Genomic DNA, 72,089 nt, shown 5'->3' on the forward strand with positions numbered 1-72,089 from the left:
TAATAATGATTACATTGTAGCAATGAACAATGACCCTAAATTTCAAGGCTTTTTGGAGACTACCATGTATTTTATAATTGAATAGATACTAAAAAATAGAATCCCCTTTCTCATCCATCATCCTCAGACTTCTGAATGATCAAACCTGGCTGTCTTGATCTTCCTGAAGCTTCACTTGAGCTGTCTCTATCTCTCTACTCTTCTGTAGCTTCTCTTACCTCTCAACCACCCCTTCTCCCTTGAATTCACTGACTCCTTTCCTTCTTTCAGATCCTTTAAAATAGCATGTTTTAAGAGTACATTCAACATACTCTTTGTTTTTCTCTGTTCATTCTTTCCATGGATAATTTAAGTATTACCGATTTTAAATATCACCTCTAAAAAAAAATCTACTTCTCCACCATACCTAAATTCTGAGAAGAGACATTAGACAAAAGTCTACAGATGAAGAAAAAAAATGACTATTTTATATCTAAAGGCTAAGAAGGAGGATGCCACTTTACATGGGAACCCAATGGGCTGGCTAACTGAACCTCATAATTCCTTGCCCACATAGGAAGGCAAAACTTCACCTCTACCGTCCTTAGGATCTCCTCTGAGATAATTAAATTGACATAAGACAGATGAACAGGAGAAAAGCATACAGATTTTACATGTACACTGCGCACTCCTGGAAAACGAAGACCCAAAGAAGTGGCTAAACCTAAATGCTTATACACTATGTTGATCAAAGAGAGGTAACTGTGGGTAAGTAACTAAAATATATAAGAAGACTAAGGGAAGATAAAAGTTATTTTAACAAGGTCTGCATGGAATTCTGTTCGCTTCGATGCCTCGTCTCTGGTGATAAGAAAGTTTCTTTCCTTGTGGATTCAGGGGGAGGGGGAATCTTTCACATGGGAGTTTTATCTCTTGTTCTCAGGAAGAAAAGGAAAATTTAGAGCATCCTTCTTGCACCTGCTGTTTTTCAAGTGCCTTTAGCTTAAAATAATCCTATGCCACTCACTGCAGGTGTAGACCATGGAAGTCTCCCCATGTAGAGTGTCCTCCTGGGACTTTGTAGGCAGAGTAAAGTCTAATCAGAAGACTCTGTACTTACAGCTGAAATTCTGCCCCTATTCTTTTTTTTTTTAATTCCAAATTGTATCCAGCCATATTGTCCAACATAGCATGTCAGTTCTGCAACAGAATTGAAAAATAACATTAGGATACTCATATAATAAAAAGTATAAAGATCGCCCAGCTTAAAAAAAAAACAAAAAACAAAAAACAACTACTTAAAATAATATGTAGATGTCCCAAATGTGAATATAGACTCCTTGGCATTATCAAATGCCAGAAAGAAGTTGAAGATTAAATGAACTTTCAAACTAAATTCTAACAATCAGTGGTATTGAATTCAAAATAAAGTTCTATGTGAATTACAAGTTCACGGAAAGAAGAGTCAAACACTCATTCTCAACCTTTTCTCATCTTGCCCATCTTTGCCAGAGAAGTTCTCTATGCCCAGGCAGAGATGAGGCTCTCTTAGCAGTGCTAAGCCTCAGCTATCATTTGCTAGAATGGTTATAGTTCTTTTAAACCTCAGAATTTTAATTATTTTTAAAGTAGGTTTTAAAAAATTTATTTTTGGGGGTGCCTGGTGGCTCAGTCAGGTGGATGGCCATCTCCTGGTTTTGACTAAGGTCATGATCTCAGGGGTCATGGGGTTGAGCCCAGTGCTGAGCCCAGTGTTGAGCCCCGCGCTGGGCTCCACACTCAGTGGGGAGTCTGCTTGAAGATTTTCTCCTTCTGCCCTCCCCCTGCACCTGCGCACATGCCCTCTCTCTCAAATAAAGAAATAAATCTTTTAAAAATTATTTTTTATGTTTTTATTGAGGCATAACTTACAAGTAGTGAAATGTGCAGATCTTAAATATGCAGTTCAATCAGTTTTCACAAATATACACACTTTCCAGTGAATTCCTATCCCTCAAGAAGCAGTCATTCTGATTTACCTGATCCAACAATGTGTCTATATAGAATCACAAATATATACTCTTTAGTGTCGGGCTTCTCTCACTCAGGATGTTTTTGAAAATTACCTTTGTTGTTATGTGTATCAATGGTCCATTCCTTTTTTATTGCCGAGTGATATTCTACTGTAGGAATATCCCACAGTTAAAAAAAAAATCCATTCTCAAGGGATTCGTAAGCTATTTCCAATTCTTTTGATGTTATGAAGCAAGTCACTAGGCACATCATTGTACAAAGATTTTTGTGAATATAATCTTTCTTTTTCTTGGATAAATACCTAGGAGTGGAATTTGTAAGCCATAGGATATAAGAATACATAATTTTACAAGAAACTACCAAACAATTTTCAAAAAAGATGTATCATTTGACATTCCCATGGCAATATTTGAGAGTCCTATTGCTCCATGTCCCTGAAAACATGCGACAGTGTTTTTCATTTTATCCATTTTTAGGTGTGTGGTGGTATCCTATTGTAATTTTAATTTCTGTTTTTTTTTTTTTTTTTGCTTCATAGTAACAGAGTCCAGACATTTAATATTATTATAGCAGGGGCCTCACAATACAATCTCCAGCTCTCAGAACAGTTTTGCTCCTAAGCAAAATTATAAATCCTATACTCAGCAATATTAAAAAAATAGCATAACTTCTTTGATATTTGAGTGAAAACATAAACTATTTGGTATCTTAGCGAAAAAAAGAGTAGATGGAGTAATTCTGCTTGTTTTGAACTCCACTAAGATGCCAGTCAGTCTGGGGTGCCTGGGTGGCTCAGTCAGTTAAGCATCTGCCTTTAGCTCAGGTCATGATCCCAGGGTCCTGGGACCAAGCCCTGAGTGGGGGCTCCCTGCTCTGCGGGGAGCCTGCTTCTCCCTCTCCTCCTGGCTCATGCTCTCTGTCACTATCTCTGTCTCTCTCTCTCACATAAATAAAATCTTAAAAAAAAATGCCAGTCTAATCAACTTATCATCCATAATGAAAAAAAATCTTAATCTCAATTGGAAAAAATCTACCAGCAAGGGGTTAAATTGAATCTTTTTTTTTTTTTAAGATTTTATTTATTTGACAGAGAGAGAGAGCACAAGCAGGGCGAGCAGCACAGAGAGAGGGAGAAACAGCAATGCTGGGCTCAATGTGGGGCTCGATTTGGGGCTTGATCCCAGGACCCGGGATCATGACCTGAGCTGAAGGCAGATGCCTAACCGACTAAGCCACGCAGGTGCCCCAAATTAAATCTTATGCATTTACTATTTCTGAGGAGGGAGGATCCACAAATGTGTTATCTCTTAATTTTAATTTTTCTCTTTAGTCCCATCATCTCCCTTAGGTGGTTTCCAAGGTCACCTTGTTCATCTGACTAAGCTGATGCAGGGGAATAAAGCAGAGAGGAAGGCTTACAGGAGCCACGCCTGGAAAGAGTCTACTGTCATTTCCACCTATATTCTGTTGGCTGAAACTCAATCACGTGGACAGAGTTCATTATAAGGGAGACTGGAAAATGAGACCTAGTACGGGGGAGAAGAGAAAATGGGTTGAGACTCGGTAGCCTCTCTGCACACCTCAGCCTGGCCTGCAATGCCAGATCATACGGAGGCTCTATAGTCAGGGCCCATGACTGCTCAAAGCAGGCAGTGACACTATCTAAAAGGTTCCCAGACCTTTTCTGAGCCTCCCGTGTGCACCTTCACCACCTGAGCCCTTCTGACAGGACCCAAGTGCCTTTGTAGTGGTCTGAATGCCTTTGTTTAAACCTCATGCTTTCTTAAGTCTCTGCCTCTATAGAGACACACATTACCCCCATTTGCCTGTGGAAAAAGTTACCATAATCAGACACCAAAGTCAAAACACCGTTGACCCAAGTTTTAAGCTTTTGTTCAGGCTACAGCCATTGAAATCTGGCTCAATATAAGCTTCCAAAGCCATCAAAGTTAAAACACCTTGCCCACACATAAATTAATGCCTGTGTATCTCTCAGGTCTCAGCCCAAATGTCAACCAATGCTAACTGAATTTAGGACCAAAGGAAATAAAGCTAAATATCACTCTGTCACAGACCTAAAAACTAATTGTTGAACACCATGATACAAAATCCACATCCTCAAGATTTGACATACATCAGTTCCTTGATGGTGAGCTGAGCCCCTGCCCTTGTAAGGTCTCTTTTCTTTCCTTGTCTCCCCTCCCCCACCCCGCACCCCCTGCTTCATGTTCTCTCAGAGGATAGAAAACAGTGATGCAATTAAATAAGCATTATACTTGAAGTTAGGAAAGTCTGGATTAATGTGAGCCCTGTTCCTTACCAACTTTTACTGGGAACTCTTGCCTAGTCAGTTCCAACCAGATGCTTTAAATTCAAGATCTCTTGCATTTGTAAAGCACTCTAGAGCTCATAGACTGTTTTCCGCTGACATTTAATGAATTATCCCCTATATCCTATGAGGCTGCTTTAAAAAGATCAAATTGTCTTTACCTCAAAACCAGCTGCCTGCACTTATTAACCTATTTTCTCTTTCAATTATTTCATTGTCTCTCAGGCACCGAGGAAGGAAAATGGGCGGCTCGTGTCTAAGGAGTACTCAAGTCCTAGAAACTGCTTCTTCCTAATTCTCCTATTTCCACTTTACTGCCGTTCCTCCTGTTTGAGGCTTTGCTCACTCAAATCGGGATTGATATAAATAATCCCAACCGAATTCTGTGTCTCCTGGGAGAAAACTCCAGCACAGTTATTTTAATATCCTAATACACAGTCTTCATTTGACCACTCCCAATTGAAAAGTATTTAGTGCCTCTCTTCTGAGAATTTTCTATAAACTGTGCTGTCTAATATGGCAGCCATATGTTGCATGGGATTACTTCAATTTTTTTTTAAGATTTTCTTTATTTATTTGTCAGAGAGAGCGAGAGAGAAAGCACAAGCAGGGGTAGGGGCAGAGGGAGAGGGAGAAGCAGGTTCCCTGCTGAGCAAGGAGCCTGATGCAGGACTCCATCCCAGGACCCTGGGGATCATGCCCTGAGCCGAAGGCAGACGCTTAACTGACTGAGCCACCCACGTGTCCATGATTACTTCAATTTAAATTAATTAACACTAAAATTAAAAATTCGTTTCCTCAGTTGCATGGGCCATATTCCAAGTGTTTAATAGACATGTGTGACTAGTGGCTACCATACTGTCCAGTGCAGATAAAGAATACTTCCATAATGGTAGAAAATTACATTGAACAGCACTTTTTTCTCACCTCTAAATAGCTATTGCACCTATAAGTATCTTTTTTAAGCACTTGATGACCTTGACCTTGCATTGTTATTTGATCAGCTGTGTGGTGTCACAGAAAAAAAAAGCATAGGATTTTCATTCAGAAAATGTTTTTGCATCTTGACTCCACCACTTCCTAACCACATGGCCTGGGGCAAATCACTCTAGTTTCCACATCCGTAAAATGGAGTTAAAAATAGGATCAATCCTATTTCTTTCTCTGAGTTGTTCTAAATTTAAGTTCATGTATCTGTGAATGCTGTAAAACCGAATGCAAATAGCAGTGATAATAGAAGTCATAAATGTTGTTGTTCCTAATATGGTATCATTTCCTCTCATCACCTTCAATAATAAGACCACATCAGATTGTGTATTTTAGCTCCAAAAGTGCCATGCAGAAAGCAAGTTCTCAGTATCATTAATATTTGTTGAATTTGAACATTAAAGTATTCCTGTAGAGAACATATGAAATATGTATATTTAAATTTCTAAACATATTAGTATATATTACATATATATTTACTCTTTTCTTCAGCTAAAATTGGGAATATAAATATTTTAAGTATACACTATTGCAAATCAGATCCTATATTTAGACTAAGGAATTTTTCATTAAATGTGTTTTTGTCTCTGTGATGATAAGAAAATGTAAAACTAACTTATCCAGATAATTCTGTCAATTCTCCCCTACTCTGTCCTTATTCCAAAATATCTAAACTAACCAGATATGAGGGAAACTGCATCCAAAACAGTTTTAGGTGGAGTTAGACAAATAAATATTCAATTCCAGGTGTCTGTCTGTTCATTTGTAGTCATTTCTACTCATTAATCTGGAATGATCATGCTTATTACAGTTTTTCTTTTCTTTTCTTAATTTTGAAAGATCTAACTTAACTGATGGTTACAAATCCCCACAGCTTCCTTTCCAGCTGTTGTTTTGCAGTTGCGGGGATTTGCGGAGCCTGAATGAGGAAAGTGTTAAAAGGGACTCTGCTAGGGTCGGAGCAGAAGGGCACGTTGTTTGCATGCAGGTGCTCACTGAAAAGTGTGGTCTCCTTCGGCAATATGACTTGACTTTAGAGGACTTTGCTGGCTAACAGTAGAGCCCACAGACACACAGCAAGCCAGGAATGAAGGCTTGCAACTCGAAGTAGTATTCAGATTAAGAAAAAAATCATCTCCTGTAAAAGATCAATTCTGAGAGAACCTCACAGGACTCAGCACAAATTTGTCTCACACTTCCTGTCTTGGCTTATTGGGCTGAGGAAAGCAAAATGAAAAGGCTATATCTCTGCGTTCCGGACAGGGGCGGGGGGGTGGCGGAAGGGGGTGGTCAAATCATGCAGTTGGCATGCTTTACCTTCAAAGTGCTGCACTTGGCTCCACATCACAAAATGGGCCACTATCCTACTCCTTAGCAAAAAACACAATTTTGAGAACCAGAGTGAATAAAAATTCCAGGTGTAATTTAGTAGACTAGAAAAAGATGTGTAGGGCAGTAAAATTACAGAACCTCACCCTTTTTGTCTTTTTTTTTTCAAGTTTTTATTTAAATTCCAGGTAGTTTCACCTTTTTTTAAAATGTAAACCTCTTTTTTTTTTTATTTTTTTAATTTTTTTATTGTTATGTTAATCACCATATATTACATCATTAGTTTTTGGTGCAGTGTTCCATGATTCATTGTTTGTTCATAACACCCAGTGCTCCATGCAGAACGTGCCCTCCTCAATGCCCATCACCAGGCTAACCCATCCCCCTACCCCCCTCCCCTCTAGAACCCTCAGTTTGTTTTTCAGAGTCCATCATCTCTCATGGTTCGTCTCCCCCTCTGACATACTCCCCTTTTCTTCCTCTCCTGTTATCTTCTTCTTTTTCTTTTTTCTCAAAATATGTTGCATTATTTGTTTCAGAAGTACAGATCTGTGATTCAACAGTCTTGCACAATTCACAGCGCTCACCGTAGCACATACCCTCCCCAATATCTATCACCCAGCCACCCCATCCCTCCCACCCCCAACCACTCCAGTAACACTCAGTTTCTTTCCTGAGATTAAGAATTCCTCATATCAGTGAGGTCATGTGATACATGTCTTTCTCTGATTGACTTATTTCACTCAGCATAACACCCTCCAGTTCCATCCACGTCGTTGCAAATGGCAAGATCTCATTCCTTTTGATGGCTGCATAATATTCCATTGTGTATATATACCACATCTTCTTTATCCATTCGTCTGTCGATGGGCATCTTGGCTCTTTCCACAGTTTGGCTATGGTGGACATTGCTGCTATAAACATTGGGGTACACGTACCCCTTCGGGTCCCTACATTTGTATCTTTGTGGTAAATACCCAGTAGTGCAATTGCTGGATCGAACGGTAGCTCTAATTTCAACTGTTTGAGGAACCTCCATACTGTTTTCCAGAGGGGTTGCACCAGCTTGCATTCCCACCAACAGTGTAGGAGGGTTCCCCTTTCTCCACATCCCCGCCAACATCTGTCGTTCCCTGACTTGTTAATTTTAGCCATTCTGACGGGTGTGAGGTGGTATCTCATTGAGGTTTTGATTTGGATTTCCCTGATGCCAAGCGATGTTGAGCACTTTTTCATGTGCCTGTTGGCCATTTGGATGTCTTCTTTGGAGAAATGTCTGTTCATATCTTCTGCCCATTTCTTGATTGGATTATTTGTTCTTTGGGTGTTGAGTTTGATAAGTTCTTTATAGATTTTGGATACTAGCCCTTTATCTGATATGTCATTTGCAAATATTTTCTCCCATTCTGTCGGTTGTCTTTTGGTTTTGTGGAAATGTAAACCTCTTTTTGATGAATATTGAGCACCATGATTTCATGACTGAGGAATGAGTACTGACCAGAAGAAGGAGAAAAGTTAGACCCTCAAGAAATTCCTAATCTGTTGGCTCCCAGGCAGCTAGCTGAGCTCATGGAGAGCTCAAAAGTGCTGCCTCTGTGAAGTGAGTAATGTCTAGTTGTGCCTGGGATTACAGGTACTCCTCAAAGAAATCTTCCCATAAAAATGGAGATTGGGATATCAGCTTTGAAGGTGAAAGTACAGTCCAATAGCTCTATGGTTTTATGAAAAAAGAGAAGTAGAATTCTTCCAGGAAGTGGTGGGCAGAAATGAAACCATATTTCCTTGTCTCTGGGGAAAATGTGCTTTTTTTAAATCCTGAGAATAAGTGACACAAAAGCTGAAATAGCATTTAGTTTGTTGTGGGAGGTGATCCCAAAAATATCTCAGGATTGCTTGACATGTGAGTGAATGAGTGGCAGTGAAGCAAATTAACTAGAGCATGTAGATACGTCTGCTAGATTCTTAACAATCTGTTTTGCTCCAGGTAAACAAAGTGTTCAGAGATGGAGTTAAGAGGGTGATTTAACCAAGCAATAGTTTGCAAATACTTCCCATATGGAAAGGAAACACCACACATTTCTATCCAGTAATTTGATTTCCTTGACTACATACACATACACACACAAGATAGATACACACACATATGTATATATGTGCATCTATACACATGTATGTATATATACAAAGCATGTATATGTACACATATATACATTTGTATTTGTATTACTTAAGTGAATACCTTATTTGTGGATATTTGAAAGACAGATCATGTAAACAATACAAATGCTGCTATATCCAGGGATGATGTCTTAGACTGGGTAAATAAAAACTGAACACATGTATCTGAGTTAGAACAACAGACTAAAATTTAGCCACTTGCATGTGAAATATAAAAGTCCTACATTAGAGAAATGAGGTAGAAGATGAGTTAATCACTTAAAAAGCCATAGATATTATCAGTGTCTATGTTTACATAAATATGTATACATATAATATATGTATGTGTGCATATAACACACACATATATAAAATTGGTTTTATACACACACACACACACACACACACATACACACACAGGCATATTATTAATAAAGACAATTGAAACCACCATGACAAACAATGATTCCACCCTCAGAATTTCAATTAGTACATCAAGACTTTTTTCTTTCCTTAAAACAAAAAATTTGCTCCGATTATCCACCCCACCACGACTGCCAGTTACTTGAATGGATTTTATGTATTTCTTTATTTATTTCTTTATTTATTGGCCAGTTTAGCATCTATTTTTCATCTTCTGATGGCATATCCCCCACTCATGTGTGATTTGCACTAGCTAACCACAATCCCAACTCCTGGGAAGGTAATGTGACACAGGGCCCATTCTGTGTCATTAGCTAAATTGAGTGCATCAAATAGACTCTTCCAATGAATTTGAGGCCCAAAATTTGGGTCAAAGTATTGATAACAGAGAATGCCTCTTTGTGCCAGTCTTGAACTTTGAGAATATAAACATGGAGCTTCTGGCAGGCATGTTAAGTCTACAAGGGAAGAAACTGCCTGGAAATGGCATTAGCATAGAGGAAACAGAGCCAAGGGCTAGAGAGAGCAAAGGTGCCAGTGCGTAGAGTTTAGAGTGGGTGCCCACAGATAAGTCAAGGGAGAAGTCACAGTCTGGATTGGAAGCTTATCAAACTAATATAATGTGAATCATATGGGCTGTTTAAATGCCATTGGCTGGGAGGTGCTTTACAGCTGTATTATTGAGTGGGCTGGGCCGAATGTGTATCTTGAGGCCTCCATGTTATTCAGTATTGGGCATGACATGATGATAAGGTGACTGATTTTTTTAAGGGGCTGGGAAAAAAATGAATTACATTGCCCATACTCTTTAATCCTTACACCTTCCTCCACAGGCAGGGCCCTCTTTTGTGCCATATAAGGAAGTTGTCGAAGAAATGAAAAAGGATAATATGGTTTCACCATCTTTCTTCCTGTTGAAGCTCTCACAGAGCCTGAGAGACCTAAATCTCCTGTGAGGCAGGGAAGGATTATAAAGGCTCTTCTCACCCTAGGTCCTTTCCAGTTATGGGCAGTATTCAAGAGGCAACACCAACAAAGCTGCCTTCTGAGGTCTGGGGTCTTTTCCTTAGAGGGCAATCTGCTCTTGACACACAGTGGGGGCCAGGGTAAACGTATCACAGAACTGAGGTTTAGGATTAACTTTAGACTTGGTGCTTTAAGAGGGGACAGTAAAAAGGAAAGGAGTTTGGCTCCACTTAGCAAAATGGGAGACTATCAAGAATTAGTGAATACCTTATTTTAGATGTATTATTTTGAAAGTAATTAAAATAGATGATTGCAAACTTAAACCACAAAAAGGAATATACTGGAAGCAAGCTTGGATAGCTCATGGAATTGAAACAGATACTGAGTGAAATCCTTGGGAAGGTATAAACTAATACAGTTCAAGAGTCTTAGCAGTGGAAGTATGTAAAACTGTCTCTAAAGAGCTGGCATTTAGATGAATGAGTTATTGCCTTTCTGTTCCAAATTCCAAATTCTTGGAAGAATGAACTTAGCCTTGTAGTGATGGGAGGAAGTCACCTTGGACCTACCTTTCAGCATCAGGGATGGTTACATAGGTAAGAAATTTTAAACAGGGAAAAAAATGGCTTAAATGACAAGGGAGAAGTTCCGACTTAAACAAAACAAAACAAAACAAAACAAAACAAAACAAATACATACATCTGGCCAGAACAATCCTATATTGTATCTGAGAAACTTGAGAGACTCTATGGGTTGATGGGTTGCAAAACCAGGAAGAAAAGAACAGCCTGTCCCTTTCCCACTGAAAGTTGAAAATTTAAATGCCCATGTGCTGGTCTTCAGGGTCACAAATGAATGGGGAGATGCTAGGCTGATCATGACTAACCCCACAGGCATTTAGTAGAGAAAGCATGCAGAGGATAAAAAAATGTTTAAAGAGGAAACCAAACAAAACTCTTAGTTCTTGAGTGTAGCAGAAGTAAGGGGAAAAGGGCAAAGGACATGTCAGGGGCTTTGTATTAAGTTGGGATTTCATAAATTAAAAGCTCTGATTCAATTACGATTACGTTGATTAGAACATCTTAATAAATAGAGAAAGCCACTGGGATTTTACAGACATCTTGGTGGGATCATACCTCAAGATCATCTGGATCTTTTTGCTTTATTCCTATGTTCACCTCAAACCTTCAGATGACGAGTTCTGTTTCTCTTGAGACAATGGTAGAATAGAGTCAACACAGGCCTTTTAATAATTAAGGAAGGTAGCTCTATAGTGCAATGTTCTGACTGTTCTTAGCTCAAGTCAGAAGTGATTTGGCTTCTATCAAATGGTTAGTTGTAAAGCTGAATTCTGATCTGCACTGTATTAATTGTTTGATAATTCAATGAGATGCCAATGAGATAATGTAGAAGTTCTGGGAGCACAGTAGGTTCTCAGCAAGTAAAACTTCATTTTTCCTGACTTTCTCCTGGTACTGTGAAAGAGATAACCAGAACAGATCTTAGTATTCTGGTTTCTGGAAAGAAACAGTGTCTGTTGTGGTCTAGTAAATTTGGGGGTGAGTTGGTAGAAAAATCCTTTCAAAATTTGTGTACCATGGGTCAGTTTTGCAAACTATCTCAGGATCTGATGAAATAGGAGCATCTAGTTTCTGGATGCTTAGAAAAACTAACATCATCCATCATCTTCTGTGGTTGCAGAAAGGTAGTACCCTTCTTCAAATAGCTTTTAATAAGATACTGTCCATTTATCAAGAAGTATGCATATTCCTGGATTATTTGTTCACTGCAGTCATTGATGAGACCATTCCAAAGCTAAGGAAGGTAGGTAGCTCTGTAGTGCAATATCCTGACTGTTCTTAGCTCAAGTCAGAAGTGATCTGGCTTCTATCAAATGGTTAGTTGTAAACAATACTGGAGGTGATTCCTAGGTACTAGAGGTAAGTATGTGTATGCACACACCTATGTGGGAGTGTGTGTGTACCACACAATACATAGTTGATATGTGCTGAAATTTTTGCCAGCAAAATTTGAGTTGGTAGTAGTAATAAATCAACCCATTTGAAATGCACTGTGGAATTCTGTCATTTGAAACCAACCACAAATAAATCCCTTTGTCAAATGATGCTTGTAAATATTGATTTTGTAAATATTGGATTTGCTAAAAGACATAACTCATGCTCTATGTGAATCTATAAAATCTAATATCAAAGGGAGAGTGGCTCCCTAGTGATGATCAGCATGTACACACACACACACACACACACACTCATTCACCCTCTCCAAATATCCATATATAATTAACTAATGAATGAATTGAAAGCTCCAGCAGTTTATGTGGCCACTGGTGAAGAGGCTCTGTTCTGCTACTTCAAATAAATACAACTAAAGCCTGCCAGGATTGTATCACGCAAACAATAGTAACACTGTCTCATGACTATAGACTCTGCCAGGGCTTTGAGCCTTTAGGAGTCAAGCAGAAGGAATTCTTCACCAAGCCATGGCTCTGCCCCCAGAAAGCATCTTTGTTATGACAAATGGCAGCTTGCATTCATCTATCTCCACTACCAGTAGAAAGGGAAAATAGATAGTGCCCAACACCGAAAAAAATAAAAATTAAAACTGGGAAGAATTTTTAGAGTCTCATCCAGTCTCACCCAGTGTTTTCAGACTCCTGAACTTCATGAAATAGCAACATCCGAAAACATAACTAAAATTTTTAGAAAATTGGGGTGCCTGGGTGGCTCAGATGGTTAAGCGTCTGCCTTCAGCTCAGGTCATGATCCCAGGGTCCTGGGATCAAGCCCCACATCGAGCTCCTGGCTCAGCAGGGAGTTTGCATCTCCCTCTCCCTCTGCCTCTCCCACTGCTCATGCTCTCTCTCTCTCTCTCTCTCTGAATCTCTGTGTCTCAAAAGAATAAATAAAATCTTAAAAATAAAATAAAATATTTAGAAAATAAAATAACTGGGGAGAAGGAGGTCAGATATAGGATTTTTACAAAGCGAAAAAAGTTTTAAAAATACCACTGCCAGTTTGAAGATGGCAACTTAGATTTAACATCTCCCTCATTTCTTCTTAGAAATCATAGAAAGCAGAAAGGAGACCAGGAAACAGCAGGACAAAACACATTTTCGGTAAAACCAAGAGACAACTGGAACATCCAATTTTGGAGTAAGTGACGGGTTTCTAAGAACAGTAGCAATGGAACAGAAGTGTTACAGAGACCATGGGAGCTACGGGGCTCAAAATATCAGAGTACTTTTCAAGAGCCACTGTCTGAACCAAACGTCTAATCCCCTGTTTGGACATCAGAAGTGGTGTACACTTTTAGAAACACAACCTTCCATAATTCCAGTTTTGTTTTAAGAAGTACAGGGAGACTGAATGATATCCCATAGTTGTAAGAAGTAGTCTGTCTCCCTGGAAGCTAAAGAGAAGATAAATATATGTATTTTTTCTGTGTGTGTGTGTGTGTGTGTGTGTGTGAAAAATGCCACAGCCATCATCCCCACAGGTACAAGAAGAATATAGAGTAAAGAAAATGACACCCAAAATCCTGCATCCAAGGGAAACACAGGCAAATTGTGATTCCTCCTCATGAAACCCCCCAAAACAAATACACAACTTCAAAATTAAATACTCAAAATACAACCCAAAAATGATTGATAAAAATATGCTACAAGAATCAAAAGAAACAGAAAAATGGATTAGACTCACAATAAAATTGTTTTCATGGAGTATATTAAAATTGAGACCAGGTATTTTTTCATCATTAAAAAAGATCCTGAAGTATTTCTCTTTGTAAAATCATGTAAAGAAGAGAGGTAATAGCTTAAGGAGAATATGCCAGTAAAAGAAGACGATGTAAAATATAAGTTAGCAGAACTTCAGGAATAAAAAAAAATAGAAACTGAAATAAAGATGACTCTGGAAATCCGATATATACATGATTGGAGCACTGCAGAAAAAATATAGTTGTACACAGAACAAATATGTGAACATAAGGTCTAACTGGCACATGAAAAAGTGCTCAGTATTATTAGTTATCAGGAAAATGAAAGTTAAATTTTCTATCAGATACCACTACACACACAGTAGTATGGCCAAAATTAAAAGACTGACAAGTCCACATACTGGCAGGATGTAGAGCATCCTGAGTCTCAAACATTGCTGGTGGGAATGTAGATTTAGCCACTTTGGGAAAAAGTTTGGTAGTTGTTTTTTTGTTTTTTTTTTTTTAAGATAAACATATGTATCTTTGACACAGAAAGTCTACTTCTAGATGTTTATCCGATAGAAATGAAAACAAATGTCCATTAAATGCATGTTTTCTATAGAAGAATATTTATGCCAGCTTTATTTGTAATGACCCAAAACTGGAAACAATCCAAATATGCATCAATAAAAGAAAGGATATACAAAGAATATTTATTCTGTGGAATGACAGATACTGAGCCATCAACAGGAGTAAATTATTCACATGTCCAATATCCGAAATGAAATATCATAGAAATATGTTGAGTGAATAAAAGGTAAATGTAAAATATCATATGCTTCATGATTTGATTTATGTGAAGTTCATTCTAGAAAGAACTATGTTCGCAAACCTAACTATGTTAAAAACAAAAACACCTGAAATACTGGTTGCCTCTGCGGGGGGCGGGGGTGGCTGGAAAGGGGAAAGTGAAAAAACCATAAGAACTTTCTGGAGTGCTGGAAACATTCTGTATCTTGATGGGATGTGGGTTCAAGAAGTGTACCCATTTTTCAAAATTATATGGTCAAGATTTGTGAAATTAAGTGTATGTATATTGAATTAAAAAAAAGACAACCCAATGTAATGAATAATCAGGTGGGAGTTGGAAGGTGGGTAGAAGTGCAGGTAAAATAAAAGTGACAGAATTTTGATCACTGTGAAGCTGAGTGGCGGCTGCATGTCAGTTCAGTCCTTCTGCTTTCTTCTCAGAGATCTGAATTCTTCTCAAATAGTTAAAAATTTGAAATAAGAGAAGGTTTCCTTCTACATAAAGAATTGGCATAATGCTCCAAAGAAAACTGCTTTTTTTGGTCTGAATTCTATTTTATCGGTTATTACCATCAGGACTCGTGTTTTCTTTGTATTTACATTTGCCTGTTATTTCTTGGCTAATCCTTTTCATTTAACCATCTACATTTCTTTAAACGTATCACTTTAGGGAGCCTTAGGTCAGATTTTGCTGTTAGCCGACCTGAAAAAAATTTCTTTCAATATATGCCATAAACTCAGATTATTGATATGAATAATAGATAGTCTTCATTCTACAGTATTGCTTCACATTATTTTTTCATGTCTTTTACTTTGTGGTTTCATGTCTCTATGGTTTTGTTATTTCATGTGATATTTAGAACGAATACATTTTTGCTCTATGATTACCTTTGGGTATTTTTTAAAGATTTATTTATTTATTTTTAGAGATTGAGAGACAGAGCACAGGCCCACACACACGTGGTGTGGGGGGAGCAGAGGGAGAGGGAGAGAGAAAATCCCAAGCAGACTCCCCGCTGAGTGTGGAGTCCAACTGTGGGGCCTGATCTCAAGACCCTGAGATCCTGATTTGAGCCAGAACCAAGTGTCAGATGCTTAACCGACTGAGCCACCCAGGCACGCTGATTACCTTCGTGTTAATAATTCAATTCTATACATGACCTTAATTCAACCCTTCTTTTGGAAATTTAGTTTTTAGTATGAATAATGTTGAGATTGGGCAATACCTGCTCCTTTCTTCACTTCTCTTTCTTCTTTCCTCTCATTTTCTAATTTTAATCACTGGATGTAATTTTAGATTTTAAGCTTTTATTCCTAAGTATATCTAATTTATACTTGATTTGTGACTCTCAGGTTATACCATTATACTACCTACTAATATCTATGAAAATATCAGGAAGCTAATTCTACTTTCCATTAATCCTCTCCCTTCTCTTATTTTGTTTTTAAAGATTTATGTATTTGTGTTAGAGAGAGAGAGCTTGTGCACAAGCAGGAAGAGAATCCTCAAGCAGACTCTCTGCTGAGCATGGAGCCCAGCGCAGGGCTGATCCCAGGATCCTGAGATCATGACTTGAGCCAAAGTCGAGTCTGATGCTCAACCAACTGAGCATATTTTATTTCCACACTATTCATCTTTATCTTCTTCTCTTGATTCTACAATTAAATATATTCACTTCACACCCCCACAAACCTTATGAAGTAGTTCTAGTCATTTTGTAGTGGCAAGATGCTCATTTGCTAGTACATTTCTCAGAAAGTGCTCATGGGAATGACATTCCCAGATGCTAGCTTGTTCATAACTTCATGTGATTGGTTGTCAATGGCCTTGAATTTGAAAGATATAAAAATCCATGTCTCATATTTCCTTCCTGAAGTGTTATAAAAAATATTCTATCACTTGCTAACTCAAAAATGTATTTTGTTGTGTCCCTGTTTTGTTTTTATTGAGGTAAAATTTACATACATTAAAATTTACCAAATTCATCCTTTTTAGTGTATGGCTCTGAAGCTTCCAAATATATTCAGGTTGTTGTCAGAATTCAGCTCCATATGTTTAGAGGACTGAGGTCCCCGTTTCCTTGCTGGCTGGGAGTTGGGAGTTGTTCTCAGACCCTAGAGGCTATCCATAGCCTCTGGTTCATGCCCTGCTCCTCCATCTTCAAAGTCAGCAGTGGTGGATGGAGTCCTTTTCATGCTTTGAAGCTCCCTGAGCTCCCCTTCTGCCTTGTCTGTCCTGCCTTCCTCTTTTGCTGCATCTCTTTTCCACTTTCCTCCTCCTTTTTCAAGGACCTCTGTTACTAAATTGGGCCCACTCAGATAATCTAGGATAATCTCCTTTTTTTAAGGTCAGCTGATAATTAACTTTAATTTCATCTGCCAAGCCCTTTCACAGCAGTGCCTAAATCAGTATTTGATTAGATTATCTTTATGGCAGGAATGAGAATATCAGGGGGACATCCTTAGAACTCTGCCTACCACACACAGACATGAAAAAAACCTCACTCAATTTCACTCACAGGGAAATATAAATTAAGCATGCACTGAGATACCATTTTTCACTACTACATAGGCAAAGATCAAAGTGTGTCATACCATACTGATGGAGAGAGGTAACAGGAACTTGGATGAGTTTTAACTGGTAGAACATCTATAAAAGTAACACGGCAAAATCTATCAAAATTATAAATATCAGTAGGTGTTTATCCAGAAATTCTACTTCCAGAGATGTTTCCTACAGATATCACATACATATGAAATAATCTATGGATAAGATGGCTATTGTAGATTGATTTTTGTAGCAAAATACTGAAAGCAACTTAAAGGCCCAGAGGACTAGTTAATCAGTTAATATAACTTGATATCAATAGACTGCAAGACATAGATCATAACAGAATACCTAAACACAATGATGAACCTCTTCATATACTGTTAATAAAATCGTAAGCAAGATATATTCTTTTAAAAAGAAGTCATAGAACAGTGGATATTGTATGCATCCAGTTGTGCAGAAAGCAATGCAGAATATATATACCTACATGTACAAGCTTACACTTGCATAAATACCTCTAAAAGTATATGAGAAAAACATAACAATGGGTGTCTTTGGGGAAAAGAAACTGGTGACAGCTGGTGTCAGAGACGGGACCCTTGGAGTTTTTTGAATCGTGGGCCATATGAATGTATAACCTATTTGAGACTTAAATGAATAAATAAACCATGTAAAGTTCTTCTTACTAACACTATCATTTCTTAGAGTAAATATTTTTATTGGAGAAGCAGGCATTTAATGAGCATGTACCACGTACCAAACAGCCACAGAACACCTCCTGAGCATCATCTCTTTCGATCCTTAAAACAGCCTGTATGGTTAGTACTATTATCCTCATTTTACAGTTGGAAATACTGAGGTTCAGAATGACACATTATTGCCCAAGATTTCATAGGTGCTAGGATATTGGCCAGGATTTGGCCCAGGGCAAATTTATATCACAGATTTCATCACCACATGACAGTAATACTCTACAATTAAAAAAGAAAGAACATAATCTTAGGATGAATAAAGAATATTCTTTTAAGCAAATTATTTATATGGCATTGTCCTTCTAGTTCCCATTTTCTGTGCACAGTGGCATTAGTTCCAAATCAGAGTTTAAGATATACTGATCGAGTCCAGTCTGCAGTGAGATGCAGTCTCCTCTGTGACGCTTGCCGCAGAGAGATGCAGTGCTTCTCCTGAACACTTCCATAAAGTGACTTGCTCACAAAACAGTCCACTCCATGTATTAAGGCTCACTTCTGTGCTAGCAAATGGGCGCTATGTTGGTATGACATAAGCTTCCCTTGCACCCTTCCTGCCTTTGTCCTCAGTTTGCCCTGTGGAGCTGCCACAGAAGTTCTAATCGATCCCTCCTCCATGTGACAGCTCTACAAACATTCAAAGTATTTCTCTTTTAATACTAAGCCTTCCAAGATTCTCTGTTTCTCATACAACAAGATTTCAAGTCTCTCTCTCATATGCATAAACAGATAATTCTCCTCTGGGGCACTCCAGTTTGCCCATGTTTTTGGTAGAATATTTTACAAGAGAATATTGACCAGCAGAAAGCAGACAAAGATTATCACCTTGAGTTGCTGAATATCATCCTATTAACACAGACAAAAATAGATTATCTTTATGACAAGAGGATCAGTCTGGTAACTTGTCTTGAGCAAGCAGCCATATAAATCCTTAATTATTTTTCACATTTGCAAGTCATGGGTTTCCCACCCCACCAGAGAAAGAATGCCTTGTCTTAAGGGCAAGACTTTAATATTATACCTATTCCATTTAATTTCTTTTCAAGTCAGCCTGTTGAAACACGTAGAGGCTAAATTCAAAGAATATAATGGAGAAAGTAGAGAGAACTTAAAAATGGAAAAAATAAACATTTTTTTAAAATGCTAAGAGATACAGTAGTACAAATGAAGGGTTATTTAATTCATTAGTGATATATCAATTGACACGCCAGTATTTTCATATTAAATTTTTGAAATATTTTAGTAGCATCCAGATTTTAGATCATTAATAAAATTGCATTAAGTTAAATAACTAACATTTATAGAAGTTTACTGTGTATCAGGAATGATTATAAGGGTTTTCAATGAAATACATTCTTTCATTTTGCAACAACCCTACGATATAGATCCCATATTCTCTCCAATTTGAAGATGAGAGGAGCGAGCAAATTAATTTGCCCAAGGTTATAGAACAAACGATCAGTAAAACTGGTATTCGAAACCAAGAAATTCAGTTCTGAAATAAATGACATATGATAATTACAAAATCATTCTGTAAAGGGCCAAGCTTGCTTGAATTTCTTCCTGAAACAGGTAAAAAAAATGAAGGGGGGAAAATCGGAGGGGGAAATGAACCATGAGAGACTATGGACTCTGAGAAACAAACTGAGCATTCTAGAGGGGAGGGGGGGTGGGGGGATGGGTTAGCCTGGTGATGGGTATTAAAGAGGGCATGTATTGAATGGAGCACTGGGTGTTATACGCAAACAATGAATCATGGAACACTACATCAAAAACTAATGATGTAATGTATGGTGACTAACATAAAAGAAAATAAAAAAGAAACCCCCCCCACAAAAAAAAAAAAAAATTCAGGAATATGCAGAATCAGTAATGGCTAGTGACCAGGGAATCGTAAAGAGACAGAAACTCAATGATGATAGAAAGGAAGTAATAGGTGCAGTGATTGGGTGTGTTCTACACACACTGGGTTTGAAATCAACTCGGCCACTAACCAGGGCTGAGGACATGAGCAAGTCACCTGCCCTGGGTGAGCTCCAGTTTCATCATCTACGAAATTAAGGTAATGATATCTCCTTCAAAGGCAATTTACCAAGAGCAAATGTGATAATATATGTAAATCACTTCACAGTGCTGGACACATAGTATGCACTTAATAAATGATGGCTATTATATTATTATTATAGTCAAGTTTGAGTCATGACACCGGAGGGAGCTTATGCCTGGTAAATTCAATTTTCTCCCTCAGTGAAGTTGCTCATGTCCCTAACCTCTAGTAGGGCCTAATTCAGGAATGTGTGCTCAATAATTAATCACAGATTATATTTTATTGCATTAGCTAATGTTGCTTTCTACTTTTAGCTGTTTCATAACTTCATGGGGCATTTGTCTTTTTTTTTTTTCATTAACTGAAAGAAAATGTAAAATAAGAAATCTAGAGAATACTTTTTTTCTACATTTCTAAATTAAAGACTATTTTCCTTCCCTGGTAGAACACTTATCATTTATTATAAAGTCTACCACAATGTCTCTAATAATGGCAGTTTCTTTAACTGGAGAGCAAATATAGTTTAGGATAAAAATTCAGCAGAATATATAGCTGAGTGCCTGGGACAGTCATTGGACTTTTATCAATGCAGAATTATCACAGGTAGAAAGGAAATAATTTTGTTTAAAATTGAGTTATCATTTTATTATTTACTTAGATTTTAGTGCCCACTTATTTTTTTATACTGCTTGCAACACTGTTTATCATTAACATTTTTAGACACATTCCTCAGGATATCTTCAGGTTTCCAGGAACTCGTTTCTTCCAGGAAAAGTATCTCCAGGCATGAATGACTGACAACTCTAGAAACTACTAACCCATAGCCAGTTTTACTTCTGTTCCAGAAGATTGATAAAATTGTATTCAGTATCTTTTTAAGTTATAACAATACCATTTTATGAATGGAGACTACATTACTGGATAGTGAAGTTAAAACTGAAACCACAGTCTGTGACTTCTCTGCCTTAAGCTGGATTATGTTCCTATCAAATGCAGGACATGAGCCATACTTATTCCCCAAATCTTTAAGGCCTCTCTGGGTTCATCCTTGCCTAGCTCTATGACCAGGTGTCTTAGGCATCTTTTTGCATGTTCTACTCTAGCTATCCTGGCACTCTTCATGACTCTGAACTTCCCTGACTTTCTGCCTTCACCAGAGTTCCTCTTGCAAGGCCCACCTCTCCCCAGACCTTTACTTGAACGGTCCTTCTTATCGTTCAGGGCTCAGCTCAAGGCCTTTCCTCAGAGGTCCCTACCTTTATCTTCCTTTTTATTTAATTTACTTCCTCCAATCTTATTTTTTTAATTTAATTTTATTTTATTACGTTATGTTAGTCACCATACAATACATCATTTGTTTTTGATGTAGTGCTCCATGATTCATTGTTTTCATATAACACCCAGTGCTCCATGCAGTATCTGCCTTCTTTAATACCCATCACTGGGCTAAACCATCCCCCCACCCCCTCTTCCCTCTAAAACCCTTAGTTTGTTTCTCGGAGTCCATAGTCTCTCATGGTTCGTCTTTCCCTCCAATTTCCCCCCCTTCATTTTTCCCTTCCTTCTAGTGTCCTCCAGACTATTCCTTAGGTTCCACAAATAAGTGAAACCATATAATTGACTTTCTCTGCTTGACTTATTTCACTTAGCATGATCTCCTCCAGTCCCATCCATGTTGATGTAAAATTTGGGTATTCATCCTTTCTGATGGCTGAGTAATATTCCATTGTATATATGGACCTCATCTTCTTTATCCATTCATCTGTTGAAGGGCATCTCGGCTCTTTCCATAGTTTGGCTATTGTGGACATTGCTGCTATGAACATTGGGGTGCATATGGCCCTTCTTTTCACTACATCTGTGTCTTTGGGGTAAATACCCAGTAGTGCAATTGCTGGGTCATAGGGTAGTTCTATTTTTAATTTTTTGAGGAACCTCCACCCTGTTTTCCAAAGTGGCTGTACCAACTTGCATTCCCACCAACAGTGTAAGAGGGTTCCCTTTTCTCTACAACCTCTCCAACATTTGTTGTTTCTTGCCTTGTCAATTTTTGCCATTCTAAATGATGTAAGGTGGTATCTCAATGTGGTTTTGATTTGAATTTCCCTGACGGCTAATGATGATGAACATTTTTTTCATGTGTCTGTTAGCCATTTGTATGTCTTCTTTGGAGAAGTGTCTGCTCATGTCTTCTGCCCATTTTTTGACTTATTTGTTTTTGGGTGTTGAGTTTGAGAAGTTCTTTATAGATCTTGGATACCAGCCCTTTATCTGTAGTGTCATTTGCAAATATCTTCTCCCATTCTGTGAGTTGCCTCTTTGTTTTGTTGACTATTTCCTTTGCTGTGCAGAAGTTTTTTATCTTGATGAAGTCTCAAAAGTTCATTTTTGCTTTTGTTTCCTTGCCTTTGGAGATGTATCTTGAAAGAAGTTGCTGTGGCCGATGTCAAAGTGGTTACTGCCTATGTTCTCCTCTAGGATTTTGATGGATTCCTGTCTCACATTGAGGTATTTCATTCATTTTGTGTTTATCTTTGTGTATGGTGTTAGAGAATGATTAAGTTTCATTCTTCTGTATATAGCTGTGCAATTTTCCCAGCACCATTTATTGAAGAGACTGTCTTTTTTCCATTGCATATTTTTCCTGCTTTGTTGAAGATTATTTGACCATAGAGTTGAGGGTCCTTACCTGGGTTCTCTATTCTGTTCCATTGATCTATATGTCTGTTTTTGTGCCAGTACCATGCTGTCTTGGTGATCACTGCTTTGTAATATAGCTTGAAATCAGGCAACGGGATGCCACAGCATTGTTTTTCTTTTTCAACTTTTCCTTGGAGATTCAGGGTCTTTTTTGATTCCATGCAAATTTTAGGATTATTTGTTTCAGCACTTTGAAAAAAGTCATTGGAATATTGATCGGGATGGTGTTGAAGGTATAGATTGCTCTGGGCAGCATAGACATTTTAACAATGTTTATTCTTCGGATCCATGAGCATGCAGTGTTTTTCCATCTTTTTGTGTCTTCTTCAATTTCTTTCATGAGTGTTCTGTAGTTCCTAGAGTATAGATCCTTTACCTCTTTGGTTAGGTTTATTCCGAGGTATCTTATGGTTTTTGGTGCTATTGTAAATGGAATCGTTACTCTAATTTCTCTTTCTACAGTTGCACTCTTAGTGTATAAGAGAGCAACTGATTTCTGTGCATTGATATTGTATCCTGTCACATTACTGAATTGCTGTATGAGTTCTAGTAATTTGGGGGGCGGAGTCTTTTGGATTTTCCACATAAAGTATCATGTCATCTGCAAAGAGAGAGAGTTTGACTTCTTCTTTGCCAATTTGAATACCTTTTATTTCTATTTGTTGTCTGATTGCTGTTGCTAGGACTTCTAGTCCTATGTTGAACAATAATGGCGAGAGTGGGCATCCTTGTCATGTTCCTGACCTTAAGGGAAAGGCTCTCAGCTTTTCCTCATTGAGGATGATATTCGCTGTGGGTTTTTCATAGATGGATTTTATGAACTTGAGGAATGTTTCCTCTATCCCTATACTCTGAAGAGTTTTAATCAGGAAAGGATGCTGCATTTTGTCAAATGCTTTTTCTGCATCAATTGAGAGGACCATATGGTTCTTCTCTCTACTCTTATTAATGTGTTCTATCACATTGATTGATTTGTGAATGTTGAACCACGCTTGCATTCCGGGGATAAATCCCACCTGGTCATGGTGGATGATCCTTTTAATGTACTGTTGGATCCTATTAGCTAGGATTTTGTTGAGAATTTTGGAATCCATATTCATCAGGGATATCGTTCTGAAATTCTCCTTTTTGATGGGGTCTTTGCCTGGTTTGGGGATTAAGGTAATGCTGGCCTCATAGAATGAGTCTGGAAGCTTTCCTTCTGTTTCTACTTTTTGAAACAGCTTGAGTAGAATAGGTATTATTTCTCCTTTGAATGTTTGGTAGAATTCTCCAGGGAATCCATCAGGCCCTGGACTCTTGTTTTTTGGGAGGTTTTTGATCACTGCTTCAATCTTGTTACTGGTTATTGGCCTATTCAGGTTGTCAGTTTCTTCCTGTTTCAGTCTTGGAAGTTTATAGGTTCCCAGGAAGGCATCCATTTCTTCCTCGTTGCTCAATTTATTGACATATAGTTGTTGATAATAATTTCTAATACTTGTTTCTATTTCCTTGGTGTTAGTCATGATCTCTCCCCCTTTCATTCATAATTTTATTAATTTTGAATAAGTCTGGCCAGTGGTTTATTGATCTTATTAATTATTTCAAAGAACCAGCTTCTAGTTTCGTTGATCTGATCTACTGTGTTTCTGGTTTCTAATTAATTGATCTCTGCTCTAATCTTAATTATTTCTCTTCTAATGCATGGCTTAGGCATCGTTTGTTGCTTTTTCTCTAGTTCTTTAAGGTGTAAAGCTAGTTGGTGAATTCGGGATTTTTCTATTTTTTTGAGAGTCTTCGATGGCTATGTATTTCCCCCTTAGGACCATCTTTGCAGTATCCCATAGGTTTTACTCTCATGTGTTTTTGTTCTCATTGGTTTCCATGAATTGTTTAAGCTCTTCTTTGATTTCTTGGTTGACCCAAACATTCTTGAGCAGAGTGGTCTTTAGTTCCAAGTGTTTTAATTTCTTCCAAATTTTTTCTTGTGATTGAGTTCCAGTTTTAAAGCATTGTGGTCTGAGAATATGCAGGGGATAATCTCAATCTTTTGGTATCAGTTGAGACCTGATTTGTGACCCAGTATGTGGTCTATTCTGGAGAAAGTTCCATGTGCACTCAAGAAGAATGAGTATTCTGTTGTTTTAGGGTGGAATGTTCTGTATATATCTTTGAGGTCCATCTGGTCCAGTGTGTCTTTCAAAGCTCTTGTTTCTTTGTTGATTTTCTGCTTAGATGATCTGTCTGTTGCTGAGAGTGGAGTTTTGAGGTCTCCTACAATTAACATATTGCTATCAATATGAGTATTTTGGTTAACAGTTGGCTTATGTAGATGGCTGCTCCCATGTTGGGGGCATAGGTATTTACAATTGTTAGGTCATCTTGTTGGATAGACCCTTTAAGAATTATAGTGTCCTTCTGTGTCTCTAACTAGTCTTTAGCTTAAAATCTAATTTGTCTGATATAAGAAATGCTACCCCAGCTTTGTTTTGAGGTCCGTTGGCACGGAAGATGGATCTCTATCCCTTCACTTTCAGTCTGGATGTTTCTTTAGGTTAAAAATGAGTCTCTTGTAGACAGCATATGGATGGGTTCTGTATTTTTATACAATCTACAGCCTTGTGCCATTTTATGGGAGCATTTAGGCCATTCATGTTGAGAGTGATTACTGAAAGATATGAATTTATTGTCATCATGTTGCCTGTGAAGACCTTGTTTTTATAGATTGTCTCTGTAAATTTCTGTTCTATATCACTCTTGGGGTCTTTCTCCTTTTATAAAGCCCCCCTTAATATTTCTTGCAGGGCCGGCTTAGTGGTCCTTATTCTTTCAGTTTCTGCCGGTCTTGAAAGCTCTGCATCTCTCCATCCATTTTAAATGACAACCTTGCTAGGTAAAGTATCCTTGGTTGCGTGTTCTTCTCATTTAGTACCTTGAATATGTCGTGCCAGCACTTTCCGGCTTGCCAGGTCTCTGTGGATAGGTCTGATGTTATTCTGATGCTCCTACCTCTTTAACGTAAGGAGTCTCTTCCCCCTAACTGCCCTTAAGATGGTTTCCTTGGTTCTAAGATTTGCGAGTTTTACTATTACATGCTGAGGTATTGGCCTGTTTTCCTTGATCTTGGGAGGGGCCCTCTCTGCCTCTAGAACACGAATGTTTGTTTCACTCCCCAGATTAGGGAAGTTCTCAGCTATGATTTGCTCAAATATATCTTCTAGTCCCCTCTCTCTCTCCACCCCCTCAGGGATCCCGGTAATTCTGACATTGGAACGTTTGTTTCATGGTGTCACTTATTTCTCTGATTCTATTTTCATGGATTTTGAGTTGTTTTTCCCTGGTCTCCCCTTTTTCTTTCTTGTCTATTAATTGGTCTTCTAGATCACTAATTCGTTCTGCCTCACTTACCCTAGCTGTTAGATTATCTAGATTAGGTTGGATCTCATTGATATCATTTTTAAGTTCTGCCAGTTCAGCTTTCATTTCTGCCCTTAGAAACTTTATGTTGCCATTAATTGATTTCTCCATTCTAGATATTGTCTTCACAATTGCTACCCTGAATTCCATCTCCGACATCTTGGTTATATCTGAATCCATTGTAAATCTGTGGTAGAAGTCTCAGTCTCTGAGTCTTTAATATTTTGGAGGTTCCTCCTCCTAGTCATTCCATTGAGGGGTGGTTGAGGGAATGTACAGAGTCCAAATTATTGACCACAACCCAAGCAAGATGTACCTGTTTTATAGGGACCTTAGGGTTGCCAGCCTCTTGTTCTCCCAGCCTGTCTTCTGAGGGAGGGGCCTGCCATGCTGTTATTCAGGCAACCCTGTTTGGGCAGAGTTGTCCTGCCCCCTGTGGCAGGGGATGGGCTCAGTGAAAACCGGTTTTGGGGGGCTTTTGTTCTCTGGCGGCTTTCCCTGGCAGGTTTCCGCGTCTCTTCCGAGAGTCAGAGCAGAAGAGATTGTTTCCAACCCTCTGCCTCAGGGCAGAGAGATCACAGTCTGTTCTTCAGTGAGCTCTCCAGGCCACACTATCTCCATTTTTCTTGGTGCTGCTATAAACTGCAGCGTACTGGGTTGTGTGCCCCTCAGCAGTGCTCCCAGTCCTCACCTCCAGGTCAGAGCATGTCTCTGCCCTTTGTGCTTTTAAAACCACGGCCATCCCCAGTTCACATGCCCGGCCCCACCAATTGTCCAGGTTTCAGTCTGGGGGCTGCCCTAAAGTCCTTTCCCCATCGCTACTGGTCTGTGAGTCTGTGCCCTGTCCCCAGCGTGGGAGGCTATCGCTCACCAGTGGTGTAAGATCCCCCCAGCTCCCTCCCGCTGCTGTTTATCTTCCCATATCTGCCCGTAGAATCACGGCTCCCCGCTTCATACCTCAAAACCAACCACCTGGGATATTCTGTTTGTAGAGATCCCGATCTGTCTTCTTACATCTCAGGCTGATTTCATGGGTGTTCAGAGCGGTCTGGTAGATATCCAGCTCAATTCTGGGGGACCGGTTGGAATAGGGTCCCCTACTCCTCTGCCATCTTTTCCTCTCCCCTACCTTGATCTTCCAGTGTAAACTCAATCCCCCACTCCAGTCATCATGCACTGAAAAAACTCTGCTACATTTTAGTTAGAAAGATCACTATTTAAAAATATCTTATTTATTCATTTGTGAATTTATTTTCCCTACCAGAATATGAGCATCATAATAGAAGTAAATGTGTCTCCTTTGATCACTGCTGAATCTTCAGGATCTAGCAAAGTGTCTTGTATGTAACAGATCCTCTAAACGTATTTCTTCAATTAATAAATTGTGGCAGATTTAAATTGTGGTTTTCTATCTGTTTGAATTAGCACAATGGCACGGTAGCTACATCTACTTTGAAATTAGGCCCCCAAGCTTTTTAGTCTCCAGCTCTGGCACTTACAGCTCTTTATTACTTTCATGTGTCAGATAGGACCCATCTCACAGGCCCAGTGAAAGGACTGTCTGCAATAATGACTGTCAAGTACTCAGCACAGTAAGCTCTTGATAAATATTATGATTATGAATTTTTTTTGTATTCAGAAAGCCTTGTTGTTTTAAAGGTTTCATCATATACAAATTTAAAGTAGAACTACTCAGATTCATCTGGCTAATGAATGTGTTTTTTCTTAATGCCAGTTTATATCTGCTTTCTTTGGTTAACAAACATAAGTTAGCATCCTCTTTTGTCTTTGCAATTGTCATATTATAGAGATGTACATCCACTCCATGGATGTGACTATTATTTTCTGTGCAAACGATTCTTGTTGCTTCATTTATACACCAAATATATCTGAATTTCTCTATGAGATAGTTTTATACTAGAAACTAGCTATCCAGAAGGGCAGGTAAATTAAACACATTAACATTTATATAATTACAATCTGAGGTAAGTTTATGAAGGCACTATAAATGTACTATGAAATACATAATCTTATGTATCATAAAAAGAAAACCAATTTAGATTAGAGGTGGGAAACAATTTACATTAGAAGTGAGAAAAGGCATCTTGGAAGAAACGATTTTTGAGCTTAAATTAAAGGCCGAGCACAGGTTAGCTGGGCAAACACTGAAAGGTACATTGTTTCCATGAAAAATTTGCAAAGTTCCAGAGAAATAAAAAGATTGCAAACTTAAAGGAAAAGGGGGAAAAATTGGTATAGGGTAACAAGTGGGGAGCAAAGGATTACAGATGAGGTTGTAGAAGAGACCGAGGTCAAAGCCCGAGTACCTTATAGAAAATAGTAGAAATTTAAGATTTTTTCTTTTAGTCAATGGGAATTCATGAAGATTTTACATAGATGGATATCCAGATTATATTTGCTTGTTGAGAAGCTCACTTTGGCCACATTGTTGAAAACGGATAGGATGGAAAGAGAAGGGGTTACCTCATTAGTCTGTGGCAGAGAGATGGTGCCTTAGAGAAGGGCAGAGGAGCTTTGAGAAAGAGAATAAATTCAAGAAACAGTCAAGACACTTTCAGTCTTGATATATCAGAAAGAGCACGAAGACTGCTGAGTGCCAAAGACTTTTGTTAAATAACTATGAGACTGAAAAATCACCTGGCTAAAATCACTCGTCAATCCACAAACAGTTATCATAGTTGGTGACTGTCAGGTATGAACAAGACCATGATAACCCTTATGAACTCCAGTTAAAACAGATGTGAAAGAGTCACATGAAGTTGCTGACCTCGCTGAGAAAGTTTTAACTGAAATCTAAAACATCTAGATTTTTCCTAGATGTAAAATATGTTGTGTCTGAAACCTGTTTCTTTCCAATTTATATATAAATTGCCAACACTGTTCCATAAATTGAAAGTGTATTCTCTAGCTATAATAGGATGACAGTTCATTTCAACAAACATATTTAACATTGCCTACATGCCAGCCACAGTGATATGCAGTGGCAATACAAAGATCAAAAGACATGACTTGGCGAAGGAATACAGCAGATGTGCCATCATCCTGGGACTTGCAATCGTTTATTATCTTAAACTGGTTTTGAGGAAGAGCTAAAGCTGCTGGCTAACTATTGTCAGAATGGAATTTTTATAGCAATTGTGCTAACAAATAAAAATCATACTTATTGAGTGTTCTCTAACATTTATATGAAGAAAATAAAAGATGAGTAGGTACTTAGATCAAGTATCATGAGTTCCATGAGAGCAGGTGCCATGTCCCTTTTATTCAATATTGTATTTTCAAAATTTAGCTCATTGTCTAGGACATGGTACCCAGCTGTTAAATTAATGAATGGCAGAATAAATTAATGCCCGAATTTTGCTATGTGAGGGTAGAATTTAAAACCCCTACTTCTGGAAGGGCCCATCAGGATACAAATATATTCAAAATAAGATCTAAGATCATTCAAAGGGCCTAATTAATTGGTAAGAGTTGCCTTTTGCCTTTTCCAGATAAAACTGCCTTTCCATTCTTTTCAACCCAGGACCCCAGGGTCTTGACTAAGAGTTCATTGAATTGGTCAACCCACACACACACACATAAACACACACACAAGTGAAGGAAATGTCCTGTTCATTGGTTTTGCTAAGGTCCACTTCTTTGTAGAATTAGCTCACTTTCTGTCAGGAAAAGAATGAAGTCATACCTAAGCTTTAATGAAAATTCCTCTCTCCAAGGTCTAGTATTTATTTATTTTTTTTTTTAATTTTTTTATTGTTATGTTAATCACCATATATTACATCATTAGTTTTTTGGTGCAGTGTTCCAAGATTCATTGTTTGTTCATAACACCCAGTGCTCCATGCAGAACGTGCCCTCCTCAATACCCATCACCAGGCTAACCCATCCCCCTACCCCCTCCCCTCTAGAACCCTCAGTTTGTCTAGTATTTAATATAGTTCAATTGTAAAGTTATTTCTTTACCTCTACTATGCATTGTTTACTCTCTTTATTGAAAAACAAAATGAATAAAATGAGGCCTACACTCAAATATTTCAATTTAGTTGGGGAGAAAGATAAGTAAACAAATAATTATAATGTACCATACTAAGGACTATAATAGAGTAAAACAAAGGATGCCATCAAAGCCCTGGAGAGACATGTATTAGTCAGCTTGAGCTACCAGGACAAAATACAATAGACTGAGTGGATTCAACAACAGAAACTTATTTTCTCACAGCTTTGGAGGCTGGAAAATAAAATTCAAGGTTCTGGTAGAGGTCAGTGTCTGGTGAGGCTCTCTTCCTGATTTGCCTGGGGTTTCCTTTTCACTGTGTCCTCATGTGTCAGTGAGAGCAAGCTCTGGTCTCTTGGGGTGTCTTTATATGGACACCCCTCCAGGATCTCTAAAGAACTTATCAAACTCAACACCCAAAAAACAAATAATCCAGTCAAGAAATGGGCAGAAGAATTGAACAGACATTTCTCCAAAGAAGACATACAAATGGCCAACAGACACATAAAAAATGCTTCACATCCCTTGTCATCAGGGAAACACAAATCAAAACCTCAATGAGATATCATCTCACACCAGTCAGAATGGCTAAAATTCACAAGTCAGGAAACAACAAATGTTGGCGTGGATGTGGAGAAAGGGGAACCCTCTTACACTGTTGGTGGGAATGCAAGCTGGTGCAACCACTCTGGAAAATGGTATGGAGGTTCCTCAAGAAGTTAAAAATAGAGCTACCCTACAAATTAGCAATTGCACTACTAGGCATTTACCCAAAAGATACAGATGTACTGGTCCAAAGGGGCACCCGCAACCCAATGTTCACAGCAGCAATGTCCACAATAGCCAAACTGTGGAAAGAGCCGAGATGTCCACCAACAGATGAATGGATAAAGATACACACACACACACACACACACACACACACACACACACACACACACACACACTGGAATATTACTCAGCCATCAGAAAGGATGAATACTTACCATTTACATTGATGTGGATTGAACCGGAGGGTATTATGCTGAAGGAAATAAGTCAATCAGAGAAAGACAATTATCATATGCTTTCACTCATATGTGGAATATAAGAAACAGGGCAGAGGACCATAGGGGAAGGAAGGGAAAATAGAATGGGAAGTCATGAGAGAAGGAGAAAAACCATGAGAGACTCTTAACTATAGGAAATAAACTGAGGGTTGCTGGAGGGGAGGTGAGTGGGGGGATGGAGTAACTGGGTGATAGACATTAAGGAGGAAATGTGATATGATGAACACTGGGTGTTATACGAAATTGATAAATTATTGAACACTGCATCTGAAATTAAAGATGTACTATAAGTTGGCTAACTGAATTTAAATAAAAAAATAAGGACACCACTCTTACCATATTAGGGCCCTACCCTTATGACCTTAGTTAACTTTATTACCTCCTTATAAGACCTATCTCCAAATATGATAACATTGGGGGTTAGGGTTTCAACAAATGAATTCTGGAGAGACACAGCTCAGTCCATAGCAAGGCATCTAAGGCAGAGAAAGGTTGAGAGACATCATGGAGAAACAGCAACCGGGGAGGAGTCCTATATATTAGGCAAATGGTTAGTACCTTCCAGGTGGAGGGGACAGAGTAAGCACATATGGGAGCAAGAAACTGAATAATGAGAATTGGTGGCATATAAAATGTGAATCAGAGAGTGAGGTCACTGCTGGGGTCTGGAGATCTAAATTCAGGAGTCACCAGAATGTCAGACTAAATGAGATTACAAAAGTAGTGAGTGTAGATAAAGGAAAGGTCCAGTGATTAAGCCCCGAATGGCATGTCAACAGGTCAAGTTGGCTGAGAGGTGAAAGGTCCAGCCAAGGACACTGTGAAGGAGTGACCAGTGAGTTAGGGGGCAGGAAATCCACTAGAGTGTGTGTCCTGGATACCAAGTGAAGCCTGAGTTTCCAGGAGAAGGGAGTGGTCAAGGGTGTTAAATGCTAACCTATCGTTAGGTCTAGTAAGATGCACACTGAGGACTGACATTAACTTAGCAAAGTAGAGGTTGTCATTAGTAAACTGGCCGAGAGCAGTTTGCCTGCAGTTGTAGAGTAGAGGCTCCTGCCTGGCTGAAGTGGGTTCAGGAAAGAAGGGGATAAGCAGTGGAGAGAGAGCTTGTAGGTAAGCCTTCAGGGAACTTCGCTATGAAGAAAAACAGAGGTGAGCTCTATGATATGGGGGCAGTTCCAGATAGAAATAGGCCGCCAAAGCATAGCCCTGTTCTAAAATTCACACTCTGCCCTGCAAGTGTCAGTTTACATTTATTCCCAACACCACCTGGGATGTGATTGACTGTAATAAAAACAAAAATGTTAACTGAAAACAACCGAACAAGCCCACATTTTGAAATATAAATGACGTATAGTTTACTAAACCTTCTGAAGCTTGATTATCTATTCGGCTGATAGAAAATGACATAGTTTGGGGTTTGGTTTTGACTTGCAATTGCTCCTATAGAATAAAATTATATTTTGACTCCCTAGCCATTTAAGTGAGAGAAAGTGTCTCTGCTCTGGCTCCATTAAAAATCTACATTTTGTATATTTGGAGGCTCCAGGCTACTCTTTGTTTTTCTTATTTATTTCCTTACCTTATGAATTAGAATGTTCACTTTTTATAATAGTTACCTCCTTTTCTCTATTTATCTGTTTTTTTTCTTTCACTGGCTCTGGATAATTCTTATCACTTTGCATATTGTGCAAAGTTTTAACTAAATACTATACTTTTGTCAGGTATATTCCTCAGGTTTGTTTTCCATCTGTATGCTCTCTGATAAGTTACGAGTTTCCCTGAGTATGGCTTCCTTAGATCTGCATGGACTTCTTGTGGCATTATGCATTTTTATTTTATTTCCAAGTGTGGCAGAGACATCCTGGCGTGGCTCCCAATGATCCACACACTCGTGTGAACCTCTCCCCTTGGGTGCAGATGAGATCTGTGATTTGCTTCTATCCATGAAGATAGCAGGGGTGACAGAACGTCATTCCTGTGATTAAATCATGTTATGTAAGACTCAGACTAGAGAGATATTCTCCTGCTGGCCTTGAATAAGCCAGCAGCCATGTTGTGAAGTACCTATGGAGAGGTCCACATGGCATAGAATTATGGATGACCCCTAAAACCTAAGGATGGCCCCCAGCCACAGCCAATAAGAAGCCAGCACCCCTCAGCCTATGGCCTCAAATAAATGAATCCTGCCAATTTAAATGAGGTTGTAAGTGGATTCTTCCCTGTTATGCTTCCAGACAGGCTTGTGAAACTCTGATCGGTAGACCCAGTGACACTATGCCCAGACTCCTGACCAATAGAAACTCTGAGATAATAGATGTTGTGATATTTTAAGCCACTAAGTTTGAGGTAATTTGTCATGATACCAAAGAAAATGAATACAGAGAGCTTTCTGTGATTTTTATTAAGAGTTTGTCTTTTTTTATATGCACATCCCTGCTGTTTTTTAGATCCAGTCTGATAGTCTCTGTCATCGAGTAGTTTCAACAAATTTAAATTTATATCTATAGTTTTATCAAATTATTTCTACTATATTTTGTATTATTCATTTTTTTAAAGATGTTATTTATTTAGGAGAGAGAGAGAGGGAGGGCATAGAGGAAGAAGCAGACTCCCTGCTGAGCAGAGAGCCTGACACGGGGCTCCATTCAGGGACCCTGAGACCATGCCTGAGCTGAAGGTGGACGCTTAACCAACGGAGCCACCCAAGCGCCCCTGTATTATTCATTTTTGGAATTTTCTGTTTCTCCCCCCCATTTCTGGTTTTTGATTGAATAGCTTGAGTACCCTTCTGCTTGCTTAAAAATTATACATTCTATTTTTGATTTTTTAATATTATAATCATTTAACCCTATTTATTTCTTAAACTTACTATTATCTATATTTTGCCTTTAACAAGGCAAGTATTTCAGCATTCTATTATCTCACTTAGGTCTCTTATCTGCTATTATATTGATATTATCTAGAATTTGGAAAGCATTATATAGATATTATCTAGAATTAAACTGTACCACCTCAACCTTGCATGTTTCTAGAGCATCATCTGGACTGTTTTCACAATGAGAACTTTCCTTAAAAGTGTTCCAATTTGTGTCTTTGGCAAAGCCTATGAGCTCGTCTATGCCTCAGAATATTTCTATCCTACCTTCACTTTGGAATGACAATTGTGTTGGTTATAAATTTGGTTCATGGCTTCTTTTCCTTCAAAACTTAAAATGTGTTGCTCCATTATTGTTTATGTTTCATTGCTTCTGTTGAGAAGTGAGATTGAATCTAATTCTTATCCTTCCATAGATAATGTGCTTTTCCTCACTGAAAGCTGTTGGATTTTCTTTTGGACTTTGACCTTCCCTGTCACTCTCTTGTGTGTGGATGTAGACTTTTTTTTTTTTTTTTTGGTCCTTCCTACTCAGCCCTCCAGGAACATTCAACCTCATGTTTTAACTCATTAATTTTGGATTTACCTCCAGCATTTCTCCAAATATTTCCTTGTCTTCATTTTTATTTTTCTCTCCTTAAAATCCTATTATTCTAATGTTGGCACTGCTACTCCTACCCTCCATATCTATTAGCTTTCATCTATCCTTTCCTGAGGACCCTTCTCTGATCTTCCAAATTACCATGTCCTTCTCAAGTTAGGTCCATTTTAAAAATCTCATCTATGAGTTTCTCTGTTTCAAACTATCACAGTATTCATACCTAATATTCACCCTTGCTTCTTTTTTATTAACTTATTTTTTGCATTTGTTGGATATTGCTAATGTCATCCCATATATTCTTTAATATATTTGTCATAACTATTTTTAATTTTTGGTCCATTTGTGCTAATGGCTCTGCTTCAGAATGTATGCCAGTTCTACTCTAGATAGTATAGATATTATATGTTGTTCAGTTTTTGCCCTTCTTTTACAATATTTATATATATATATTTACATTTATAAATTTATAAATTTATATATATTTACAATAATATTATTCCTTAAGACTCAATTTATTTTGTCTTATGACCTCACCTTTAGTTTTGGTTTTTGGATCTCATGTTTTGGGAAGGGGCCTATGGCAGGTCTTTGTCTGTGATGGCAGCAGTGAGTTTAGAGAGATGAGTAAGTAGACCCTCTAGCACCACAGACCTGCTCCCCACGGAAATCCTCTGGTCCCAACTTTATCTTTGAACATTGTAGGAGAAGCAGCATGGGGAGATGAAATGTCACTAGGTTATAACTCAGCAGTCTGAGAGGTCTGGAGGGAGGGAGTAGAGGAGGGAATGCTTGGAGAAGTTGTTTATTCTGCAATTGTTTTATCAACTCCTTGCCTCAGAAGGGTTTTATGTTGCCTGTATGTTACCCCATGGACACCATCAGTAGCAGAATGGCCCATGTGTATCTAAGGTTATGGGATAATTAATGACTTTGCCAAGCACCATGTGCCAGACACCGAGAAGCAAGAGCAGATCATCCAACCAGGGGTCTGCCTACAGCCTACAACAGCCTTCTCCTTCTCCACCCCAACTACTGTCCTTCTTCCTCAATCTAGATCATCAGAAAACACCAGCTCAAGCAAATTTCAGAGCTGGCTTTCAGGGAGAGCCAGCAGCTCAAGCTAACTCACCATTTTCATTGCATTTTTCTCTACATAATCTTGGGTCTATCCCTGAATTATCTCCGAGTTCCAGCAGAGAGATGACTTTTTTGGCAAGAAGAAAAAAAAATCTATGTTCAATAAACCTGAAAAGTGTTACCAATCCCACAGAACTCATGAGCTCTAATATTTCTGTCATTAAAGAAAGCATCAAACTCTTTCTGGTAGCTGGAACCACCTAGGATGTTATTGTTTAATCAGTTAATGCACTGTGTAATTAGTTAATACAACTGAACATTTTTATCCAGTCTCCACAACCTATATGATAACCAGAAAGTCCTAGAAAGTGGTGACACACCTCATTCATTCATTTAGTTAAAAAACGTTAATTGAACAATTTCCATGTGCCAGTCTCTAGGCTATGGAAGAAAGTAACTAAGATTAAGTACTTGTTTTGAAGGAGATCTTCACTAAAAGAATTATAAGGGGGATAAACAGAGTCTTAGATAATTATAATTATATGAATTCATAGATTTTGTACAAATTCCTAATGGAGCATAGAGAAAGGTGCTCCTAATTTACCAGTGAAAGGTAGGAAGATTTCCTGTAGAAATTTTCCCACCCGATAATATGGCACAATATCAAGGTCATGTTGTTCTGGACTCTCAGAAAACTTATTAACAAGGTCCACCCTCAACTGCTCCAAAATCTCCACACAAGGATTCTGCTTGCCATTGCACGAAAACAAAATCAAAATAATCTGATCTGACTTTTGTTTCCTGAGCCTACAAATTGTTTGTTAAACCAGTTTGGCACATGCCAGTTCTAACTTCTTGAAAGTGTAGTTTGTGGTAAGCCAGCACCTACCTACCAAACATGGGCCTTCTTGGACACGAAGGGGAGAGCACCTGTGCTTTTGAAACCCTGACATCTGGTCATATATATGTTCCAGATGAGGATGTGAAAACCATGTCCTGCTATTATTTTTCACTATTTCCTCTATCTAGAATCACTGAATAAATCAGTTCTGTGAGCCCCTGGAAATCACAACTCGAACCTCGAACATGTACCTTAATATCAAATCTATATGAGCTCTATAATGATAGGTAAATCTCACTTATCTCATCTCTTACTCCAACTATATGAAAAGATTTTGCAAATGAAATACACCAATTATTTATTCAATAGAACTGTATGTGGTGTTACTGTTTCCTATGTACTGGGATGTGCTAGGGATGTAAAGCTAGCCAACACATAGAATTCCTCCTTCCTGGAATTTGCAGTCTCAAGGAACAGACTGATATTGAACAAGTAATTATAAATGCAATGAATGCTACAAAGAGGAAGTACAGGGTTCCATGAAAGCACAGAAGGGGTGCTTTAAAAAAGTGGCTTCCTCTGTAGAACAACTGTGGGAAATTGAGATTTCACATTAAAATCAATAGGGCAAGAATTGTATGCTTCGTTTTTTTAGAGGTCGCATTGTGAACGGCTATGCTTCTTATACCAGGATACCCATGGGGGATCCAGAAGCCACAGAATAAACACAATGCATATTTCTGGTGCTTGGGTTTCGCATGAAGATTTAGGAAAACAAACATTTTTTATTAAAACAAATATAGATATATTATGGAGTAGACTGTATGCGTGTTAAAGATAAAAGATGAAACTTCAAAGAAATTTCACACTTGCTGTGATTCCCTTTGAACTACACCCCCAGACTCCCTAGGGGTGTATATCCATTCTCCTCTGCCTTTAGGGGTACGTTATAAAAAAAATAATGTTTAGCAAGCAGTAGAAAGAACGTGGGGCCTGGCACCAGCTGGGCAGCCTTTGCTAAGCCAGTTGTGACTCAGTTTCCTTGGGGATAACATAGAGATAATGCTTTACCTCTCAATATTGCTGTGAAGATTTAATCAGAAAGCACATGAAAAATTTTCAGGGCAATTTTGCTACAAAATAGGCCCTCTATAAATATTAGTTACCTCTACCAATAACAGTGAAATAAATAGTTGTTTAAGATTTTTACTGCTTCAACTCAGCACAGCTAGAACCACAGAAGGAACAACCAAAGATAGCAGGTTTTAGAAAGCCCCGTGTTATGTTCCCATCTGTTTATCCATTAGCATAATAGCTACAGTAATAACAGCTAACAAATGTGAGTGTATGTGTGGGGAATCCGAAATGCTTGTAAACTGTAATTTAAGGAAACAAAACAAACAAACCTACCCATTTTCCATATGTTAATATATTTTACTCTGTTTGCTATTTTTAACCATTTTATATTATGACAAAAAACAACAACAACAACAACAACAACAGGACTGCATCCGCTCCTTTTGTGAATGGAGTAGAGGATTAAAGAATATAAGAACTCTTGGTAAACTCTAAATCGGTAAACAATTACAAAGTGTGATAATGACTATGATTATAAGGATGTGCTAACAAAGGGCTCTATAATTCTCAGTACTAGGTACTTCCATATCCAGGCAGCTGGCATATTTATATTTTCTTAAACGCAATTTTGACTGAATTTTGCTCTCTTCTTCAATGTCCTAAACCCCAGTGAATGAGGCAAATTGAAAAGTTTAGGAAACTTAGCTATGGATAACAGAGGAAACTCCAATTATATCTTGTTCTTTTTCTAGTAAGAAAGAAGCTAGGTAGACATGATTTATCTTAATATTCCCAAATGTTTTATATCTAAAATGGAACTGGATGTCTTGATATTACAGCAGACTGGTTAAATAAAATTTCTACTTGTTTCACCTAACGGGACTAAGCGAAATGAAAATATATAAAGGTTGTGTTTATTCTCAATCCTTGTTACTTAAAATATATTATTATATAATTACAGTGGTATGACAGAAACTTGAGTTGTAGAATAAAGGACTGCTTATCGGATCTGCAGTGAAGCAGATAGAAGTTTCATTAGGAACATGGTGGGTCTGAACTATGCTACCAATGCAGAAGGTCAAAGTCAGTTCATCAGGTATAAATCATGCAGGGCTCATCACCTGTACCAAAGAAGGTCCAGGGAAGTGATTCAAGATTGGAGTCATATAATTATGGTCTTCCCAGTGCTAAGAGAGCTAAGACTTCTAGTTGCCTTCAAGAGAGGCAATCAATAACTGTCTTTAAACTATCATAAGTGGATGGATGTCTGGTGTTTTCTTAAGGTCTCTGATAGTAGCTACTGCACATTATTGCTTTCATGCAGGACTGAATACTCTAACGGCTAGGCATAGGGCAGAAATCATTCCTACTTACCACATGGGCAGTGATACCAAATACATTAATTTCTGACTGCAACTTAGCCAGTGTTAGCAAACAGAAGTTACAGCCCATATTTCCTTCATTACAGTGTCTTATGGCCAGTGCCCTCTGATGAGGCTTTTCTTCTGTCTGGGCCTCAGGGAAGGTGTCCTTTTACCATATGCCCTACCAACCTCTGTATTTACAATGGATTATGCTAATCCTAATCCCATGCAGTGAGATCTGGCTCCTCCCCCTGACTGGAAAGGTGCCCACTGGGGCCTCACGCCTATGGGCTTATGAAGAACAGCATAGTTTCCTTTGTTGAAAGTAAGGAGAAAGAAATGCAACATTTCACGTGTCTGTAGCCATTTTCTCTACTTTTTTATGGATATGTAAGGAACCAAGTTCTTTTTACCAGACTTTTTGGGTTTCTGGAAGCTCTTGAACTGATCTGACAACTTTAGGAGTCTAAAATGAAGACTGGAAGTTACAAAAGAGGTACTTAATATGTATCTTTGGTGATGCTGAGATTCTTGATTAATGTGTCTTTCTTTACTGAATAAAAATACCCGAGGTACTTTTCCATTATTTGGTCCTTTTGTGTGTTTCTCAAAGTAAAATTGGTCTCCATGAATAAAAGATAAGTATGTTCTAATTCTGAAGCCTAAATATTAAGTCTGTAACATTCAGGAAGACTTAGTATAAAAATCAGTTAGGGTTCTTTGCTTGTAAACAACAGAAACTGACTCTAGGTCACTTAAGCTAAAAAGTACATCAGGGATCTAATGCAATCAAAAAGAAAACTGAAGAACAAATCTTAGAAATAAGAAGAGGAAGTCGCTCATGGGGATAGAAGGCCCCTGGATATGTCATCTCACCAAGAGAATTTTCCTGATAGAAATCAAGGTGCCCGTGGGAAGCAAGAAGGGCTGATAGGTTAGTTGCACATTCTTTGTTTTTTGTTAGAAGTTACAATATTTGTGACAGATTGTATAATAGGTTTATTAGCACGCTCAATCACTCCATAAAACTGGTGCTGAATAAACAGTTATTGATATTTAGAGTGACCAAGATTGCTTAAGCATTAACCTTTAAGTGTGGTTTTTCACCAGAATTGTGATCTTTGGTGTGTATGGTGGCTGTATTACTGTCACTTTTGTGAAGTCCCTACTTTCTTTACCTAAGCAATATTTCTGAGAGAAAAAAAAAAAAATATTGTGAAGAGAACCAAGAATCTTTGTTTTCTTACAACCACGGAACAGATCCGCTAAAGCCCAAGATGTCGATCACAGATATTCATTAGAATAATGAATTAAATGAATGCCTATCTATGATTTTAATTGAGAGATTTGATATAATTTCACAAGGATTTTTAAAGTGAACAACCTGCCACATGTGTAAATCCAAAAACTACAGCAGCACTCTTCCTCTATCTAATGTAGTTCTCTGTCTTGTAATGACTGACAAATCCTTTCTTGAATGTTCATGGTCTCCAGGCTCTGAAATTCTCCAGCTGTGGCTGGCACATGCCTACATTTTCCATTATGTTTGCTGTATATCCCAGATGAAGGCTGTTCCTTTTCACTTATATTTTCTCCCCATTTATTTTCTCGTTCAGGGAAGGGCTCTAGATAACAAAAGACACCCAAAATTATGTCCGGTTAATTTATAGTTCTAGGGTTGTTCTTATTCTGCATTGGCAGTAAAAAATCCTCAAGTCTTTGTCCTCACATAGATTGATCTTTAAGGCATATGGGAAGTTAGCTTCTTCTTAAGGTGAGTTGGGACAGTATCAAGTGATACAGTTTAATTTGAACATCAATCCAACTGTCTGTTCACTGTGGAGAAACTTTTGAGAGGAACCCTCATTAATTGGAATGAATCTAGAAATTGTGTCATGAGTCCTGGGTTTAACCAGATGTGATTTCAGAAAGATAATCTGCAGCCCTGAAACTTCAATGGTGACGCCACTAATCCTACAGGGTGGTCGTGCAAATTATCTGATATGATCTATTTATTTCATTCATTCACTCATTCAACAAATATTATTTGAGCTCCTACTGTGTAGCATCCCCACATTGGGCACAGGGAACACAGAAGTAAATAAATCAGACAGACCAGGGCACCTGTGTGGCTTAGTCAGTTAAGCATCTGAACCTTGATTTCGGCTCAGGTCATGATCTCAGGGTCTTGGGATTGAGACTCACCATGTTGGGCTCCGAGCTCAGTGCAGAGTCTCTGCTTGTCCCTCTCCCTCCCCCCACTTGCTCTTGCTCTCACTCTCTCAAATAATTAAATAAAATCTTAAACACACACACACACACACACACACACACACACACACACACACCTTGCCTCATGAAGCTTACATTTTATTGAGAGAAGAAAGCTATTAAACACATAAATGCACATATAAATAGGATAATTCCAGATAATTATAGGTGACTTGAAGAAAATAAAGCTGGATAATGAAAAGGGGGTAATGATAGCTAATTTAATTAGAATGGTTAAGAAGCCCTCTCTGAGTAGAAAATATTTGAATAGAGATGCAGATGACGAAAATAAGCTAGCCAGGCAAAGGACTGGGAGAATAGCTTTCTGGGCAGAAAGAACAGCTAGTGAAAAATCTTAAGACAAAGAGCTCGGCATGTTGGAAGATTATCTGCATGGAGCAGGGCAAGAAAGACAATGAACAGTAAGAGAGAACCTGGGTGAGGTAAAAAAGAGACCAACACTGGACATCATGAGAAATTTAGATTTTTTTTTCTAATTGCAATCGAAAACTACTGAAGCATTTCAATCAGGGGAATAATAAGATTTAAATGTTAAGATCCTATTTCCTGCTGTTTTAAATTGGTCATAGAAGAGGAGAATAGAGGCTGGGAAATAATAGGATGTTTTTGCTCAGGTATAGGTTGGCCAGGGATTTGAATAAATGGTTGTGGGAATAGTGAGAAGTGGTAGGATTTGATATATATTTTGGGGTAGAGCACACAGGATTTTCTGACATATTGGATACTGGGAAATTGTGCTGAAGAAAGGTATTCTGGATGACCCATCCGCTTTTGAACTGGGAAACTAACTGGATGAGCAGTGATGCAAATAACTGTTATATGGAACACTGGGAAGGAGTTGGTTGGGAGGTCGGTGAGAATGGAATGAAACAGACAAGTGGAGTAAAAAATTAAAGACTTTGGATATGTTAAGTTTGTGATACCTTTTAACCAATCAAGTGGGCCTATATGAATCTAGAGCTCAGGGTAAGAAATGAGGGAGACAACACACAGTCCTTGCTATACATATAACCAGTGCTAAATCCAGCCAGCCAGCCACCTGTCTGTAATATTTTCTAAGTATTTGCCTTCTTACTACCTATCTATGTAGTTATTTGTTGTTACAGATACTCAGCAAATGTGAGTAGGATGCAAATCACGCAATTTTATAAAATATAGATTCTATCATGCTCTTTACACGGAATCCTTCTGCTTTATGAAATCTGTAGCCAACATTGTAAAATACAATTTCATATTCATTAATACTTAATTTGGTAAAGGACATTGTTGAGTATTACATAAGTTTTTTTCCCATCCAAATAATTCCAACTAACCTTATTTTTTTCTTAATATTTTCAAAAGAATCTATATATAAGCAACAACTGAGAAATGGTCAAAATCTGGACCTCATTAAATAAGTTAATTTATCTGAAGAATGTTTAGGGTTGGTGGGTTTTATCATTAGCTTAAATTTGTTTCTTTCTGTCAGGCTTTTTTAATGTATTTTTAGTATTAACATTTTAGAAAATAAACTTAAAAACTTGCTCAGAAGAGAGGACAAAAAGTTTCAAAATAGCTGTCATTTACAATGCCTGAAATTTATGCTTGAAAAACCTAAAGATTTGCCATCAGGTTCACCTTATAGATTTATAGGGAGAGAATGAGGAAATTGATGGTACTGTACAATAAGCACTTTTCAATTTGCTTTGAAATACCTTTTATTCCTGAGATGGAATACTGGAGGCTGGGAAAAAATATGTATGAAATGACTGAGAAGTAACAGAAGCCTAAAAGAATAATAGGATCCTATACTGATAAGCTGGGAAGATTTCTGTTAACAAAACATGTCGTACTCGGTGGAATTTTATTCATCTACAAAATTTCAGGCTTCTTGGATTCAGAGAATGTAGTACTTGCTAATCATTTGAACCATAAGATAACATTTTAATGAGGATTATGTGATTTCACTGGAAGGGAAAATGTTCTAAATCCTTCCACTCAAAATTGACGACTTGTATTTAAAACTGTCTGACACGACCTAGAGTCTGAATATAGATTTAACACTAGGCAAGCAATGCTGGGTCCTGTTTTGTTGGAATCGTTGTCTTCTAGAATTATATTGGTTGATGTTAGAAATCTGGATTGTGGGTGTACCTCCCCTTCTTTACACTAGGGCAAGAGAGGCTAACTCATTGGAAGCCATGGAATCAGAAGTTATCTTTTACACTTTGTTCACAGCCTGAGCCCCATGGACAAAGATTGTTCCTGTGCTGCCTGTGCAGTGTTTCCCAGGCTGCCCATCAGACTGTGAAAAGCTTTTCTGGAAGAGAGAGCATGAGTGAAGAGCATCATGGAATGAGAACGCACAGGGCAAGCTGTATCAAGGGCAAAAATGTAGACAGACATAGAACTGTGGATACGAATAGAATGTGGTCAGAGGCAGCCAGACTCCTAGCTGAGGTGGTGAAAATGAAAAACACGAGGATGTTCAAAGGCAGTGTGAATGGCAAAGATAAAGAGTTCACGTTCTGAGAACCAGACTGCCCCCTGTCCTGCCACCCTGTCTCTGCCTCTGAGTAGCTGTGTCACCCTGAGCAAGTGTCTTTAACACCTCTGTGTCTTGTTTCCCCATTAACACAATGAAGATAATAGCAGCACCTATCTCATAAGCTACTGTGAGGTTAAATGAGTTGGGAAGTTTAATAGATTTAGAACGGTACCGGGAGAGTAATATACCCTTGGTCAATATTTAGTTTTTATTTTCATATCATAAGTGAGCTTAAGAATGAGTTAAAAAAAGATTATATGAGGCAAAGTTTGGAGTAATTCACAATTAGTTTTTATCCTTACCCAAGGACATCTTAGTAGAAACACACACACACACACACACACACACACACACACACAGTCAATCCAATCCAATCATAGGGTAGGATAAGGAAGACACTTAACAGGTAGATTATCATGTTTCAACCTAAAAATCATAACCAGAAATTAAAGAACTCTGGGATAGCTCCAGAGGAAAAAGAAAAAAAAGTAGAAAATTCCTCAGGGCATGTTATTGATATTTTATGAGAATTTGACAAAGCAGAGCATTTAAGAGTGAGTGCTAAATTTGTGCAGGGTAATAAAGGCTTCAAAAGGTAATAAGAATCTTGGACCCTGCACACATAAGGTGCTCTAAGAGGTTTAGTAATTACGTAAATGAAAGAACATTGTCATTTCCATAAGCACAATTCAAATTCAGGGGTCACTTATGGTTGAAAATATTACAGGTGCCATTTCATCTTTTGTGGCCCAGAGGCTTTTAGCATGAAGCAGCTCACAGCCGTTTCCTATATCTTGTTCATTTCCCCGTTTCAATGAGATATTTTAGCTTTGTACATGAAACATTTTCAATACTAGAGCCTGCTTGTGGAAAAGCTTTGTGGTCTGAATATAACATCGAACACATGAATGTGAGCAATAAAGAAACCTTAATGAAAACAGGGTCCAAAGGACTTAAGTTAGTGATAGTTTCATTTTACTGAAGATGTTCACATGCAAAATTATGATGTCTAATCATACTTCTACCTTCTTTAGGTGAATCTGGCAAATTTGAGATATATTAAGGGGATTCTTTCATATTTGAGATTGTCCTAAATAATCTCCACCAAAATTACATGATAAGATCATTACTCTCATGAATTATTATATTGATAATCCATGCCCAATGTCTGCTTATAGGAGTAACTTAATAGCAAGTAATAGCAAGATAATATTCTCCAGTGATTTTTCTGTGTCAGAGGTCCCCACGACCACCCCAGTTTTGATGATTCCTTATAAGGACTCATAGGACTCAGCCTATAGTCATGCTCTTGGCCACAATTTATTACAGTGAAAAGATACAAAGCAAAATCAGCAAAGGGAAAAGGCACACGGGGCAAAGTTCAAAGGAAACATTAGACCCAAGCTACCAAGAATTGTCTCTCCATGGAGTCAGACAGAATGTGCTTAATTCCCTCACCCTATGAGTTGTAACAACATGTGTGAAATGTTATCTACCAGGGAAGCTTGTTAGAGACTCTGCCAGGGATTTTATTAGGGGCTGGCAACATGGGTACACTCTGCATAGCACGTACCAAAATTTCAGACTCCAAAAAGAAAAGCAGTGTTCAGCATAAACGATATTGTTTATACAAACAGTTTAGGCACCATGAGCCACTTTTACCATCTAGGAAAAGTTTTGTATCCGTGTAGGGAACTATTTGCTAGTCAAGTTCCTGATACCCGCTAAGAGACAACTTTGTAAGCAGACCTTTCTAAGGATAGCAATCCCGGCACATGTACCAAGGCAGACTTTCAGACCAGTTTTTAAACCAAAGAAGGGAGCTTAGCTCTCTTGACAACCCTGAATTTGACTTGCCTAATGAAACTGTCAGAAATGGTAGCACAGTTCCACAATATAGGTCACTGCCAACTGACAAGTGTATAGGCTCCATTAACACATTTTATCACTGCCACCTAACCACTGCTTCTCCAATTTTTTTTTTCTCTAAGGAACCATCATGCACTCCCCAACCCACTTAAAGAAAAGAATCTGATGTAATCCTTAGAAAGATCAGAGCCCTATCTACCAGGGAGTATGTCTATCTAATTTTACTAACGAGCATCTTCACAACTATCAAAATGAAGAGACAAATTTCTATGTCAGAGATTCAGAAATCTTGAAGAAATATCAGTCAATTCTTGTTTTTCTTCAAAATCGTAAATTCCAAAATGAGACAAGAAACGTAGAAGTCATTTTGACACTCCCCCTTCTCACCATTTATATTGTCAATTATTAAACTGTGCCAATGTTAGTTCCTAGAATATTTTCCAAATCTGTCTACTCTCTCCATATCCACTCTGTCACTCTCATCTGAGCTACCAATATTGCTTTATGATATACCAATACAGACTGCCAACTGGTCCTCCTGTACTCCATTTTGATCCTGCCTTTTCCATGATCTATCTTACAGGCAGAGTGATCTTTCAAAAACATCGATCATTCCAGGTTACCCATCAACATCTTTCCATATAGTAGTCACACACACACAAAAAAATCACCCAAATCATTATCAGGCTCTACATTATCTAGCCCATGCCAAACTTTGTGGCCTGACTTCATGCCTTGATGACCTTGCCTTCTGAGTTCGATCCACAGAGACCTTATACAACCATAGGGTCTGCTCACCAGCTGCTCTCCTTCTTAGTTAAGTTCTACTCATTGTAGTCTTGACTCAAGATATCATCTCCTTGGGGGATCTTTTCCAATCTGCTCCTTTGCCCCAAAGCACACTCATGCACGCATACACACACACACACACACACACACACACACACACACACACACACACACACATTCTTGGTCATATTCTCCTTCTGGATATTCCTTAGCATCCTGTAATTCTCCTTCACAGATATATCAGAATTATAACTGATTATCTGTAGAATGAGTTGTATTATAATGCTGCATATCTGGAGAATATAGGCTACATGAGGGCAAGGAATCCTTTTACCTTGTTTATTCCTCTATTTGCAGAATCTCTCACAGTGCCTTGTGCATACTTGATGCTGAATAAATATAGATTGAATGAATGAATCACTTGATATCTCTTTTTTTCCTATGCTTCACTGTCTTTAGCCTGACACCGAGCATGAACAAAACAGACCTAACAAATATATAAGTAGCTGGGTTGCTGTGTACATTGATTCAATCTCACAAGATTTCAAAATTATTTCCTCAGCATGTAGCATTTTCTATTTGTTCTTGTTATTGTGTTGGGTTTAGATTTTATTATTTATAAAGAAAGAGTTCCCAGAAAGACGTGAAAGAGGTAATAGAATATAATGATTAGAGAATAAAAGAGAGAAAGGACCATTTTTATCACCTAAGTCCTGTCATGTGCAAAGCCTAAAATATGTGTTTTTCACATTTTCTACCAGATCTTTAGATGACTTTTATCTCTCTTCCTCAATAAGCCACTTCTGCTACCTGAATCAGGCATCCAGTATGCACCTGTGGGTCCTTCTCAGTTCCAATCTAAAAGGACATAGAAGACATAATTCTTGCCTTTGATTATCCAGAATCTCATTTCATTTAGGATTTACTCATAGATGTTGAAGTATGAATATTGTCTTTGTTTTCTTGTCTGTATCATCTTCCTGCTTATTCAATCTTAAGACTAAGACATTCAGAATCTCTCCCTATTGAATTGAATAGAGCTGGATTAAAAACCAGCCTTGGAGTGACATCAGACAGCTACATAGGTTATTTCTGACTTCATTTCTCCACACAAGAAGAATGACTAACAACTATTCAAGAACAAGACACCACTGAGAGAATCCTAGACTAGGGGGTTGAGGTTGAGGCCCTGCACCTCAGAGCCCAAGAGAGACTGCATTGAAGGGTAGGAAAAGTGACTACACATTGACTGCATTGACCTTCCCCTGGGCCAGTGCAGCACCATGCAGAGAGGTGTCTCTTGAGCCTCTGGTTCCTCCAGTGGGAAAAGGGAACCCCCATGGGACAACAAGCCCTCCACCAGCATTGGGGGTTACTCTGTTATAGCTGCTACACTGATCCCCCACATGGGGACTGCAGGGGGTTCTATGAGGCCCAGCCACTGGGAATCTGACTGTGATAAGCAATGTGAAGGAGCTTGCAATAATGAACACACATGGATTTTGGCAGACTGAATTCATATCTGCAGTCCCCAAGTAGTAATCCCAACCAGTGGTTATGCTCATCTGCAGAACCAAGTTGAGATGTATTCTGACCAGAGAACTTGGTGGGGTGCAGATATGCCTGATTCAGATCCTGGAATGAGGAGTTTTGTTAGCTCTAATTTGCCCCCAGTCAGGCAAGGAGCTGAATAACAGCCTCATCACCTATGGAGAATGTCTTCCGGCTGCATCTGACCAGAAGGACTGGTGACAACTCCTGGAAGCTGTGTAGCTCAGCAGCGCCTTGAGCTGAGAGGTGGGCAGGTGGAGCTGAACTCCCTCCCCCCACAACAAAGCCAATACTGAGCTTGGAGCATTCCCTTGCTACACATGCAGGGGCTAATTAATAGCCAAGACTGAGGGTAGCTCTGGGCGCCTCCCAACCAGAGAGCCTGTTTAGGAGTTTGAGATAGCCCAGAGTAGCCCCTTCCCCTTCTACACAGGCAACGGAGCTAAAACATAGCCCTGCTTGCTGTGGACAGTCTCTTCTGGCCCCATTGGACCAGAAGAACTGGTGATAACCCATGGAAGCTGTGTGCTCGAAATGAAAGGTAGGCCTGAAGAGCTGTCAATTTGCAGAGCAAAGCCAGTGGCCTGTTTGGTCAGGGAACCTGGGGTGCATATGAGTTAAGACAACAAATAAAGAGCTCTATAAGCTCTTTAGAGTTATTTTTCCCACTGGGCCTCAGGCAGGGTATCTTTGAGGCCTGCTCATTGCTGAAAATATCCTTCAGCCTGGCCAATCAAGGAAGCTAACCAGAGCATACAAGAAGCTCCACAGACCATTCAACAACCCTATATACAGTGGCACTTGAACAGAGAGCACAGCCCATGGCTTTCCCTGTCGGGAGAGCAAAACCAGTAGCCTCACTTGACCAGGGAATTCAGTGCACAGCTGGCCTGATTTAAGTCCTCAAACAATAAGCTCCACAGGCCCTGGTCCTGTTCTGCTGACCTGCCAGAGCAGAGAAGTTAATTCATAGCTACACCCACTATGTATCCAGTCATGACCATGATATTATATATTATATATTAAATTATATATATATGTATATTTATTATAGTTTGTAATTATAATTTGCATATTTATTTGATTACTTGACTCTAAACTCTAGTCTGTTTCATTCTGCACTATATCTTAATGTGTTTTACATGATACATGGACAATAAGAGATGCTATTAAGAAAAAAATACCCTTACCTGTCTTAAGTGTAATTTAGGTAAACTGATTATAAGGATATAAGACATTTGATTGACAAGAGATAAGGACTAACAAGTGAAGAAGTTTAGCAATTGTTTATTTCCAGAGGTGAAGAGGGGCGGAACAAGCAAGAAATGTCTGTGGAGGATGATGAAGAAAAGGAGTTGAGAATCTCTTCCATTCTTTTGGAGTAAGAAGACAGAAATCCAGTGGTGGGTCAAACTTGACTGGGATATAGAGGGTACCTGAAGCGATTATGGGCAAGAGATTCATGGTAAAGCAGCAAACAGCTCCATGTGAGGCAATTGCAGGTAGAAACAGTCCATTCGGATGCAGACTGTGATGGGGAGATTGGACACTGTTCTTTCCAAGACCTGGGTCTGAGAAAAGCCTGTCTTGGACAGAAATCCAGCAAAAACTGTGAAATAAGACTTTTGTGTTAACCCAGAGCAAGCTGAATTCAGAATGTGTGCACTTATCCTTTACCACCTGTTTATAATTTGTGCTCCAAGATTAACCATGCAAAAGACATTTTTTTTTTTTTTTAACTCAGACCACCTTTCAGTTTCCTGACGGCACCAAACTTGTTACCACCCACAAACTTATGTGCCCTTCCTTGTGTCTGGAAAATTTCCCCAACTCTGGTTAACACTCTTACTGCCCCACATTCGTGTACTCCTTCTAGAAGACTTTCTCCATTCCACCAAATTTAAACCAGCGCATTGCTGACTTTATAACATAAGGTCCTGATCAGATATTTATATGAAGTATTCTTACAAAACTCATGACAATTTATATACACTTTTGTATTTGTATTTGTTGAATAGTTTGTCTCCCTACCAGCCTACTAAGGTTAGAATTACAAGATTAGAGTTTTGATGTCTCATTTTGTTTACAATTGTCACTAACTCTTAGCACATTGACTGGTATAGTGATTAATAAATACTGACTGAATGAATAAATACCAGTTATGAAGGTACACTAGGCTAATAATATCCCATGGAAGATGGGTGGAGAACTGTCAGAGGCTGTGAGCACAAAAAGTCTCCAACACATATGGAAAATTCCTACTAAACCTGAAGTGACAGGATAGTCAAGCCTGGGTACCTTACTGTTGTAGGCACCTTGATGGTTTCAATATAACTAATTCATGTTATGTTTTCTTTAAGATGTAATCATATCTTTCAGGGCTGTAGACTGTGTGTTCATTTTACTTGCCCTGGTTGCAAATTAGTAAATGCATTATGTAATTTTTATAGTATACTACCAGAAGAAGAAAGTGGAATAAAGTAAATTTAATTAATCCCACTAAACAAAATCAGATGATCCAGAAAAAGCCATTTTTTGAAAGAGGTTGAATTTATACTGAAGAAATAAATTGCCCTATAAACATAATGTTGGAAATAGAAGAAAAAGAAATGACCACATGAGTGCACATTAAGGTAGATGATTTTTAAATCATGTTTTTCAAAAGAACTGGGCTAGAGGTGTTGAATAAACTTGGCCCTCTTTTATTTTGTTTTTCTTGAGTAACCTTATACCAAATATCTGCATTAGTTACCCTGTTATCATAAGACTCATTAATCTCTACCAACATTGGTGAACAGCCAGTAGTGGGTGAGACTAATAGAGCCCTACCTTTTGTCAGTAGGGATGCCATCTAACTTTGTTGCTGCTCTAGATTAGTTTTTAACTGAAATTGCTTATATATGACTGTTACTGTTAATGGGAAAGGATATTAAATATGGATTATATTTTTCATAGTCTAGCTAGCTGGGCATCTTGGACTTAATACTCCCCATCTGTGACCCTTTACAATACATTAAGCACACCTTTTCAGCAGCAGCCCTATTAGAGTTAATCATGCTGAGGAAGAGATTGTACTAAATGTATTAGCAAGACACTGACATTAACCAAGTGCTAGTCAGATGTGTCAGGAAACAAAGAGCTAAATCTAGGCTCTGCCTTTTCAGTGGACTTTGGGCTTTTAAGTCAATGGTATCTAAGTCTTTCCATCCATCAGCGTGAGGATTGCTGGTCTCTCAGATTACACTGATGTGTGGCCACACGTATTATAAGGCTATAGTAGTCAACTTACCCACTTCTTTGGGAAATTTAGATGCAAATTTTACTATTTGCTTTCCTGCAATGTGCATATTCTTTATGAAAAGCAAAACACATTAAGTACATGGAGTGACAGGAAATAACATAAGGCTTTTAGACTCTTCAGGAAAAACAAAACAAGTCAAATAGTAAGTACAGTGATAATCTTAGCAACATATAGAATGCACTATAATGATACATTTCATTTTGGAAACTACACCGCCTTCTGTTAAAAAAAAGCAGATAAATGATAGCTTTATGATATGAAATGTAAATATTAATGGGAGATATCAAATGTCTGAGAAGAATATCCTTCTGAAAGCCTTGGAACAATTGGGGTGCCTGGCTGGCTCAGTAGGTAGAGCATGTGACTCTTGATCTTGAGGTCATGAGTTCAAGTCCCATGTTGGGTATAGAGCTTACTTAAAAAAAAAAAATGAAAACCTTGGAACAGAAAGAACAGGAGACTGAGACAAAGCTACTGCACAGGAGCAGGGAACTGAGACCTGCATGTATCAAGAATGATTGTTAAATTGAATTGTATTTTTCTCAGCTTTATACAGTGAAATTATAAAGGTCTGAAGGTGGAACTGATGGATGAACCTGCCCTATCAGGAGGAGGCTGAGATTCAGAAATAAGCTTTTTAACAAAGATCAGATATTCCTATGGTTCAGTATGGGACACAGGCCAGAATATAAGGGGAAGTTGATAAAAGGAGATTGCAGATCCAGGGCTATGTAGGAAGAAAATAGTATTGAAAAGACTCTGACCTATCCACATGTAGCTTCAGGTTATGTCAGTTCCCTATACTTTATTAGTAAATATAATATAATCTGCCCCATAGATTAGCTTTAGATCTTCTCAGGGAATCCTTTATTATACTTTAAGGTTCTAAATTTAAAAAATTCTAATTTTGTTTTATACATTTAAAGCCCTAATATTTACAATAATCTTTCACTCAAAAATTCTATTCCTTAGTAGTATTATTTCTTAATCATAAATTATTAGCTAACATATATGGTGCCTACCATAAGTCAGCCACGGTCTATATACTTTATGTTCAACCTCAATAAATTCACACAGCAATCCTATGAGACAGGTACAATTATATTTCACAGATGAAGTGAGGCACAGGAAGTTCAAGCAGCTTACCTAAATGGCTCACATAGCTATTGGCACACAAGGCTGCGAACCCAAAGTTTCTGGTTCCTGGGGACTGTGCTCTTAGCCACTAGAGAACACCACTTGTCAGGAGGGTAGAAATATCAGCTAAAATGGCAAAACCATCCTAGATGAAATAATTGGGGATTTGTTAAAAAAAAAGTTAGGGCATATCTATATAACAGATGACATAAAATGTTATTTTATCGCATGAAAAATGATGATGTTATATTGATTAATCAGAAAAGTAACCTTGGTCATGGGAGTCTGGATATTGTGAAGCAGAATCCCTAGCCAACCAGAGAAGGACATGCAGCATGAACAGCAATAAATCCCTGTTGCTTTAAGTCATTGTGATTCTGAGTTTCTTGTTACTGGAGTATAATATAGCCCATTCTAACTAACACAATTAATAATCCGCATATGCTCTAGATACAGAGACAGAATCTGAAGGAAAAAAAAAACTAATCACAGTGGTGAAGATGAATTGTAACCATCCAAATGGATTATCCTGGAACAGAAAAGGGCACAAAAGCACTTTAATTCAGTTGTCATGACCTTTGGTATTAGACATATCCATTTTTAAAAACTAACTGTTAGAGACTTAAATCTCCTTTTCTGAAAATGTGAATAATTTGCTGTGAGAATTCAATGAAACCATAAAGGGTGCTTAGCATAGAGCCTAGCACACAATAATAACTCAAAGCACAGTAGCTTTTATTATTCATGGGGCACCCATCTCAGCAACATGATAAAGCAACAAGTTGGAGCTCGAGTTGCCCTGAAAGGAGATCCAATTTCTACTGCCAGACAAGCACTCATTTGTCTTTCTCTTTTAGCAACTTTTAGATTCTGAGAGAAGAGGTGGCAGGGGGAGGGGCTTGCTCCCCATCCAATCCATTATTTAAGATAAAATGACTGTAGCCTTTCACATAATCTACATTCACAAATAAAGAAACCAAAGTTCATTAAAAAAGTCAAAACCTGGTAAACCAGAACTCCCAATTTCTCTTTGTAAAATATTTCACCTTATGGGACATTTTCATTTAATGCTTTATCTCATTAACTGAGACAGAGAGAGAGAGAGAAAATCTCAATAACCTACCTGAGAGAATAGTGCCCCCAGGACCTCAGTAAAAAATTGTGAACAACATTCCCAGTCCATGAAGCTCCACCAGGGTGGCCACAGATGCTTTTGACTATCAGGAAAGCCATCAGGAAAGAGCAGATACTGAAGAATGACCCATCTTCTTTGATTGGACTCTCCCATAATGTGTGGGTTATATAAGAAGAGATTAAATCAAGTCTGAATAATACTAAATTCTTGGATTGTTGTTGACTTCACTATTCCTTACAACTAAAAACAAACAGAACACACTCTACCAATGAAAAGAATCAGGAAGTGTGAGAAAGGATAAATACTGTTTATAACAACAGAAAACAGCAACAAATAGATGAGAACCTATGTTAACAACCTAAAATTGACACCGTAATACACTCTCACAAAATTATCAAGTTTTAACATGAACTCTGAATAATCTGATTAAGATGTCTTTAAATCGTATATGGCAAGAAACAAAATGCTGTTGGCAAATTCTGCTTTTACCAAGATTTGTATTATCATCCTTCCTCTTGAAAAATAGTTTACCTCAAGTTTTCATTTCTCACTGAAAATTAATGAAGAGAATACTTACATCTTATAATTTTTTAGATAGATTTGCCCTGGAAGTATTTAGACAGATCCTTCAATAGTTAGAAGAAAAAAAAGAGATCAATATTGATACATTTCCATCTCCAAAAAAAAAAATGTTTTCTTACTTCTCAAGGGATCCTTTATAACCGCTATTTCAAGCTTAGTAGCTTGTGCCCCCATAAAATACAACTAACTTTGCCACTAGAAATTTAAAGAGATCAAGTCCTTTCTTGGTATGTTTATAAAACAGAACCAAGATATTCCTAGTGTCTTTTTAAAAAAGGTTATATACAAAGAAAAAAAATTATCAGGAAAATGAATAGATTTAAAATTAGATAATAAAATTACTATGCAAAGTGACACAAATTACTTGATCTCTCCATATTTTTACACAGAAATTAAGCTGAATTTGTATATATAATTCTAGTATTATTGTAAATCTAGTTCTTATTTGTTACAGAAAACAGATTTCATAAGTGACATATTTAGATTTTTATTAAAAACACAGATTCGTCCCTACTGTCTAGAGTCTTGAATACTCCAATATTTTTCTTTATGTCCTATGAATTCTAAACTTTGCTCCTTGAAATCCTTGAGTTCTCAAATAACATAAATTGCCTAAAGAGGGGATATACTAAAATATTATGGTATTGCCTAATTAGTATTGCTTTATTCTCCTTTATGCTATAGGCTATAGATAGGGTAGATTCTATCCTATGGGATTTTATCCTTAAATTCATCAAATAAAATATATATATATGTGTGTGTGTGTGTATATATATATATATATATATATATATATATATGTCTGTGACAAATAGCTCTGATTTTATATATGTCATTTGTATCTGGTTATTCTATTGAACAAATATTTTTAGGAGGTAGAAGAAAAATCAAGAAAACAATCCCAGATGTTAGTTATTTCTGCAACCTATTATGTTCTAATCTTTGAGAGATTTTTAATCTCTCATATTTAAGGATCTAATTCTGTCAGGTTTATAAGTTTTTACAATATCACAAAGACTTAGTCTTTTTACTGAACATGTATGATATAAGAGAGTATTTTCTTTAAAAAACATGATATTGGTTAAAAACACCATTTAGAAAAAGCAATAAAATTCTAGCATTTATTTTACTAATCATTTCATAAAAGGTTAGGAATATAATTACTTAAAACTTGCAAACTTTAGAATTCACAGATTATATTGTTAACTATTTATTTAAATAAAAGTGTCTATATTTTCCCTATTAGGGTATCTTCTGGCATTGTGGTCATGTTGATGATTGGTACACAGCCTTAAAAGTTTATTTAAAAGAGAAAACAGACATTTCTCCAAAGAAGACTTACAAATGGCCAACAGACACATGAAAAAATGCTCCACATCACTCGGCACCAGGGAAATACAAATCAAAACTGCAATGAGATACCACTTCACACCAGTTAGAATGGCTAAAATTAACAAGTCAGGAAACAACAGATGTTGGCGGGGATGCGGAGAAAAGGGAACCCTGCTACACTGTTGGTGGGAATGCAAGCTGGTGCAACCACTCTGGAAAACAGTATGGAGGTTCCTCAAACAGTTGAAAATAGAGCTACCATACGATCCAGCAATTGCACTACTATGTATTTACCCCAAAGATACAAATGTAGTGATCTGAAGGGGCACCTGCACCCCCATGTTCATAGCAGCAATGTTCACAATAGCCAAACTGTGGAAATAGCTGAGATGTTCAATAGTTGAGTGGATAAAGATGTGGGGTGTGTGTGTGTGTGTGTGTGTGTGTGTGTGTGTGTGTGTGTGTGTGTGGAATATTATGCAGTCATCAGAAAGGATGGATATTTACCATTTATATCGACCTGGATGGAACTGGAGGGTATTATGCTGAGGGAAATAAGTCAATCAGAGAAAGACAATTATCATATGGCTTCACTCATATGTGAAAAGAAACAGTACAGAGGACTGTAGGGGAAGGGAGGGAAAACAGAATGGGAAGTCTTCAGAGAGGGAGACAAACCATGAAAGGCTCTTAACTACAGGAAACGAACTGAAGGTTTCTGGGTGGGGGGATTGGGTAACTGGGTGATGGGCATTAAGGAGGGCACATGATGTGATGGGCACTGGGTGTTATACGAAACTGATCCAAAGGGACACCTGCACTCCAATGTTTATAGCAGCAATGTGCACAATAGCCAAACTATGGAAAGAGCCCAGATGTCCATTGACAGATGAATGGATAAAGAAGATGTGGTGTACACACACAATAGAATATTACTCAGCCATCAAAAAAATGAAATTTTACCATTTGCAACAATGTACATGGAACTGGAAGGTATTATGCTAAGTGAAGCAAGTCAGTCAGAGAAAGACAAATATCATACGATTTCACTCATATGTGGAATTTAAGAAACAAAACAGAGGACCATAGCAGAAGGGAAGGAAAAATAAAATAAGACAAAATCAGGGATGGAGACAAACCATAAGAGACTCTTAATCATAGGGAACAAACTGAAGGTTCCTGGAGGGGAGGGAGGTGATTGGATGGGGTAGCTGGGTGATGGGCATTAAGGAGGGCACAGGATGTAATGATCATTGGGTGTTATATGCAACTGATGAATCACTGAACTCTACCTCTGAAACTGATAATACACAATATGTTAATTAATTGAATTTAAATAAAGTAAAATAAATAAAAGAGAAAACATATGGGGGTACCTGGGTAGCTCAGTCGGTTAAGCATCTGCCTTTGGCTCAGGTCATGATCCTGGTCCTGGGATGAGCTCTGCGTAGGACTCCCTGCTCAGTGGGGAGTCTGCTTCTCCTTCTCCCTCTCCCTCTCCCCCTCCTCCCCAACTTATGCTCTCTTTCTCTCTAAAATAAATAAAATCTTTAAAAAATTAAAAAAAGAAAAAAGAAAACATACATACACATGTGCAGACCATAGGCATACACAAATTTCTCTGAAGTAGTATTTCCAAATTAACAATTATTCCCAGTGTTTTTAATCTGCATCCATGTATTTTATTACATAGAAATAGAGTATTAATGATAACACAGAAATGAAAATGCTATTACACAGTTAAGATATACAATTCTAGTCTGAAAAACTTAGCTCTTTGTCTTTCCAGTATGCTGGAAAATAATAGCAAGAAGAGTGAAACTATTTCCAAGATGGCCTCTGTATGGGAAAAAACATTCCTTCTGTGTCTCCTTCTTACTCTCAGGCCACTACTACACTCACAACACTTCTAACACCAAACATGTGGGTTTTATCCCTATACCGAGCAATTCTCTACAACATCAGTTGAGTGTCCTACAATTTAAGTAAATTTCTGACACTATCTACCTTGAGACAGCATCAGATTCCACAGGTTAAAGGCTCAATCCTGCAAGACTGCCACCCACCTCTACCTGAGATTCCAATTTGAAGCATATATATGTATATAAAACTGTGAAATATACATATGCTTCAAACTAGCACATGTAGAACATATAAATCATGCTGTATTTATTAATAAATTAGCACACATAAAAATTTATATATTATATATTTAAATTAAAATTATATATTATATATTAAAATTATACACACACAAGTGCTTCAAATTAGCACGTTTTTATTGCTCATTCTTTGACACTCTAATCTACATTAAAGTTAATTTGGAAAATTGCAAGTTATACAGTTAGTCACCCATTTGTGACTCTAACCCTTGTGGTAGTATGCATTCCTTCATTCAAGCTGTTGTTTCTAAATAACCAAAGGTACCACACTGTAAAGACAAAGAAACAACCTGAGTTACCAGGGTCTTACAATTTTATTATAACTACTATGTCAATAGTAGTGACAGCAATGCTTTATTATTTTTAAATGGGGGATTGATTAAATAAATGGTAGTATATTTATGTAATGGAATATGAGGCCAACAAAATTATTATATTTTTATTATGTTATGTTAGTCACCATTTAGTACATCATTAGTTTTGATGTAGTGTTCCATGATTCATTGTTTGCATATAACACCCAGTGCTCCATGCAATACATGCCCCTCCTTAATACCCATCACCGGGCTAACCCATCCCCCACCCCTCCCCACTGAAACCCTCAGTTTGTTTCCAGGAGTCCATAGTCTCTCATGGTTCGTCTCCCCTTCTGATTCCCCCCTTCATTTTCCCTTCCTTCTCTTAATGCTATTCTTTATGTTCCACAAATAAGTGAAACCATATGATAACTGACTTTCTCTGCTTGACTTATTTCACTTAGCATAATCTCCTCCAGTCCCATCCACGTTGATGTAAAAATTGGATATTCATCCTTTCTGATGGCCAGTATTGTTCAACATAGTACTAGAAGTCCTAGCAACAGCAATAAGACAACAAATAGAAATAAAAGGTATTCAAATTGGCAAAGAAGAAGTCAAACTCTCTCTCTTCACAGATGATGTGATACTTTATGTGGAAAGCCCAAAAGACTCCGCCTCCCAAATTACTAGAACTCATACAGCAATTCAGTAATGTGGCAGGATACAATATCAATGCACAGAAATCAGTTGCTTTGTTATACACTAAGAGTGCAACTGTAGAAAGAGAAATTAGAGAAATGATTCCATTTACAAAAGCACCAAAAACCATAAGATACCTCAGAATAAACCTAACCAAAGAGGGAAAGGATCTATACTCTAGGAACTACGGAACACTCATGAAAGAAATTGAAGAAGACACAAAAAGATGGAAAAACATTCCATGCTCATGGATCAGAAGAATAAACTTTGTTAAAATGTCTATGCTGTCCCAGAGCAATCTATACTTTCAATGCCATCCCGATCAAAATACCAACAGCATTTTTCAAAGTGCTGAAACAAACAATCCTAAAATTTGTATGGAACCAGAAAAGACCCCGAATCACCAAGGAAATGTTGAAAAAGAAAAACAAAGCTGGGCATCCTGTTGCCTGATTGCAAGCTATATTACAAAGCTGTGATCATCAAGACAGTATGGTACTGGCACAAAAACAGACATATAGACCAATGGAACAGAATAGAGATCCCAGATAAGGACCCTCAACTCTATGGTCAAATAATCTTCGACAAAGCAGGAAAAAATATGCAATGTGAAGAAGATAGTCTTTTCAATAAATGATGCTGGGAAAATTGGACAGCTATATAGAAGAATGAAACTCGACTATTCTCTTACACCATACACACAGATAAACTCAAAATGGATGAAATACCTCAATGTGAGACAGGAATCCATCAAAATCCTAGAGGAGAACATAGGCAGTAACCTCTTCAACATCAGCCACAGCAACTTCTTTCAAGACACGTCTCCAAAGGCAAGGGAGACAAAAGTGAAAATGAACTTTTGGGACTTCATGAAGATAAAAAGCTTCTGCACAACAAAGGAAATGGTCAACAAAACAAAGAGGCAACCCAGGGAATGGGAGACTTTTGCAAATGACACTACAGACAAAGGGCTGATATCCAAGATCTGTAAAGAACTTCTCAAACTCAACACCCAAAAAACAAATAATCAAGTCAAAAAAAAGGCAGAAGACATGAACACACACTTCTCCAAAGAAGCCATACAAATGGCTAACAGACACATGAAAAAAATGTTCATCATCATTAACCATTGGGGAAATACAAATCAAAACCACATTGAGATACCACCTTACACCAGTTAGAATGGCAAAAATTGACAAGGCAAGAAACAACAAATGTTGGAGAGGTTGTGGAGAAAGGGGAACCCTCTTACACTGTTGGTGGGAACGCAAGTTGGTACAGCCACTTTGGAAAACAGTGTGGAGGTTGCTCAAAAAATTATGCTAAATGAATTTTTGATGAATGAGATACTGAGAAATTATTAACTTATTAAGGAGTATCTGTAAATCTACTATTATTTTATGTTTTTTGTAGACTTTCGAGAAATAAGATCAGTCATGATAATCTGATTCTGGTTCTTTATATAACTGTTCTCTATTACCACTAAAAGCCACTAAGCCACACATTTTACTTCTAAGAGTTTGAGAATGTAATAGGCATATGACACCAAGTATGAACCATTTCTTATCTTATTGTAGTTTGCGTAGCAGTTTATGGCATCCCAAATAATATGTTACAAAATAAAAATATATGGGATAATATTATTACACAATTAGCAGAATGTCTGAAACACAGTAAGCATGAAATGCATGTAAATCTTCTCCATAATTGTTTTCCTGCTTGATTTATGATGCTGGGCATTTGGAAGGTGGGGAGGGAAAGAGAATATAAAGGAGGTGAAAAATCACCAAATGATTATTGCCAGACTTATAGTCTATTATTAAAATTATCTTTACTCACATTATTGGAATAATGGAGACTCATAATTTTTTTTCTTATCTGTATTCTCATTTTAACTGTTGACAATAAATTAGAAAAACATAAATATTTACTCCCAGATTGTTAATGTTATATTTTTCACTGGGTATCCCTTTATAATTGTTTTACAAGACAAAAACAAAACTGCTATTTGAGCTTTCCAATAGCAGTTTGAAAATTTTACATTCCTACACCTTTTTAAGGTATAAATCAAGAAAAAGCAGTGCAATACCAAATTGTTTGGGATTTGCCAAGAAAATATCAAAAAATATATTTGGCTGCTATTCTTTTCTTCTTCTCACCCAGAACACCCTACTTTAATTTGATTTGTGTATTATGAAGTATGAAAAGGAAAGAATGAAGGGAGAAAAAAAGGCAGGGTTGCTGGTGAAGAGTCAGTGCTATAGAATTTTTTAAAATAAATAGTAAGATGGCCATAATTATTCACTCTTTTAAGCAAACTATCTTATTTGACTTTGTAAAGAAATGTTAAGATATTGACTAGTTCTGATAAGCACAGCATTGTACATTCATGGTTCATTTTTTGCAAAATAAATGCAATCATCCTGTTTCCTTTACTCATGGCTCAGAATAGAAAGGCAGTACCTTCCCACATTGACTCTAGCCTTGATCATCTAACTAGCTTTGGTCAATGGAATAATAGTGAATGTGACATAAGAACTGAATGCTCTGTAGATGTATTGGGGATTGCCTTCTCAGTGCTTTGGTGAGAATGCAATCACCACTAAGTCATGAAGCCCAAATAAATCTGCTGGATTATGAGAGAGCAAGGTCCTGTCACCCCAAATACTTTGGCTGCCCTGATCAACAGCCTGCCAAGTGCCAAATATTGCAGCCATCATCTGACTCATCAGCTAGACACAGACATATTAGAGGGCCTAACAGAGATCAGCCCAGCCTGTTCAGACCAGAAAAACTGCCCAGACAACCCAAAGAGCAGTGGGCTCAATAAAGTGATTATTGTTTTAGGCCACCAAGTTTTACAAGTAGTTTGTTATACAGTAAAATCTAGCAAATACAATATTTTCAGAAAATTTCCAAATACCCAGACAATACTGGTAGAGCAAGTAATTTCATTCAAAGAGGAAATTGGTTTTAAATTTAAAAATACTGTCATATAGGTACAAGCTTTTCTTCCAACACTACCTCTAATTACCTGTCTTTTTTCTGTAGAAACCATCTCCTGCTTAGCAATGTGATGAGTGCAGTGATGGTCAAATTCTATCAGAAATCTTTTGGAAAATATGAAGCATAACACATGGATAAAGTAGAGAACATTGAATTTTTGTTAAGTGCTGGGCATTGAGCTAAGTATTTCCCATGTGTTACCTCATTTATCCTTCAAGGAATGCTATTTTTAAAGAAAAAAAAATGAGACAAAGATAACCCAACTAGTAAGTTGATGAATAAAGATCCAAATTCATGTTTGTCTGACTCAAAGTATTTAAATATCTCCCAACCAGCAAAACATCTTAGTTTGCATAAATACTTGACTACTAGAGCTTAAAGAGAGGTTTGTTTTTTTTTTAAGATTTGATTTTTAAGTAATTTCTACACCCAATGTGGGGCTTGAACTCACAATTCTGAGATCAAGAGTCGCATGATCAGTCTACTGACTGAGCTAACCAGCACCCCGAAGAGATTTTTAAAAATACATTAACTAACAGCATTTTTAAAGATGAAGAAACAATGATTGACATAAGATAAATTCAAGATTTTGCAGCTAGAGAGTGGCATGGGGGAACTAGAAGGTTTATTACAGGAAATTAGTCTTTAGCCTAACATAGTTAACTATGATTCCTATGTATTTTGTACTTTGGATCTCACAGTTTGTCTTACCAGGATTGAAGGTGATAGTGGGTGATTTGCATGTGGGGATGGCAGTGATACAGAAAATATCTCATCCAAACTTTAGAGGTTGGCAACTGCCAATTTCCCTGCTAATATTTCAGCATGAGGTCACTGTTTAGAAATGGAAATCTCAAATTTTGTGCTTTTCTAATTTAAGGAATTTTCAGAGACAATTATATGAGCAGCTCCCTAAATCTGGCAAAATACTTTTTCTTTTTGGGGGGGAGGGGCGGAGATGAAAACACAATTGTTATTTTGACTTGCAAGGCTAAAGCAAATTCAAACAAGAGTCTCTTTAATCAATTCAAAAAGAACTAAAGCCAGAATTACCTATTTTAAAGAAAACATTTGAAAAGATTCCTTTAGTGTTAAGGAAAATGAAATATCAGTAACAGAATCTCTAATTAAAGAGCAAATGTAAGCTGTTTCTTATCTGACTTTCAATCACTTATTCCAGATTTCTAGATTACCTCTGATATTATATGTCCTTAAATTTTTTTTCACCGGGGGCGCCTGGGTGGCTCAGTCGTTAAGCGTCTGCCTTCGGCTCGGGTCATGATTCCAGGGTCCTAGGATCGAGCCCCGCGTCGGGCTCCCTGCTCGGCGGGAAGCCTGCTTCTCCCTCTCCCACTCCCCCTGCTTGTGTTCCCTCTCTCTCTGTGTCTCCCTCGGTCAAATAAATAAATAAAATCTCTAAAAAAAAAAAATTTTTTTTTTCACCGTATGGCCCCTATTTGCAATATTATGTTTGGTGGTATAATTCAATTCAAGTAGGTAGAAGAATTGTATGATTTAAAAATTTCAATACTTAGAAGAGAATTTTTTTCCTGATCTTATCCACAACTTAAATTATTTTACATGCTATGTGGAATAGACCATGACTGAAGCAATGCTGTAATCAAAAGTTTACATTGTCTAGCTTTGGAAAAAAAAAAAAAACTGTCTCTGGAACCATGAACATGTAATAAGCGCAAGTTATGCTCAGGTACTAGGATATCAGCTGTCAGTCACATTTATTCAGACTTTGGCTCAATAACCTTATCAGTCCATTTAACATTGAGAACTTCATTGATAGAAAATAACATGGTTTGTCCTACCCTGCTGTCTTCCATTCTCTATCATTCTAACCCTGTTCCATTTTTTTTCTGTATTACCTATCATTATCTAATATACCTATATACTTAATATTTACTTGTTTATTAATTGCTATTTCATATAAGTTCTTTGAGATCAGCCATGTCATCTGTCACCCCTGTATCCTCAGTGTCTAATACGCTGCCTATCCCATAGTCAGTGCTCAATAAATATTTTAAGTGGATATATTAATACCCTTTCTACTTTTTCTAGTTATATAGTTGCAAAGTTATTTCACCTTTTAAATTTTTAGTTTCTGGAATAACAGACTAGAGGTGCAAATTGTGTTCCCTAGCTTCTGTTGCATGATATCCGATCATATTACCATTTTCTCATCCCCTGGCCCCTCGCACTTCTCTATGGGTTTTTCATGATATATTGTATATGTAGTGTGAATAAGTTTATTATATATATCTTGTATTTTCTTTCTTTTGCCTTGCTTCTTCTCCTTCCCCTTCCTCCTCCTCCTCTCACCTTCTCCATTTTCCCTTCTGTCTCTCTCTTCCTCTTTCCCTTCAATCTCAGTTTTTCTCTTTAGTAGTGGTAGATGAGCTGCTCCCACTAGGCAATTCTATCTCCCACCAGGCCCCTGCTAGTATCATGATAGCTCAGGATAGCTAAGATTTTGTGTCTGGGCTCTTAGAAGGACTTCTTTTCTAGAAAATACCTAGTGCACTAATTCAAATACAATCCTAGCAGGCTTGACTGATCAGCGCATCAAATATCCTTGAATCTAAGTGCAAGTTACAATTTAGACTGACTACCTTCCACTATATTTTCCCAAAACTCCTGGGAGATAGTAAGCAGCAAATGAATACAAGTTTCTGTCCAGAATCTAGAATAGAGTTATAGTTAGCTTGGATCTAAAAGGAATTTGAAGGTTATTCATTCTAATTTAATGTGTGAGGACATTAAACCAACAGAGGCCAAGGGACGAGCTTAAAGTGAGCTAGTAACGACTAAGAGAGATATTTGAGACTAAATAAGGCAAAGTAAGCATGGAGGGATAGTGATTTTTTTAAAAAAGATTTTATTTATTTACGTATTTGAGAGAGAGAGAGCAGGGGGAGGAGCAGAGGGAGAGGGACAAGCAGACACTGAGTTGAGCACGGAGCTGACATAGGGCTCGATCTCACAACCCCAAGATCATGACCTGAGCCAAAACCAAGAGTCAGATGCTCAACCAACTGAGCCACTCAGGTGCCCCAGGATAATGATTTTGAAATCCATCAGTGTGTGTGTGTGTGTGTGTGTGTGTGTGTGTACTTTTTTGCAATTTTCATCTACCCTCAGATTCTTCCCTCCATTTAGTCGGCAACACATTCAACAAGAGGGGAAATATTCAACAGATTCAAAAAAGGAATGACTTTATAAAAAAAAAAATTATAGTGTTTGTGTTTTAGAAGCCTCAAGATTAGGCCCAGGAAATGGGGACCTAGGTGTTTAGGCAAGAAACTTAGGAAGAATGTGCAATGAGTAAGAGAATAGGTCACCTCTCCTAAAACTAGAAAGATGTCTTTGGCTGCACAGGAAGATTGAGAGACCACAGAATTAGCCTCAGGATAGAGAAGTAGGTTGGGCCCAGGTTGCAGGAACAGGAGCTGTGGGGCCACATGATCAGGAGTGGCTTCAGCATCTAGAGATGGAGAGAGCACCATCTGTCCCACACATCCCAGCAGCCTCATGGAGGAAATGCCCCCAAACTCCCAATGGGCACCAAAAACATTTGGCTTAGGACCTACCTTGGCTGTCCTTTCCATTGGCATCTAGATTCAATGGTAGACTTTGACCACTGACCATTAGGAGTTACGGCCCTTGATTCTGCTCTTTCTCTGAACGTCTACATACAATCATTTAGAAAAAGTGTCAGTTCTACCTCTTAAGCTCATCCTCACTTATGTCCACTTTCCTCCATCTTATAGTACAATTATTTTTGTCCAATGCATCCTCATATCTCATCTGGAATCCTGCAGAACCTCCTAAGTTCTCAGGAGTCTCTTTTTCCCTTTGTCCTGCCCAAATCCTTATTTTATACAGTAGCCGGGATCACGGAAAAAGACACTCCCTTCAATGGCTTCTCATGTACTCATCCTGGCGTATCAAGATCTCTTTAATTTGGCCCCCACCTACTTTTCTGAACTTATTTCCTACCTCTCTACTCCTTATCTACTAGACCCCTCCCATACTGTTTTTTTTCAGTCCACAAACATTCCAAGTTTTTCCCATATAAGCTCATTTTCTCTGTTTCCTCTTCCTCGCTTGCACTTTCCTATCATCTTTTCATAGCTGCTTCCTTTTTTTAATTTTTTTTGCCATTCAGATCTTATTCTAAATGTTCAGATTTAAAGTTATTCTCCATCACACACAGTCTAGCTTTTCACACTAATAAATGTTATGACTTACTTGTTTGATTGCTGTCTTCTCCATTTAATTGTAAGCTCTTATGATTTTTTTTTTTTCAGTACTGGCCCCTCAAGTCTTGAACAATGTCTGGTAGGTAGTAAATATTCAATTTGATAATAAATAAATGGGTAATAAATATAGATGGATGAATGAATGGAACTTTGTGTTTGGATGCTGCTTGGATCCTATCTGGCTTACCATTTTCAGTGTCTGGGATGCTCGAAAATACTTGCAAAGAATGTTGCTGGTAGAGGTTTTGAAGGAACATCCCCTCCCTATCCACTGCCCTCTTACAGACACACACATGCCCCTGCATGTTGATACTGAAAGAAATATGGAAGGAGCTCAGTAAATGCTAGCTGCCTTATTAAATGTTTTTGACCTATTTGTTTATGTTCAGAGGTAGAAACATGTAATGCTCACATTTTGGAGGTGGACAGACAACTTCTGCCCAGTGTTGTCAATTATTGGTCATATGACCTCTGGTAATTTTTTTTTTCTTTTTGGGCTTTGTATGGTTAAGCAGCTATCAGAGGAAACTTGAATCAGAACTAAGAAGATTTTTAAATTAGAAGAGATAATGCCTAAGAAGTAATGAAATTTAAAAAAAGGAAGTAATGAAATTTATATATTATCACTAGTTATCATAGTTATAACCAATCATGTTATCACTAATGATAAAAGTTATCACTGATAGTAATTAAAAATAGTTATTAATACTAAGAGTTATTACTACTGCAAAGAGTTGTTAATAGTTATCATAGTTAACACTAATGATGAGTTATTTTCTTAGTACTTAGGATGTGCTAGACAGTATTCTATGCATGACACAGGCATTAATTCTTCACAACAGCTCCAAGCAGTTAATTTTATGCCAATTTTATAGGTGAGGGAAGTGAGCCCCAGAGAGGTGAAGGAACTTCTGTAAAGTTCTCCTAGTAATCCACCAGAGTTGGAATTGAATCCAAAATTCTATCCCTAAAGCCTGTGCTTTTAGAAGAGAGCCTGGCATATAATAAATATTAAATTAGTTTTGAATGCTATTATATCCTCTCTTTATTTTTAATTTTGATCTTTTTTATTATTTGTATGAGCTCTTCACATAGCTTTTGTCACATTTGCTACCAAGCAAGATCTCTGTAATGTCGCAACATGTTAACTATAAAATTGAAGCACCTAAGAAATGTTCCAAGTCCTTTAGTTACTTAAAACTAAAAAGAAGTAGGGACACCTGGGTGGTTCAGTTGGCTGAGTGTCTGACACTTGGTTTCGGGTCAGGTCATGATCTCAGGGTCATGAGATTGGGCTCTGTGCTCAGTGCAGAATTGGCTTGTCCCTCTCCTCCCTCTGCACCCCCCCCCCACACGCATGCTCTCACTCTCTCTAAGATAAATAAATAAAAATCTTAAAAAAAAAAAAAACACAACAAAAACTAGGGTTCCTTGGTAGCTCAGTCGGTTAAGCGTCTAACTTAGGCTCAGGTCACCATCCCAGGCTCATGGGATCCAGACCCTTGGTCAGGCTTCCTGCTCAGCGGGGAGTCGGCTTGTTCCTCTGCCCCTCCCCCACCCCACGCTTGCTCTCACTGTCTGTCTCAAATAAATAAATAAAATCTTAAAAACAAAAGCAAAACCAAAAAGAAGTAATATTGTTTGGTGGGGTGGGGTGGGGCTGAGGGGAGTTTAAATCTAAATCCTCCACACTCACATGAACAATTTAACCTACATAAGTAGCTAGCCTCCCTCAGTTCTTCTGCCACCCATGAACAAAGCCACATGCCATTTGAAATTCGAAAATGGCTGTTTGGTTTTAGGATGCAATTTTTGATTTGTGCATTGGCATCTACGAAATCTGAGAGGCCCAGGGATCCAGGTTGCAAAGTGTGGGAGGCTAAACTAGCTGCAGCCTCTGGACAAATTAATTCTCTCCCACAAGCTTACACTCAGTGGTGTCAGAAGCATGTTGTGTCCAGTATTTATCTCATTATCTTCAAATTGTGCTGGAGAAACACATCTGGGGTGATATGGCTCCTCATGAGGGGGAAAGATATAATTAGCTGGGCTGATGCAACACAGTGGGAAGACGGGCCACATTCTTTGCCAGTTTCGAAGGACAATGGCAGTGAGCTTTTTATGAGCTTTGGTTATGCTGCACTGAAATGATTTGCTTCCATCCCAGTAAAGATTTGCAGTGCATATGGTTCTGATCAAAAATAAGAGCTAGAGATAGTTGAAGGTCAGGGTAGAGGTGGGGCTGACAGAAGAGAAAAGAGACAATTTTCTGAATTTAACTGATAACAGTTGAAATGTAAAATCCTGAAAGAGAAAACTCTAAGAACTTTATCTTATTCTTTATCCACTAGTGTAATTAGGGATATGGACACTTAAAGGACCTTAGGATTGCGACTGATTTTCCAGGATACACTAGTTTCAAACAGTTGAATATTCTCACCAATTGTCTCCATTTTTTAATCACATCTTGATTTTTTTCTTCCAAAAATATGGCCACATAAATAGTACACATATATCTCATTTAAGACATATAAGGCTTCCCCCACTATCCAAAAATAAAAACCTTTGAAACTTCTTGTAAGCCAAAATAGCATAAAGCAAAGAAGCAATTACTATTAATTTATACAGAAAAATATTTTAGCATTCCCAGACTCAAAAATAACCTCTCTTAGGCTTTTCTGATACTTCAGAACACATCTTGCTAATGGAGGCACAAAATAAATTGAGATAAAGCACAGATGCTCACCGACAGTGTTCAATGCTATGGAGGCTGAGTGAGTTGCCAGGGAAGGAGCTGGGTGGGGCCATTCGCACTGCTCAGGTGCACGCTGTCTCTATAAGGCTCATTGCAAAGCAAATGCTGAATGCTATTTTTGCTTTTGCCTTTTTCTTTTTGTAAAAGCAAAAATCCTCTTCGGATTTCTTTCAGTTAGTGAAAATGGGTACTAATGTAAGTCTTTTGTAAAAGTGAAGTGGCGTTAACAAACGTTTGAAAAGCAGGGCATACCTGTACTTGGTTTGACAGCATCACCATTCTGTATCTAATTTAATGACCAAATAGAAATATATAGAAATATGCTTATCTTTACACAGTAGCCCCCCCTTATCTGTGCTTTTGCTTTCTGCTTGTTCAACTACCCACGATCAACCATAATCCAGAAGCAGATGATCCTCGTTCTGAGGTAGCCTCAGGAGGTCAGTAGTACCTAATGCCACACCACAGTGCCTACATCATTCCCCTCACTTGTGTCTCGTCCCCTATAGGCATTTTATCATCTCATATCATCCCAAGAAGGGTGAGTATAGCACAATAAGATATTTTGATATGTAGAGAAAAACTACATTCACATAACTTTTATTACAGTATATTGTGATAATTGCTCTATTTTGTTATTAGTTATTATTCTTAATCTCTTACTGTGACTAACTCATAAATTAAATTTTATCATGTTGCGTATGTATAGAAAAAACACATAGTATATATAGGATTGGCTATTTGCAGTTTCAGGCATCCACAGGGGGCCTTGGAATGTGTCCCCAACAGATTAAGAGGAGACTACTGGAATTGAAAATGAAGCATCAGAATGTGAATATTATTTACCTTCTTGACTATTGTTCTTTGAAAACAGAGACAAAACTCTAAGACCTTGGAGGGTGGAAGGGATGAAGAAACTCAGTTTGTAACACACTGGGAGAAGAAGCAAAAATATGATTCCTAAGTTATGTAATACATACTTTACAACAATACAAACTGACATAAACAGTACACAAATTTTAACAAAACAGGAAATAAGCTTAACATTTTACATAATGATTTTATCTTTAAAGACGTGAAAAATATTTTTCAATAATGAATACATTCAAAATGAACTTTGTGGAGTGCCTGGGTGGCTCAGTTGATTGGGCATCTGTCTTTGGCTCAGGTCGTGATCACAAGATCCTGGGATGGAGCCCCACATTGGGCTCCCTGCTCAATGGGCGTCTGCTTCTCCCTCTAACCCTCCACCCTGGTCATCCTCTCTCTCTCTCTCAAATAAATAAAATATTTTTAAAAATGCACTTCACTCCTATCTAATGAATTATTTGTGTAATTCCTTATCTCTGGTTTTCAGACATTGCTGTGCTAATGAGAACTTGAGGTGGTTGTTTAAAATGTAGATTCCTGGGTCCCTGTTCTAGAATATCTGACTTAGTATGTCTAGGGAAGAACCTAGGAGTCTGCTTTTTTAACAAGTTATTTATGGAGACACTATATTTTCCACCTGTAAAAATAAATCTCACTTTCACTGAATGCCTACTGTGTACCACTTTTACAAATGATTTATTTCTTTACTCTTTACACCAGTCTTTTGAGTTAAATATCGTTTCCTGCATTTTATTGACAGGTAAACTGAGGTGGAAGGAAGAAGTTTCTCATGATCATACAACATATAAAGAGTGGAGTCAAAATTCAAACACAAACTGATGATTCCAAAGACTTTGCTGTTGCCTATTTACTGACTATCATGGTAGAGACACACTCATAATCAACACTAGAAATAAAGGTGGGGGTTTTGGGGGGTGGGGGGCCATTAGAAAAGGATAAAATGAAATGTCAAGAGAATGACAATCTTTTTAATGATGTCTCCTAAATTCTCAGCATGAAATCACAACCCATTGAAAGGAAACAATAAAAATAGGCATTGAATTGAGAGAGTAGTTTAAAATGAGAAATAAAATTACATTTTCTAATTGAAGGTTAGTTAGTTATGAACAAGCATGCCTATAAATTGGCAACCAAATTCTGGTTAATCACATTTGGGGGTTTAACCATGTCAGTGGCTCAAAATTTAGTTATAGGAAGGTACATATAGCATTAGATGAAAACAGAGAAACAAAAATGCTTCTTAGTATAAAAAATACTTCTTTACTGACTTCATTTTTGCAATCTGACAAATTTGTTGTGGATATGGAGTGACACCATTTTATAAATTCAGAATTTGTTGAGCATATGGTTGACAGAATTCTAAGATGTCTCCCAAGATACCCCTTACTCCCAGGGTGTACACCTTGCATAATACTCTCCCCTTGAGTGTGGGTGGGCCTGACTTAATTAGGCGATGGCTACCAGGGACATAAGTCAGACCAGGTTCAAAGCATGATAGGGCCTATTAAGGGGAGCTACATGCAGGAAACTACAGAAAGCCTCAGGGGCTGGGAGCAGCCACTGGTCTGTAGCCAGCAAGAGAACAGGAGCCTCAGTGCTACAACGATACACAATTGAATTCTGCCAAAAGCTACATAAACTTGAAAAAAAGAACTCCAAGCTCCAGAAAATAATGTACCTTGGCTGATAGCTTGATTTCACCCTCATGAGAGGCTGAGGAGACGACTTACCTTAACTAGCCCTGGGCTTCTGACCTATGAAACCATGAAATAGTATATTTGACTTGCCTTAAGCCTCCATGTCTGTGGTAATTTGTTACAGAGGAATAATAAGTAAGAAATAAGAAAATAATACAAGTGCCTGCTATATATGCCAGTGTTAACTAGCATAGGGGTACAGCCATGAACATGATGGACAAAATTTTCTGCCCTAATGAACCTAAGACAGTAATGGAGAAAAACTGACATGACACAGGTAAAACAGAATAAATGTATATATAGATATTCAAGAGTGGCACATTCTATGAAGAAAGTAAAATAGGACAAGAGTGAGAGACTGACTGATGGGGAACTGGGGTGGGACCTCACCCAGGGCAGTCAGGGAACAGCTATCAAAATTGGTAAGAGTTGCAGCAAGGCCAAAATGATGAAAAGGAGGCATAACATAAAAACTGGAGTTTGGATCTTAGTCTAGACCCTTTGAAGAGTTGTAGGCATGGGGAAGGGGTGTTTATCTGAATGACTCTTTGAGAAGATGTCTCAGTGGAAAATGAACTTAATTGGGGGTGGGGAGAGAGTGGAGAGATGCAATGGTGGTATCATCGTCCAAGAGAGACCTTGTCCATTGCAAAGATTTCACCATCACGCAGGACAAAATGAAGGATCAGGCTGGAAAGATAATCCCCAGGCTTGAAAGGGGAATTTTACGTAATGTTGC

This window comes from Eumetopias jubatus, unplaced genomic scaffold (assembly GCF_037043125.1).
Source record: "Eumetopias jubatus isolate StellerSeaLion01/CBP00866 unplaced genomic scaffold, mEumJub1_p1.0 scaffold_8, whole genome shotgun sequence".
In the NCBI taxonomy this organism is placed as follows: Eukaryota; Metazoa; Chordata; class Mammalia; order Carnivora; family Otariidae; genus Eumetopias; species Eumetopias jubatus.